The sequence below is a fragment of the Onychostoma macrolepis genome, chromosome 16 (genome assembly GCF_012432095.1).
Source record: "Onychostoma macrolepis isolate SWU-2019 chromosome 16, ASM1243209v1, whole genome shotgun sequence".
NCBI lineage: Eukaryota > Metazoa > Chordata > Actinopteri > Cypriniformes > Cyprinidae > Onychostoma > Onychostoma macrolepis.
Genome location: NC_081170.1, coordinates 18225427 through 18284502, shown reverse-complemented (window position 1 = coordinate 18284502; position 59076 = coordinate 18225427). Strand labels below are relative to the sequence as shown.

The following is a 59076-nucleotide window of genomic DNA, read 5'->3' as shown; positions in this document are numbered from 1 at the left end:
TCAGTTGGCCAAGATTTCTAAAAATCCTTTCTTTGTATTGGTCTTAAGTAATATTCTAATATTTTGAGATACTGAATTTTGACTTTCATGAGCTGTAAGCTCTAATCATCAAAATTAAAAGAAATAAACATTTGAAATATATCAGTCTGTGTGTAATGAATGAATATAATATATAAGTTTCACTTTTTGAATGGAATTAGTGAAATAAATCAACTTTTTGATGATATTCTAATTATATGACCAGCACCTGTATATGCTTAAAACTGGAATTCCTTTACCTGAATGATTAAGCTTATTATAACAACTGAAAAAGCAGACAACTTAGGAGAGTAAAAAAGCATCTACTGATTCTGGAAAGCACCAGGAACAAGATGCCCAGGGTTCCTGATCACCTGTGTGAACATCACATAGTCCTGCTGCAGGGAGATGTGAAAGTGTGGCCAAAGTAATAAACTGCAATGTTCATGATGTACGCATACGACAGAGCTACAGGGAGACAAGAAGGACAGCTGATCATCATTGCAGTGGCAAAACACGTGTAACCATGTGTCCCTTGCAAGAGCCTTGGTGGAAGAGTGAGGAAACCTCTCAAAGCAAGCAACTGGTGAATCTGGTGCTGTCCATGAGGATGAGATGCTCTGCAGTCTGCAGTACTTAAAGTAGCTGTTGGCCACACAACATACTCACTTCTGCAACTTTTTAGATCGACCCTGTCTTTGTTCATCAACCCATTAGTTCATTTCTGTTTGTCAAATGCCCGTGAAACTCGTTCAGTTTATGTCTTAGTTGTTGAATCCTTTTATGTTAATACAAATATTTACATGTTAAGAAATGTTCAGCAAGTAAAAGCAGTTGAATGTGAAAGGACAAGTTGAGCTCATTAGAGGAAATAAGCAACTCTGTAGATATCTATATAATTTTGTTACTATTATTTTTTCTGTTACTGTTTAATCTTATGTTGTGCTGTGTTGTCTTCACAAGTTATTTAGAGATAAGAGAATATCTCCATCAAATTCTGTAATGTTGTAAATAATTATGCATTGCATTATGCTTGTTGAAAATGTGCTGGTTCAATAAACTCATTTTAACCATCACATCCCCTCCTGTCACCTGCTCTTCCCCCGCCTCTGTTTGCTTCTTGGGCTGACAGAACAATATGTTAACTATTTTGAATATTGAAATAGTAGGGACAGAAGTTAAACCCAGCTGGATCTGAATGAGGCTGAGTCTGACACTTCAATCTATTTATTGATGGCCAACAGCATTGGTGAGAGAAGATACTGTCAATGGCTGATAATTAGTTTTCTTGGGATGTTTATTGGGATTTTTGTAGTTCTAAAAATATGTTATCATACCACAGATATGTCTCAATATAGGGTAGAGTGGAGCAAAACGCCCTCCTGTTTTTCCTCAAATAACCACTAGATAAAGTCAAAATACATTTTTGTTGTAACTATGGACTACGTTGACGAGAATGATGTAGAAGTTTTCACCATGAAGCTTACACTGGTGATGTACCGGAGAGAAAATTGAATTTACAGCAAATGATCTAATTTTCAGCAGTAAGAAAAAAAGTGTTTTAAAGCTTGTTGTTTTGTAAAACATCACAGTTATATGATATGAGAACATTGAGGCTTGTAGATAGGGAGTACATGCTATTTAAGAAAAATATAATTCTACTTTCAGAATGACAGAATTACCTGGGTGGGGTAAAACGCCCCCCTGTAGTACTGTAGTTTCTCTGTTCTGAACATCAAATCCTTTGTTTTTCCATCAAATGTATTCTAACTAGTTGATTGACTAAAAATACATGGGCTTTATATTAAAAAATGATCTCAAGTTAGCATCAGCTAACAATATTTTTCAAAAAGGCTATTATAATATTTTCTATCATTTTAAGGTAAAACTGTCTGTAGTCTGATTTTGCTGCAAATGTATAAAGCAAAATGCTTTGTAATTTACCTTTATTAAAAATGAAAACGCTGGACATTTGGTTTATAATTCTATCCATATCTCTATATTCAATCATTTGTAGAATAGGGGTATTATAGATATTACAAGGGCAGGAGCCAAAAGAGCCTGCAGGATGCTTCCTTTAGTGACTGAATATGACACTGGGGCAGTAATCTCTCAAAAGATGCTATTATGTCATTTTAAGGTGCCAATATGCACCCTTTAGGTGTAAATAAGTTACAAAGGTGTAGATATAGATCGCGATTCCGACAGGATGTATTGATTTCTATTGGTTCACCAAACTGGAACTTTGGAGCAAAATTAAATTCGCATGATCTTATCTGTCTCCTGAATTTGCATATACATATGAATGGAAGACAACGGAATGGAAAGTGTAGTGTGACACACCCATTAACTCCAAGTACAAAACAACTGAAATGGTATGGCTGGACCTTAAAAGTGCAGTCTATCAGTGCAGTCAGAGGAGTTTGACAAAATTGACACAGAAGTTACTGAAAAAAAGCATTTTGGTTGTGTTTGTTAACGGTTATTGGCTCCAAGGGGATTGATTTGATGACATTTAACACAAAAATATGCAAAAATACAGAAAATCATTTTCATAGCACTGTATTTAAAACTTTTTGAAAAGTACTTTCAGTACTTTTTACAACCAAGTAACCTATAGGGTCAGTATCAAAATTGTGTGAAGCTAAATTGAATATGAAAATTACATTTCTTAAATATTTAACCTTTGTCATTGACCAATTATCACACAACCAGTGCATAAATCAATGACTGTTATAAAGCGAATGAACAATACAGGTTAAAAGTATAAATAGTATGATATGTAAGTGCAGAAACAGTAAATCCTGTTCTATAATGATTACATGATTTATTTGATATAATATTTTTGTGTTCTTCCCTCAGCACAATAGCCATGTGCTGTACTTGTTATTGTTTACTTTCACATTACTTCAGAAAAAAAAAAAAAAAAAAAAAAGGTAAATCATAACAAATATCAGTTTAAGAAACACATAGGGCACACATGTGGGATACTGACATTCACCATCATTGCTAGAAAACTGTAACATCCAAATAAACAAATGTTATGTAGTTACAGATCTGTTTAATTACACACAGACTTTACGTAATATCTCAGTTCAGTTGGAAGTGTTTTTTGTTTCGGGGGGAATGATTCATGGTGACTCATAACACTGCACACCTTCTCCTTTGCCTGACTGTCCTCATGAAACCAGGGTTTCTTCAGCAGCGTTTCTGCAGCTCCGTGTGGAACAGCTGCCATCTAGAGGAGACAAACAGACCTCCTGATATGCACTTAAGGTCAAAACATTTTTGAAGACTGTGACTTGTAATATAATTACAAAAAACCATTACAGTAGAAATTAATCTGCTCTCCTATTAATTTGCTATTCACTTATTTAACAAATTATTCACGAGAATTTCAAATTACTGAAGATAAATTAGATCATCAGATAAATACAGCTTGGCCAAATGAATAAAAAAAAAAAAAAAAAAAAAAGGAAAACCCTAAAAATAAACAGGAGCTGACTTCGCTAAATTATTGTGATGACTGGCTCCAGATTCACTTTCAAATAACACGTGTATGAAACAGGAATTTTCACTATAAAACACGTGGAACACACACTGTTTGAAAAGCATTATTTTTTAACATTTTATTTTTGTAGCTCATTTTGCCGTAGAAAAATGGCTAAGACAAAAGTTCTTCACAGAAGATCGTGATCACTTCACAAAAATGTGAAACACTCAAATTACAAAGAAAATGACATTCCTAAACAAACAAAACTATAATTTAAAAAATAAAAATAAACAGATTGTTCGGTTTTGGCAGACATGATTTAAATCTGAAAATATGAAATTAACAGAAAACCATCAGAAACTAGAGAAACAAAAACAAAACATTTATCATTACCACAGAATGTGTATTGAAACTTTTAAAACTTAAAAAAAGGGGACAAAATGACTTTACTATTAGAACTGAATTGAAAAAAAATATTAATTTTAAACAATCATTAAAAAAAAAACAAAAACAAATACATCTGAAAAATACTTAAATTATTTAAATATAAATATTTCCAGCTTTTCGTATTTTAGGCTATTTTGATTCTCTTGCATACCAATAAGAGGATCAATAATTATGTGAGAAAACAAACAAATGATGCTTATATCTATATTAGATATAAGCATTAAAACAATATTGTTTTTTCTTTTCCTGATAATATGAATATTCCATGTTCAAATTTACAGTAAATAAAATATCTTAAGAAATCCTCTTTTAAAAATTAAACAAATGGTTAAAAAAGACATTAAACAACACTAAGGATATTGTTTTCTCTATAATCAATGCATTATTTCAGACTATCTGAAAAAACAAAACAAAAACAAAAAACAGATTGCTTAATTGCTATCTGAAAAAAAGAACAGATTGCTTATGGATATGGATCACGAAAAATATTTTGCATATTCCCTCATCAAGTTAAACAAAACGAACACTTTCGTTACATATAATTCACATACCCAAATAATAATGTGAAAAAACAAACAAATAATGATGTTGAATGAACCTGATTAAGTGCCTTATTAAACGCAAACACACAATGACTGGGAAATGACTGATCATGCCCCACAAGTGATGAACAGGAAGTAGTTCTTTCTCTTCCTGCGTGGTCCAGGCAGGCCGTCACTCAGTCACACAAATTCCAAATTTCAAATAAAGCTGAACAAAAATTCCAGGATATTCCAGAGTTCTGACAGGTTGCTTAAAGTCAATACAGCAAAATCATTTTTAAATGCTGTGGTCTGGCTTTGGTTTCAATGTATTCCTTTTTTCAAAGAGAGGAGAAAAAAAAAAATAAAAAAAAAATAAAAAAAGTTGTTGATCATTGGATATGTTAGTGATCACATGTATGAATGGTCACTCTGTCCCTGATCTTCCACTCAGTAGTACAAACCGCAGGAGCGGGAGCTTCATCCTCCTCGTCTTTGGCTCAGTTTGTTGTACAGTAGGACAGAGAGGGAGCAGGGGCTTGTAAAGGAATGTCTGACTCTTAAGGACAGATGGATTAAAAGAAAATGAACAGTAAGATAAGCTCTTTGAAGGTAGATTAGTGTCGCTCTGTTACAGAGTGAACTTTTATCAGAGCAGACAGGAGTAAGAAGCCACTGAGAGTGGACAGAGAGAGAGAGAGACTGCCAGAAAGGAAATGGAGGGATGGAGATTAATAGCGTGACAAAAATGACAGAGCAAAGGAGTACGAGAAAGAGAGAGAGTCTGTCGATCTGTGTGTGTGTAATCCACAGAAGTAGAACAAGCATTTACTGTAATGCAACTGGTTATGGAGGAATATCAGCCGCAACAGAGCACTTGTTTTTAGGTTTTACATTTTAAAAAGGGATATTAGAGAAAATAAGGCAATAAGAGGAAGATGAGGAGGAGAGAAAGTCGTCCGACTGTCATCAGATGGACAGCGCTGCTGTGTGACGGTCTCACTGTGGCTGTAACGATCATAAAAAGTAAAAAAAAAAAAAAAAAAGAAAAATAATTATAAATGTAAAAACACATATGCAAAGAAAAAAATATGTAATTGTTTTTGCCCATTTTAACATTCACAATCATCTTGTATCTTTTATGTCTCCTCAAAACTAAGAATGCAGTTTTATATTAATAAAAATGAGTGCTGTCAAAAGATTAAAATCGCATCAAAAATAAAAGTTTGTTTACATAATGTACAACATTTTTCTGAAATTTATACATGCATGTGTGTGTACTTATTTATACATAAATATACACAGTACACACACATTATGTAAAAATCTTTTATTTGGTCAGAATTAAAACCATGATAAAAATAATCAATCTTTTTTATAATTATTAATATAAAAATCACACACAAACACACACACACACACACACACACACACACACACACATATACATACATACACTTATTTATTTGTATTTAACTATTTATAATTAAATAATTTGCTTTAATGAATAAAAAAAATAATAGGAATTTTGTTATTCTGTGTCATATTATAAACCAAGGGAAAAAACTGTATGGCAATAAACACTAACCTTCTTGTCTTGATGATTCAGCTGTTGCTAGAGGATATAAAAAGAGGGAGAAAGAAAGACAGACATGTGAGGTCCAAGTACTTTGTACATTTTTATTTATTTATTATTTTTTTTTTGAAGAACTACAACCTTGTAACATCATTCTTGAGAACAAATGAGGAGAAAAACGCACAGAGAGACATTTACCATTACTCAGGCAGAAACATACTGAAAAATTACTAACGGCTGCTCAACCCCAAAATACATCCTCAATGCAAATTCTCTTAAAGGTCGCACACAGAAAGATAGCAGAAAAAAAAATGAAGGTGGAAGGAGATGAAAGATTCTGCAAGAAACAAAAAAGTGGACTGGGAGGATGAACAAGAGAAAGGAGCGTGGAAAAGGAAAGATTTAGAGAGGGAAAAGGAGCAAGAGATACAAGACTGAACAGAGAAGGGCCACAAAAGCAACAAAGATAGAGTGATGGAGCGAAACACTGGAGAAGACAGAGAAGAGAAAAGACGAGAGGAGGAAGTGTGAGAAAAGCAGAGGGAGAACGAACAGGGAAGCCGAGAACCTGAAAGAAGGTCAGACGCCAAAAGGAAAGAGACGAAAGTGGGAAGGAGGGAGGGAGTTTGTGTCTGAGTGTCACTCTCTCAACAGGGGGTCAGACTGAGAAACATAATGGAGAAAAGATGAATGGAGAGAGAGAGAGAGAGACATATCGCAGAAGTGGAGGAAAGTAGAGCGTAGTAGACTAACTATAGAGCGAGCTGAAATTAGAAGACAAGTGTACAAACAAATAGGTAGTTCACACTTAAGATAAACTTTGAAAAGAATCAACATGAAAAAAAAAAAATGTTTTAAATGAATTTGAGTGGTATTCTATGACTGTGCACTTTAAGATTTTCTTTTTAAATCAGCTTCTTGCCTTCATTAGGTATGTTTGTTTAAAATGGACAAATAACAATAATAAAAAAGGTTTTAAAGTTACAATTCATTTCATGTACTTTATCAATTAATCTGCTCATACAAACGGCATGTATAATAATTATAAAATATTTGGAAAAATGATTCGTTTTAGACTATAGCACGTCACACCGCAGGACATGTCAGTTTTCCAAAAGCATTTCACGTCAACTAATTGATTTTGCTTAACGAGCAGCCAAGTTAACACATATTAATTCAAGTTAGTTTAACCCATTATTAACACTTGACCAAACGGAGAGATAAAATCCTTCATTAAAGGTTTCATTCAGATATGCCTTCTTTTGATGAGGACAATGACTTTTGTCAATATTTACAGTCAAGAAATGAGAGAAAATGTGTGCTAAAATGAAACTGCCTCGACTGAAAAGAACTACAAATGAGCATTAAAACAATAGAAATGTATCAAATTAAATCATAGTAAATTAAAAGTGCTAAAACATAATTTATAAACGTAATGCATTTATAATGAACCACTATTCAAACATTGTTCAACTTCATCATATATAGATCATGTACATTTACATACTTTTATTCAAAGCGACTTACAAATGAGGACAATAGAATTAATCAAAATAAAAAAAAGAGCAATAATATGCAAGTGCTATGACAAGCCTCAGTTAGCCTAACTCAGTACATATAGCAAGGATTTTTAAAATAAATAAAAAGAAAACAAAGAAATAGAATAGAAAAAGAAGAGAAAGTTAGTTTTTTAAAAAAAAGGAAAACAAGCAGTTAGAAAACAAATAGCTTTTTTTAAATTCTATAATAAATAAAAAGAAAACAAAGATAAAGAATAGAGAAAGCTAGTGTTAGAGGCTTTTTAAATAAAAAAAGAAAACGAAACAAATTGATAAAATAGAATTAGAATAAAGAGTGCTAGAGTTAGAGGGTCAAATAAAGATGGAAGAGATATATGTTTGTACCATTTTTTTCCACATTTATCTTTCCACAAATCAAATCTTGGCAAACAGAAAAGTATGAAAAAGAATTTTCCAATTTTAAATTCATTTGAATACTAAACTAGTTTACACGACAAGGGCATGAAATGATTCATTGATAATTGTTATAGATTAAAGGATTAATCTATAATTGTTTTAAACAAAAATAAAATTAATAAATAAACAAATTATTAATATGATTAAAGTAATTGATATAAAAATACTTTTTACAATACACACAAAAAAATTAAAAAAAACAGCGTGCAATGTTTGATTTTGATATGCTGAGACGAGTCTCAATTAAACAGTTGTTTACATAACATACAAAAAAAGTTAAAAAACTTATTTTATATTTGTATATTTTTTTATTTTATTAAATATGTATTAATTTACAAAGAAATGGTAAATTTAGGCATGTAAACTAATGACAAAACCTTAATCAGGCATTAAATAAAATTATGATAAATAAAACTTGATATGATTATTATTGAAATGTTCTTATCTTCTATAATTACAATTAAAATATACCAAAGTACATTATATGCATAATTTTTTTTTTTTTTTTACATGTTGTTTTAAATAGAAAAGTCAGCACTTCACTGGAAAAAGGGAAAAAAGAGAGAAGATAATTACGGTCTTGAAGAAAAATGTATTATTTGGACAAAACTTTAAACCTATTTTTCTCTCTTACTGAAGTTAATGAAATGTTTGCTTCAACAAAATGGCAGTTTTTTTTGTTTTCAAGCACAAAATGGCTGCAGATGCACTTTCCTTGCATAAAACATGGCTGCCAAGGTATGATGCAGAGAACGACTGGGAAGAGGATGCGAGAGATGGAGAACAGACGAGAGGGAGAAAAGAAGAAAAGAGGGCTTCCCTGCTTCATTCATCCCTGCAATTTTACCCTTTACTTGTTATTGCAAAACGAAAACATTCGACTGACATGCCAAAAACGTAACCGTATTTTTCCTGTTTATATTTTCCGAAAAAAATCGCTCACTTCAAGAAAAAACTACACTTGTGTAAAGGCACTGAATTCGTTTTTTTTTCGCTTTGGAAAAATGCTCTGGCGAATGACAAAACTAACAAGGCGAGAGAGGTGAATAAAAGGGGGAGGACGAGGTATCCACTGAGGTGGGCAGCGCAAAACGGACAGAGTTTCGGGTTTTTAAAACAATTAAAAAGATTGAGAAACGGACAGAAACTGGAAAAGGAAATGGTGTGCTCACAGCAGGACCGAGCGAGTTAAAAAGAGTAGAAAAAGACAGGGATCAATTAGAGAGAAAGTAGAACTGACTGAAATGGTTTTTCACAGCGGGGGAGAGAAGGACCAAGTAAGACGCTGAATGAGGGAGAGGAGGGAAAAAAACAACAGCAGAATTAATGTTTTGACAAGTTGCCCCGAGTAAGTGCAGGGAGCGGAGCAAAGTGAATAGGATGAAAGACGAGGGCACCCGGGAGCTGTTTTCCATGAGACGCCGCTCAATCAAGACCGAATATTGGCGACTTTTTGTTTTTGTCGTGCTTTTATAGTTTGAGCGAGGTGTCTTGCTACCGAACTCCAGGTATAAACATCACAAAGCTTTCATTTTCTTTCTTCTCATTCTGCGATACATAAGATTGAGGGGATGGATTTAACTGCGACACATTGCCAGCTTTTGGGGATCCTTCAAGCGTGAGACTGTTGCTGTTCAGGGGGAACCATTTGACTGTTACACTCCATGAATCCGTCACGCTCTTTAATGAGCGCTACATTCAGTCATTTCCTATTTACCAGACTCCTAATAATTCGCATGCAGCTCAATACATTTCAAATGAATAGAAAAGCTTATTTCACAGCATTAACCAACCTTGCAACCAACTTGTGACTGGATTCCCTCTGGTATTACTGATCTATTTGCAGTCCTTAGCTTGTTCTGTTTCCCATGAGCCTGGTCATTAAGGCTCAAATGACCTAGCGAAATGAGCTCGACTTAATTAAACTTTAAATACAGCTTGCTGCTGGTGCCGCGTGACTGAGATTTAGCTCCGGCTGTAATGTTGTTTCCGCGGCTCTGGTTCTGAGGCGAACGTTGACAGGACCCTCAGTCCAACACGGACTGTCAGATAAAAGACCTGCCACAGGAAGGAACCGAAGTCGGTTTGTGGCACTACCAGGAGGGACAAACACCAGCTGTGCAAAACATGCCCTGGCGCAAAGTCCTGTCACACACCTCTCCTTTCGTTCGTCTTTACATACAAATGATCAGAGGAAAAGAGCACAGGAAAAATGCTGTCAAGGTGTGCAAGGTATGAGGAAAAGATGGAGGGTGGTGGAGAATGCGGAGATATGTGAAAGCAAATGAGGATAATAAGAGCAGGTATTCATTTTAAATGTGCTTGAATAAAATACATTTTAGTTGATGTCAGGAAGGGTTGAACCATGGTCAATGGCAATAAATATTACAATTTAATGCAAAATGTAATATACACACAAAATTGCTGAATTTAAATAAACATTTATTTTACACAACAGATACAATGGTATCTCTGATGTGTAAAATAATTAGCTTGTCATGGACGTTGAAATGTTAATTGGACTAATCAAAAATAAAAATATTGTGCATAAATAAAAAAGTAAATCAATTATTCTGCTAAAGAAAAAAATATATATATACTGTTCGAAAAAGAAATAATAAGAGATACAGAACCTCCAAAAGATTATGAATAAAATCTAAATAATAACAACAACATTTTTGTATGATATTATATAATATTACATTAAATTATATTATATTTTATTGTATTATATAACACATTCTTGAAAAAAAACTGTTAAAGTACTGCTAAAATTATATGATATTATATAATATTCGATTACATTATTATAATATAATAATACAATAATATATTATATAACACATTCTTCTTACTGCACAAAAATATGCTAAAATGTGCATTATACATTGAAAAAGAAAGAAAGAAAAAGATATACTGTTTGAAAAAGAAATAAGAGATACAAAACCTCTCCAAAATAAATATCAGTCATTTAAAAAAATAAATAGTATTTTGTATTATATGATATATAATATTAGATTAAATTATATTTAATTTTATTGTATTATATAACACATTCTTACTGCACACACACAAAAAATGCTAAAAATGTGCGTTATACCTTGACAAAGATGAAAGAATGAATGAATACTTATGTTAATTGGCCAACCAAGCACAGCTGTCAACTAAAATGCTTAAAAATGGTCAAATATATATGTATGAATATAAATAGACAGGTCTATAACTATTCAGGAACATGATGCAATGGACAGATGGAATGGAATATGAGGAGAAATCCAGAAATGGACAGAGTTTGAAGAGAGTGGAGACTCAGAGAAAGTGCAGTGGATAAGACTCTGATTAGTTTTGCTCTGGTAACGACAGATCATAAAAATGAGGGAGGGAAGGAAAAGACTAAAAGAAACAGAGTGGGGGAGATTAGTGCCACTCCAGGAACGACTAAACACTAGGAGGAGAAAGAAAAAAAAAAGGAGGGAGGGAGAAGCAGGGATGCTACAGTTTAGTCTGGATTAGTTTCGGTCAGAGAACAGAAAAAGAAGGAAAAAGATAGAGAGAAAGGGAAAGAGAGGATAAAAGAGATGGACCATCTGAAGCGAGAGCATGAGAAGAGGAAAATGCACAAAGACGAGGAAGAAAAGTTGTCATTCCACGCATTCATTAAAGCATCTAGCACGGATAAAGTAAATGTTAGTCCGATTGAATGAAGAACCTTTTCCTCCTCAAAACAACAAAAAACTCCATCTTCCCTTATCAAATTTTGCTCCTAAACTAAACAACATCCACCTCAGATCATGATGTCTCACATACAAACATTTCAAATCAATTGCACAAGCATTTTCTGCTCCAACCACAAACTAGAAACTAGAGATTTCTCCCTGAAGGTTGCACAACACATCTCCTTAAAAGGCTTTAAGAATTTGATTTCACAACAGAAAGTTTGTTTGATTTACTTTATGTGGAACAAACGCAATGATAACCCACTTTTCCAACTATGAAAGAGTAACTTAGATATTTAAATACAGTGCTACTGATCTCCAATCAAACTAGCCTGTAACAAACATAAAACATTTTCATAGCTCAAGTACAAATGGTGTCATGAAAAGTTAGAGAGAGTGCGAGAGGCCAGAAGGCAGGTTTGGGGCCGGGACAGGACTTGGATATTGGGTTCGACAGCTTCTGAGTTGGTGTGCGTGTCTGTGCATGTGTGTGAAGCAGGAGGTGGAATTGGGTCGGACGGCTTACGGACTGGACTGCCATTCCCACTCTTACTGGGCGGCATTCCCTGCTGATCCCGCATCAGCCAAGCCGAGCGGAAGGTCAACATAACTGCAGGGGTCTGAGAGCCAGCCTCGCTCCACGCACAGGACACGCACACGCACACATACACACACACACCATGTTATAGCAAAAGGAAAAAGAATGGCAAATACTTTAAAATGTAATAAAATATCAACTGACAACAGATTATAATAAATCTGATTTCGTTGCTACTTACAATCTACAAAAATATACATACAAATTCCTGTTTCAGAACAAATGTATTTGTCATCATTTAAATTTATTTTTGAATTTATAAATATAAAATGTAATTACATTTAAATTCACTTGACTATACATATTGTATTTTTTTCTACTAAAATATACATACAAATTCCAATTTCAAAACAAATATATTTTTCATTATATTTACTGTAAGTCATAATAATAATAAGTTTGTTTTTGTACATGCATTGTATAAACATGATTTTGTTTCTATATTATTTATCTACCAAAATACATACAATACAAATTAGAATTAAAAAAAAAATTATTGTGATTTAAATGAATAACAATAATAATGTATTTGTTTTATATATTATTATATTGTTGTATTATTGTTGTTTTGTATATACACATTGTATATACATACATTGTATATACATTTGATTTTGAAGCTATATTATTTATCTACACAAAATGCATAAAATGCAAATTCCAATTTCATAAAATGTATAATTTTTATTAATGTTTATTATTAATAATTAAATAAATATAAAAATATAAATGTGTTATCGCATATATTAATATTACATCATTATATAATATACATATATTCTGATATATAATTATATTAGTAGTCAACAGAAAGTTTGGATTTTGTCGCTATATATATATATATATATATATACATATATATATACTTACAAAATACAATAAAAATGCATTAGTTTTGTATTTGTTATTGTTGTTTATTTTGTGTGTGTGTATTGTATACCTATAAAACGGAAACATTCTCATTTGAAAATAAATGTGTAGTTTTCCATGTACAGCAACGTAAGGCGAATTTTTAGCCCAAAACAAGTATGCGACTTTCTTTACCATTTATTTTGCTATTTTTATCTGCATTTTAACCATTGCATCAGAAAAAAAACAAAAAACAAAAACAAACAAAAAAAAAAAACAAAAAAAAAAAAGAAGAAAAGAAGAAAAGGATGAAAAATCCAGAGAAAGGGTGAATGCATTAGCAGAAGAGGGGAAATGGGAAGATGAGGACAAATCTGCAGAAGGTAGGCAGAGAGGAGGGAAAGTGCGAACGAGCGAGCGGTTGCGTGCAGAGAGAGGGGCATGTCTGATTGCGTGAGAGGGTGTGTGTGGGGGGGTGACATGCTTTATTTCCCAAGGAAATAGTGTGGACAAAAAAAACCTAGAGGATGAAGAGAGGACTGTACTTACTCGGTGGACAACACACATTGACTCGTAGTTTCATACATGGGAGGGGGGGTCCGTCGTCTGTGGATAGTGCTGGAAGGAAAGACAGAGAAAGAGAGAGAGTAAAACATGAGACTGATGTCTTTGACACTGGGAAAGAGGAATCTAAATTTGTTGCCACCAAATCGATGCTTTAGACTGCTCACAGAAAACACAAATACACACATAACCCAGGGCCATAAAAAGACTGCTTGACTCCGATGGAATGGCTAATCCATTAGCGCTAGCAGCAGCTGTAACGGGCTCGTTAATGCTGAGCTCGGCACGACCGACTGTGAGCCGTTCCACAAATGATGGACACTCTGATGCAGTCAGATGGGCTCTGTGCAGACATTCACACTTCATAAACTTACATGATTACACCGTTACAACATTATTTACACACTTGGAGGTCATATTTGCTTTCAGCTCATCTCCAAGTGTGATCCAAGCATGACTGCATATATTCGTTCTGAACAAAATTCCACAACACAGTTGCATTAAAATGCTCAAAACAGAGTTTCCTCAGTGGGGAAATTTTTTTAATTAAACGTGCTCTGATTATGAGACATTCAGGACCCTGACGATAATGTGTATGTATTTTACATTACACTACACTTCTGCTTTGTTCTTTACAGCAAATTAAAGGTTGTGTGAACGTTTAAGCCCTTTAGGAAGCCAGTTGATAGCATATAATGATATTCATTTAAGGCTATACTGAAACTGCAGCTTGTTCAACTGCAGTCAAAAGAAGCTTTTTGAAAAAATGAAACACTGAAACTGAAAAAAAGGCCTCGAAGTTGTATGATTGAATTTTGAGTCATTTAATGTAAATTTTCACACTATGTTTTTATTGAAAGTTGAGTTCAATCTGTCTGACAGATTATAAGAGACCCAATTTCAAATTTTTTAAAACTATATTCATCAGGCACAAATATTCAGGAAAATATTCAAATATTAGGGTGAAAACATTACACTGCATTTTACACTAAATAGCATCAATAACTCTAAAACACAATAATGAACAGCTCTATTTAATTAAATACTACTGTATATTATTTTGTAAAATTCATAATAGAATAACATTGTGTTACACAATAAAAAAGAAAAAGAAAATAACTTCCCACTGGTAAAAAAATATAATAATAATAAAAAAATAATAATAATAATAGCAGAAAAGTCATATGGAAATGATTTGTAGATACATTTAATGCATGAAATATATAAAAGGCACAAACCAAAATGGTTGCATATCAGACCCCATGAGACGACCATCTCCATGTCAAATAAAACAGCTTTTAATAGGCTACTGATGAGTTTTTTTCTCATGAGTGCACACCATTTTAATGTATTTTGCAAAAAAAATGTCATTAATTTTTACATTAAGGAAGAAAAAAATCCTCAGTGCACCTTTAAATTGAGGTCTCGTTCTGCTAGAGCCTGCTGCTGGAGTTTTTAGCATGCTACGTTAACATCAAGGGTAAGTCTGACATTACAAATGTAGATACAGACAGAATTCATGTATATGAATACGTGTACACACACACACACACACACACACCCTGCAACATAGCACATGCTCTATAATGCTGTGTGTTTACACATATTCATACCTCATTAGCATCAGGCCATGTTATGAGCGTTGTAAAACTATAATGAATCTCTTCCCAGAATCTGAGCAGCAAGTCTGAGGTAGACATGCTTAAATTCAGGCTTGAGTGGGTCTGCTGTTTTAAAGAGCGTCTCTGGCTCCACGTTTAATCATAACCATAAATCTATAACAGCCATTTCAGTAACACACACCACAGCAGCGGCCATTTTCATCTAGTAGAGAAGCTTTTAACCGAACGTCTAACAACCGCAGATACATCCATTTAGTATGCGCAGTAATTTCACATTGACGATAATGAGAACGGCTGACTCCAGTGGGGCTCTCTCTCTCTCTGTGTGTGTGTGTGGGGTTATGTGTGGGTGGTGTGCGTTTTGGTTTTCTGAACCCCATAGGCATTCGGCCGTACCTTTTGGGTTTGTGTTCATTGCATTTGAGCAACTGGATTTTAAAGCAAAAGTCTGAGACCACTAGTAAAACTGCCTATTTTTTTTCTTATTGAATGCATTTTTTCTTTAAAAACTATATAGCCAGCATAGAAATTTAAGTGGGAAGTTTAATTGAAAAATGGACATAAATTTGTCTTGGTATTTGGTATGGAGGGTCAACTACATGATTTACATGATAAACACAAGAAAAAATAATTTTTAGAAATCTAGTTTAAAATGCGTTTCTAGAAAGTGTACTCTTTGTGTTCATGTTTGTTTCATGTGGTTTTGAAATTCTTTTAAATACCATTTCAGAAAACTTTAAAATTGAATTGCTTTCAAACATGTTGTGTGGTTTAACCATCAAGGAAAAAGTAAAAATATATTTTACTTGCACAATAATCTCTCTAAATATTTTTAAAAGTAGTATCATGCATTAATAATTCATAAATATCATAACATTTCTGGGGATGCGCCACATGACATTTCACAACTTGTACTAAACCAGCATGTCATAAAAAGTCATAAGCATTCCTGATTTCTTCTGCATGTTGGTTGCACCATGACTTTAATTTGGCAGGCAATGTTTTTTTAAATATTAACAAGCAGTTTTGCACTTTTTCACATTTAATATAAAAATATATTTATTATTTCTAAGAAATATTTTTATTAAAAAAAACATTAATTTTAATACAAACTAAAACACATAGAAGTGTATTCAGTCAATGTATAAACTGTATGTACATTTTTAGTGCATCTTTTAATATTGTGTCATTGACCCATGCCTCTCTGTTGAATTAATTACAGTTACACTGAAGCTGCATGAACTACACACGTTTGTGCAAAACTTGATCCATGTTGTTAATCTAAATTGAAACAAGCCAATGGTAGAAACACTTACAGGTACTTCCTGTATAAAAGTGCAGTTTGTCTTGAAAGCATAACTCTTTAGTAGTTATCTCTTCCATTTCATCCTTGCGTGCAAGAGCATTCGACTCTCGACACACAGACTTAAACTACAAGTTGAATTTAGATCGGACACACTGATCCCTTGTTTTCAGCTACAGGATTGAGCTTAAACAATTAAAAAGACAGACACATTGTTACGCTTTCTTTGAAGTGAACAATAGACAAACACACACACACACACACACACACAGAATATTAGGGCAGGGGTGGGATCGTGAAGTTTGACACAATGGCTCTGTGCTGTGTATACACTCATGCTTGAACAATGCTCTATTGTCCAGGTCAACACTGCTGTAATTTATGTAAAGATACTTTCCCCCCTTTCTGTCTCTTCCTCTTTTTCCCACCCTCTCTCTGGCCTTTGTTGTCCCACTCTTTCTTTCAAGGAGACTCTTTCCTTCTCTTCTACTCTCTCCCTTTCGACCATCATCCTTCACCCTCGAAGACCCTGCAGACCCTCTGTCCGCCACTCCACGCTTTCATTCGTTTTTCATTAGATAAACTATAATCTAACATAAAAATTAATTCAGCATCAAAATATTAAAAACACCTAGTTTTAAAAATAAAATATCTGTATCTCTACAGAGTGATTTTGGTCTACAGAGTGACCTTGTGAACTGTATACAAAAATTATAACCATAATTTTGACTTAATATTTAATTTATATTCAATTACCTATAAGAAAAACTATTTTTTATTACAATTTTTTTAATTAACTGCAAACTGTTTAAATAACTATTTTTAATGACCAAAACCCTAATATTTAGCCCTAATATTTCATATTTTGCGCACAACCATGTGCATTACAAAGGGCATAACACTGCTAACAATTGCAACAGTGTAGCAACACTTGCGATTCTCATCTCAACAGTCCATAAATTTAGTTTGACCTCCTGAGGTTAATGCCAACATTTTCTAAAGGTTAAGCACCTTCTTTCACTGACCACAGGTTAAAAAAAAACAAAAACAAAAAAAAAATTATTTTTATAATTTTTTCCCAAATAAATATTAATGAAAAATGCCTTGTGCGCTTTTCTAACCCAGAGAGAGATAGAAGAAATGAGAGGAGGGAATTGAAAAGCTTTGGCCTGAAACCAAAGCTGTAAAAACAGGAAAACTGTCATGTAATTTTATGGCCACAGACCATCTTTCCTTTCTGGAGCTGAGAGGGTGAGGGCGGAGCCAAAAGCAAGAAAAGGAGCATTTTCACTTATACTCATGAATATTCATATAAATTAAAAAGAAAAAAAAAAAATTAAAATAAGACAATAACACAAGCAGATAAACACAAAAGCACAGTCCAGCTCCTGCTCACCAGTGCAATAACTAAATCAAAGTTGCTGTACCTGAATATGTTTTCATAACATTACATACCATACTACATGACATAGGCTGTATCATAATTAGTACAAATGTATCTGTTTAAGGTTAAGCTGTCACCCTGATTGACGTTTTTGTGTATGTTCTCCAACACCGCAGCTCACTTACAGCTATAGTAGTAATGGCGTCCGGGCAGGAATTCAAAGCCCAGGGAGAAGGGTGTGAAGCGCTGGATCTTTTCAGAGAATCTGACAGGGCCATAGGGAGCGAACGGCTGGTTGCACTCCCATCTCTTAATGGCCTCTTTAGTCTCCACACAGCCCCTGAACTGGCCCTCAGCCACCAGGTAGAGAGCCAGAGTCTCCACAGGGCCGCTAGACGGGGGGTCGGCAGGATAGTGTGGACACAGTATATCCAGATAATCACTCAGATTGACCTGGACAGAGTAATCATCTCCTGTTAACCTGAGAGCAAGAGAGGAGAGAGAGAAAGAGTGGTATATTAGAGGGTGTATTTCTATCATCAGAGAAATTCATGGCCACAATCATTAAAATTGGCATTTTTCCAAGTCCACAGAACAGACTTCAGATGCGTCAGCAAGATCTGCACTGAATCACACTCGCGTCGGCACTCACTTGGCTGCTCTGTGGAATATTATTAGGAGTTAGCGATCAGTCACACAGTCACTGCTGGGAAACAAATGCTTCAACGCATCAGAAAATTAATTATACCTAATGATACGGACAGAAGGATGCAGCGACAATGTGTAACTGTAAAATAAAGATTAAAGTTAGGCAAGCTACGTAAATTAAGTAAGTTTTAGGTTAGGCTACTCAAGTGCACAGTAATGCTGAAAGGAAAGAGAAACCCATGAGGATTTCAGTAAGGTCAAAAGATTCACACAGCAGCAGATACGGACCATGGCTCTCAATAACAGCTTCATGCTAATTAGTGAGACTTTCATTCTTCACTTGCCGCACACACAAAGTCAAAAGTCAAGTTGCACTAATAGGGGAAGAATTAGCATAGAATGGCCCTTAGTGGCTTGGTAAATACATTCACGTTCCCATTTGTTTACACACAGTTGACTTTAAAAAGGAAGTGTGTACAAGACACCATCAATAAAAAGAAAGGGAGAAGAAAGAGACAGAAAGAACAACAAAGAGCAAAATAATACAAATTAATAAAAGAAAACATTAAAGGGTTAACAAAAAGGAAAGAAAGACAATGAAACAAAGAACGAATGAACAAAAGAAAATATGAAAGGATGAACAAATAATGAGAGAAAAATATGGAGAAAGATAGCAAGAAAGCAAGCAAGCGAGAAAGAAAGATGGACAGAAAGACAGAGGTAAAAGGAAGGAAGGAAGGGAAAGAACTAGACAAACACAGACAGAAAGAAAAAAAGAATGGAAAAAATAAAGTTTGCAGCTCAAGTTCATAGGTAGTTAAGAAGTACAGATCAACTGCAGACTGTGGAAAAACAGGTGAGAACCAGAGCAAAGGAGCAGCAGAGACGAAGCGAGACAGGAAGAGAGGTGAGGACTGAGAGAGAGAAGGGTTAGAGTGGAGAGACAGACACATGGAGGGAGGTAAAGAAAGGGTTCTATTTTAATTAGTGGCCCTAGAGAGAGTTTGGTGGGAGACAGCAAGAAGACAAGATGGATTTTAATTGGTCTTTCTTCACTGTGAACGTGCGTGTGTGCTAGAGAAGGAACGCGAGCGAGGGATGAGAGGAGGCCACGGAGGAGAAGAAAAGACAGGATGTGAGCGCGAGGCGGCCGGTCCAGGTCTGTCACCGGGAGTCTTTTGTGAAGAAGCGACAGAGCGAAGGAGGCAGAGGAAGTCTGAGAAGGAAAGAAGGGAGGAAGGGAGCACACACGGGCAGAAGAATGAGGAGGGGGTTATCCAGAGTTAAGTGGGTGGACAGAGAGACGACGGAAAAAGGCTAATGAAAGACTCCAGACCAGAGAGAGAAAGAGCATGGGAGCCAAACAGATGGAGTGCAAAGGGAGAAACAGACTAAGTTAGAGAGTAAACTAGGTATCTGACCCACCGTCTATGACCTAGTTAAGAAATTACCTCAATACCTGTGGTGTAAACTTGATACAGAAGCCAGAAAATACAAGATGTGGTCTGACTGAGGTCATCTTTCCATATTAAACAATCGACACTGTTTGGAGATGAAGATAAAGATCATCTCTTCATCAAACTATCATGTCATAGTCCATCCAAGATCTGACAGCAAATGTCATATTTACAAATATTGCAAGCTTGGCCAATGATGAGACATCCATAAGTTGCTAATTAGCTGTCAAGCAAATGTAATTTTCATCAATCAGGCCCATTTGAAGGGACAATCATCTCATGTCGTGAGCGTTTATGGTGTCACAGCTGAATGAACACCGACCAGAATAAATGGAGTTTGTTTGACCTTTTCTCTTGTTTTTCACAGGATAATGCATTTAGAAATTAATCCAAGGATCAGATTTCATGTTTAATTGCATTAGAGTTCAGTACTGGATATTATTTATTGGTTAAGGAATAAAGAGCCATTCATACAACGGATGGTAACTATAACCATGGAAGTTTTAATAATCATTCTAATTCTATTAGAATACTGAAATCCATACCACATCTATAATGATAATGATGTTTGGTTGGAATCACTTTCAGAATGTTTTCCAGCAGATGAACGATAAAGTGGAAGTCAATGGAGACCAGCAACATCATCTTTTGTGTTCGGCAGAAGAAAGAAATTCATACAGGTTTGGAACAACTTAAGGGTGAGTAAATGACAGATTTTTAATTTTTTGGTGAAATCTCTTTAAAGAGAATTTAAAGTGACAGGTGATTTAACTGTAGCATGCACTTTGAATAAATAAAGTGTTATTAACGCGGATGCCAATATAGTTTTTGTTATCTTTCCTGGTGTGAATAGGCCTATATTGTAGACTAACGCCTTACAGTATAAAATAAAATGGTAATTGTGAGATAAAGATTAAAATAAAGTCACAGTTGAAGTCACAACTGCAAGATATAAAGTTGCACCCACCCAACTCGGAGACTCAAAGTTTCCCAGATGTAAATACGAAATGACATGAACAGCCTCTTCAGTTTCCAACTAGGCAACTCATATTTATGATAATTCAGATAGCATGTGAAGGCAGTGGTTTATTTGTCAAGAAATGTTTCTTGCGCACCAAATCAGCATATTATAATGATTTCTGAAGGATCAATGATGCTGAAAATTCAACACTACATCACAGGAATAAATTACATTTTAAAATATATAAAGATAAAATACAGATATTTTCATTTTTAATATTATTTCACAATATTACTGTTTTTACTGTATATTTTATCAAATATTTTTGGCATTTTGACTTCAAAATTATTAATCTTAAATCAACCCTAAACATTTAAACAGTAGTGTAAAATAAGAAATTATAAAATTTGATTAAGAATGTAAAATGAACCACAAAGTGTAACCACACAAATGACAACAATTCAAACCAACTTCAAAACGTCTTGGTTACGTATGGTAACCCTCGTTCCCTGATGGAGGGAACGGAGACGTTGTGTCGAGTGTACGACACTAGGGGTCGCTCTTCTGGGTGTGCAGAATTTGCAGAGGGCACTGAACTCGACGGACTGAAGGGGCTCAACGGATCTCTCTGTAAGGCCTGTAAGACCACAGAAAGATCCCAAGAGGGAATGAGATGTGGCCTCGGAGGGTTCAACCTCTGGGCGCCTCTGAGGAACCTAATAACCAGATCGTGCTTCCTCACCGATCTGCCTCCCACAGTGTCATGGTTAGCTGCGGTCGCGGCCATGTACAAGTGTAGAAGCAGACAGGTGCCTGTCCAGGCCTCCTTGGAGGAAGGAGAGTAAAGATCCGATGACACATCTCCGAGGGTCCTTCCCCTGGGAAGAACACGAAATTCACAAAAACGTGCCACTTCAGGTCGTGCAGCCGCCTCGTCGAGTTGGTGAGAAGGTCTCCGAGTTCCCTCCTGGTCGCATCCAGGGACCAACTTGAAGGTTCCAGAGATTCGGGCGCGGATGCCAAATTGTGCCCTTCCCATGAGAAAGGAGGTCCTTCCTCAGGGGAATTCGCCAGGGAGGAACTGATGCCATTAGCAAGAGCTCCGAGAACCAGGTCTTGTTGGGCCAATAAGGCGCCACAAGCAGGAGCTGTTCTTCATGACGCTATATGTCCCAGGAGCCTCTAAAGTGTTTGAGAGGGACCGCTGTTCTCTGCTTGAGAGCCCTCAAGCATTTCAGCACCGACTAAGCACGATCCTGAGAGGCGTGCAGTCATCGTAACCGAGCCCACTCTGAGAAAAGAGATACTCTGCACAAGGGAGAGTTTTGCTCTTTTCCCAGTTGACCCGAAGTCCCAATCGGGCTAGGTGGTCGAGGACCATGTCCATGTGTGCGCAAACCAATTCTCATGAGTGAGCTAGGATCAGCCAGTTGTCGAGGTAATTGAGAATGCGAATACCCACTTCCCTGAGAGGGGCAAGGGCAGCCTCTGCGATCTTTGTAAAGACGCGAGGAGACAGGGACAGCCCGAAAGGGAGGAACCTCAAACTAATATGCCCGCCCTTCGAATGCAACCCGTAGAACGGCCTGAGCCTTGGAAGGATCGAGACATGACAGTACGCGTACTTCAGGTTTCTGACACGTTAGCATGTGTTTGAGGGTCAATATTTTGAATGGGAGCTTGTGAAGGTCCCAGTTCAACACCCTCAGACCCAGGATTGGACAAAGCCCCCCTACCCTTCTTGAGTACAATGAAGTAAGGGTTGTAACACCCCCACTTCACCTCGACCAGGGGGACAGGCTCTATCGCACCCGTTGCCAAAGTGTTGCAATTCTCCGCCTGAAGAACAGCAGCATTCCTGCCTCGTATTGAGGCAAAAGAATGTCACTGAACTTTGGGGGGCGCCTCGCGAACCAAATCGCATAGCCGAGCAGAATGGTTCTGAGAGCCAGCTGGAAGGAATGGAGAGGCTTAAATCAAGCATCCAATCACCTCACCAACGGTCCCAAGGGAACCCCATTCGAAGCACGAGGTGCTTTGGTAGGAGGTAAAAACGTCCTGTGATAGAGCACAGCACCTTGTCGTGTTGGCTGGTGACAAACCTGTTGCATCAGAACACGGAGACAGAAGGTTTGTGTCCGAGCAGGCTCTGATGTATGATTTTAGCATCTGACCATCACAAGCTTGGAGGGTCATAACTGCTGTATGTGACCCAGAGAAGAAGGAAATAGACCAGGTGATGGCTATCTGCCAAAGGCAAAATCAGTTTTGTCTTTTCTTTGGTCGTATGGTTTGGTCAAACATCTTTAAAAGCAAGATATTCTTTAAACCAGATAGTTAAATGGTCTAGTCGATTGGTGGGTGAGTCACAGTTGGATCCAACATCGTTGTATACCAGACAGTTGCAACGAATGGCTACCTCTATTTTAAATGACTCACCCCACCCTTTGCATAGTGAGCTTCAGCTTCTTCCCTCTGGACGGAGGTTTTTAATCCCAAAGTGTAAAACAAAGCGACATAAAAACAGCTTTGTTCCCGCTGTTTTAACTGTGTTAAATAAGCTGTAGGATGGGGAAGTCTTGGAGCATTTATATAATTTCTCATGTATCGTATTTTTGTTACTTCTTGTGTTATATTCTTAAATGTGTTTTGGATTTGTGTTATGGAAGGTTGTCATTGTCATTTTACTGCAAGACAAATTTACCTACGGGTCGGAATAAAGTAACCTAACCTAACTTATCCTGGGCTGCCCGTCTCAGGAGCGCCTTGTAGCCTTACAGGGTACTTTGTGTCCTGTTAACGAGCTGGTGGTGCCACCTTCCTGTGGAGAATTAGACCATTAATTGGTCTTGATGCAGTCTGCTTCTTAATCGTGGAGAACTGCTAAGCGAATTCTTCCATGATGTCGCCAAGAGACGAACCTGTGAAATGGGGGAATCAAGAAAGCGAACTTTCGCAGCAACCCGCATCCCAGCCAGGTTGAGCCACAGGTGGCACTCCTGGACCACAAGTATGGACATCGCCCTACCCAGAGCCTGCACTGTGACTTCGTAGCCCAGAGGGCACAGTCAGTCGCCGAGCACAGTTCCTGCAACACCTCTGGGTCAGGACTACCCTCGTGTAGACCTGCGGGATGGTCAGGGCGGACATAGCTTGTCCAGAAGCCATGTAAGTCTTCGCCACGAGTGCCGAAGAGAACTTACAGGCCCTGCAAGGGAGTCCTGGGTGGCCCCACCAAGTGGCGGCGTTATACCTCCATATACTCCCTTGCTGGACCCCCATCGAGGGTGGTGAGGATGGTGAGGAGTTGGTATATCGTTTCCTGGCTGAAAAAAAAAGAACCTTCCACGATTTCGTCAATTCCTCGTGCAATTCTGGGAAGAAAGGGGTTTCCATGCTCAGCACCCAAGCAACCAATCATCCAGCCGCAAGCTCCAGCTCTATGCTTTTGGCCTCCCAGGCAAGCACGGCCGCAATTTTAGCATCTGCCTCAAACTGAAAAAGCTTGCTCAGTTGAGACACCAGCTTCTGATGGCTCAAGCCCGCCCTCCGATGCTGTGAGAGACAGCTCATCCTCTTTGCGGGCGCCAAATGAGAGATTAAACTCACCCTGAGACAAGCTCTCAAAATCATTCGGCAGCTCAACTGGAAGACATGAAGCGTGCAAGAAACGAGAGGTCCACAGGGATCCCCTGATGGAACTACTCTCGCTTCCATCTGCTCTCCCCCGACACACATCGCTGTGGCCTCATACCTGGAAGTAGAAGGACCGGAGCGGGAAGCAGTCGGGGTGACTTACGTTCTTTTAAAAAAAAGAACACAAGCCACGAGCGTAACGCGCTTATGGTCATGTCATCGCAAGCGGGATATAAACCATCTACGAGCGCTGTTTCAGCATGAGCATGACCCAACACTGAACATAGCACTCACGCCGGTCGTTTAGGAGAGATGTGAACCCGCACCAGAAGAACACGGACGGAAAGGTATGTTTGTCGACACACACAGTTCCGCCTGTGAAGCTCTTTTAGAGAAATTGCTCTTTTAGAAGAAATTTGCTCTTGAAGATCACCGCTGAAGCATCCAGGGGTACTCTCAGGACACTTATCTGTGTATGAGAGGGAGAGGTGCCGTAGATCGTCGTTGGATCTACGGCACGTAGATCCAACGACGAGGAGATCAAGAAGTGAATGAGAGCTGCTTCTCACGAAGAGACGCTGCATCGGCTCCAAAAAACAGAACGAATGAGCAGATGCTACGCTAGCCTATTTATACCCGGATATCCGGGTGTGGCCAGCTATGCAAATTCTGCACACCCAATTTCATTGGCCTTTTCTCAAAAGATGTCAGAGGTGTTTGGGCTCCCAAGAGCGACCCCTAGTGTCGTAAACTCGACAACGTCGAAGTGAACGACAGAAGGGGAAAGACTGTTTTCAAATCGTGGGGTAATGCACTGCAATTACTAATATACATAAGTTATTATGATGAAGCTGCTGTAAAACCACAGCCTGCCTGCAGAATTGAATGCTTAGAAGGTTAAACCTTCCGGAAAAAAAGGTTAGCAAGACTAAATTGTGTAATTACAGAATTGTATAAATGTGAGTACTGGAGCTGAACTTTGACAGTGTCAGACAACATTATACTCTAGTTATAATATTCAAACTGCTATAATTCACAGACACCAGTAATTACATGTAGCTGAGCTTCCAATCTTAGCACACATCTCTTTTACAGTGCGGCAGAGATGAAAGCGCAATAAACAAGCGAAGGGAAATGTGTTTATGGCTCCCTCTCCTCCTCCACACAGTGACTCAAGCGATGACACAGCCGGCAAGCTGATCAATAGCTGTGACTGAGTATTGGTGATCAATCTCCATGACAGGCCAAATCGATCAGAAGTCAGTCAAACGTAACTCAGACAAGGCCTTATGATCAATTTTGTGCTATGTTCAACACCCTCGAGCTGCATAACACATCTCAATTAACACACCTACATACTCGCAAATACATGTACACAAGTAAATAAAAGCTTTAATGAACTGCCAACTAAATTTAAGCATGTAGAACGACTTCCCTACACACATTACTAAAAGCCGGCAAATGGACTCGTAGATTTACATATTTCTTTGCAGAAGGTTACTGAGAGTAAAAAGGTGAGGGAGCAAGAAGGAAAAAGGAGCTGTAAGGGACAGGAGACATAAAGCAATCAGAAGATAGAGGTTAAAGTGTCAGGCTCTGTCAGGTAGTCTGAAAAATGAAAATGCCCTGAGTAATAGAGAAAGAGTGGGGGGAGGATCTGTAAACTATGTGGTAATCACGGTCATATTCAGCACACTGATAATACGGCTGCTTCCCTCGAACTGAGATCTGCGTGGACTTGGGCTTGACACACTTCAATGGATGCATGAATAATAATGAAAAATAACACTCAGTTTACTGAAGAAGAATAATAGATATTTAACAGATTCATGCACTAGAGGCTGTCAATTTAGTGTAGTAATTTTGTATGATTAATTACAATTTAAAATAACCCAACAATCAAAAAAAAAAAAAAAAAAAAAAGATATGGGAAAGATGAAATATAGAAATGCATCCTGTGTAAACAGGCCCACGTCTACCTCAGACAGACTGATAAAGATAAGAAAATGGTTTGCTTGTGGACTGCAGACCACGTTGGGGTTATTTATGTATGTATGCATGCATGAATGCATGCATGAATGAATGCATGAATGAATGAATGAATGAATGAAATATTCAAATCTAAATAAAATACAAATAAAAGCATAAATAACCATTATAAAAATATACAGAAATAATAATTGAATTAATTTTAATAAATACATTAAAATGAATAAAATCTAATTTGTAATCCATTCCATGTTTTCATCTGCAACTATAATGTACCGATATAACCAAAATATTATATCATGAAATTTTATTTCACGGTAACGATATATATCATATATATATAAGGTCTTTATGCTATAAAAATTTTTGATACCATAGAAATTTCATAATTCACTATGTTCTTCACTTAGTCACTTTTCACACACACTGCTGTGTGTATACATATCCCACAAAAAGACTCAGTAATATACGTATGTTTACATGCTCATGCACTACAAATCATCCTGCACTGTTCCCCAGCCAGATGCTGACTCACAATGTTTCTCTTCGCACATGTACAGTATTTATCTGAAGCACTCGTATAGTTTGTATTGTTTGTTTTTTTAGTTATGTATAGGTAAAACATTTTTTTATATATAGTATATTTATAGTCAAATCTATCAGTAGGATAGATGTGTATAGGTTTATATTGTTTTACTTCATTGCTGTATGCCTGTATTTATGTAGCACCGTGGTCCTGTGAGGCACGACATTTCGTTCCACTGCATGTCCCCACATGTAGCGGAATGACAATAAAGCTCAACTTGTCTTGACTTGACTAACTTAAATATTTGTTCTTATGCAAGTTACAAAAGTGATTGGTCAAAAACAGTAAGAGATTTTCTCTTTTGCTGTTTGATTAACATGAATGACAGACAGCAGTCATATTAGACTGCTGTCACTTTAAGAGCTGCCCAGATCCAATATACTGTTGCATGCGTTTTCTTTCTCAGCTGTTTGCTTTCAGACCTAAATTACTGTGTTTATGAAGATACTTGCATTTTGACATATACAAGTGTGTGTATTTAACTATTCAAGGCCTAAAAGCGGCAAAAATAACTCCCTTAATACTCCCGCGCTCTATGAGCACCGCCTTGAAGTGTGCGCCCTGTCTCTCTGACGGTGCTCTGAAAAAGTCTCTCAGACAGCGCGCGTATATAGTGAAATGAGTTCTCTTTTGCTGCTGATTGCACTTCAATAGCCAAAAATCACTTTGTTTTTAAAATGCAATGCTTAAAAACACGTGCAAACTTCTCTCAGAAAATATTGATATTTGCAGTTACTATGCAGTTAATTGTGATTAATTCAATTAAAGATATCACTCAAAAATGAAAATTCTGTTATCATATTCACCCTCATTTCTATATCACTGTCTTTCTACATAAGATAATTTGAGATTTATTTTATCATTTTATTTTATTTGTTTTTTTTGGCCATACAATCGAATTCAATTGTAACCAAAAAGTGTTTGGCTATACCAATATTCTTCAAAACATCATCTTTTGTGTTCCACAAAGAAAGAAAGGCATACAGGTTTGGAATTACACGAGGGTAAGTAAATGATGACCGAATTGAAATTTTTTGGGTGAACTATCCCTTTAATTAATTAGCATATAATTTTTTACCCTTTTTTCCACGGACCCGCTATGCATGAACAAATACTAAAAAGGCATGAGATCTAAAATGATTAAATCATTAAGTGATTAAATACAGACACAGTAGATTATCCTACAAGATCCACATAATGTCTACAACATATATTGTGTCTGATTAAATCCTGCAGCGCTAGAGCCAAACTGGAGTCATTATACCATTACAACAGGCGCTTCACGATTTTAATAATAGAACATATTCATAGTAAAACTAAAAAAAAGCGCCTGTGTGGGAGTATACGCCTGAGCACGAACATGAATGAAAATAGGGGCCGACCCTGCCAGCAGCACCTTTGATCCCTTTATAAAAGAGAATAATTAAAACACGAACAATTTCACAACCACGGCGGAGGAATACAGAGCAGCTTCGACAAGGCGTGCATACCAAGTGAGCTACGCAATCCCGCTTCAGTCTTACTGTACGCCGCAACATAATTGCTAAATGGACCCAATAATTGATCAACAATGCCAGACTATCCACAGAAAAACACAAAAACATGCTGGGAAAGGAAAGGGGGGTGCGAGGGGTTGGGTCGGAGCAGGTGAGCCGATTGGCTCCTTGAGCTTCAGAACTGGTGAAGGTGAAAGACAGGGGTCCTGATGGACTCTGCAGCAAAGGAACCTTGTAAGAACTCTCAAGTCAACCATTGAGGAAAGGGCATATTTATGTGGAGCTGCCCTGAGGCGGCCAACAGTAGGGTCATCTGAGGAGCTTTGATAAGAGATTGGAAAAAATACATGAAGACAAGGACTTGGAAAGTTTTGAGAAGACAATATGTTGTGAAGACACAGGCACCGAGTGGAGAAGAAAAAGTTGTAGTGTTACTGCAAAAATTGAGGATTTGGTTCAGAGGTTAAGACTCAAGGTGGGCTGGTGTGCTCGGCCAAGCCGAACTCTTCCAAGGAGGACACCAGCATGGGAACAAGGGATGCGGAGCAAAGGATGAGAGGAGCAGAAAGGGTAAAATAAAAAAAAAAAAACGGTTAGAGACCTTGGCAACAGGCGAAGCATCTGAGGGGAGTCGAGGGGGCTAGAGGGGTGAGAAAGAGAGAACAAAAGAAAAAGAGAGCGTACTCATTGCCCAAAGGGGATCCAACGCTCCACTGCACTTTCAGTCAATGGTTCATCCCTCCATCACAGAGAGTAACAGGAAGATGAGCAAACGAGGTGATTTAAATCAAAAAGAGAAATATTTTATTTAGAAAAAGAGGCCATGGCGATACAAAATTAGCTAATTTGGTGTGTATCGTGTTTAAAACTTTAGCTTTAAAAACAGCAAGGCGATTTCACTCACATCTTATGATGATGTGTCTATTGAGTGCTGAACCCAATGCCCAATCAGAGGTGTTTAAGGTAGTCAGTGGCGCATCCACCATTTAAAATCTGGTTTATACTTGAATGAAAAGTATAAAAATGACGACGTCGCAAAGTTCGCCGAAGTGTGAGCTCAATAACTTATTATATTATGCAGAATCATGCTTTGCTTAAGACTCTGAAAGGAAAGTAAATGTTAAAATTAAATGCTATTTTGCACAAGATTAATATAAGGGAAATCTATTAGTGTTTATTGTTATGATGTTTATGTTATGTTTGAGTTTTGGGGGGTTACCTCATGATGAAAAGTAGAGTCGAGGATGGACGCAAGCATATTAAGACTATTTTTATACTGCTTTGTTTAAAAGTAGTATTGACATTTGTTGATGTAGTGATAGTGTCTCATTGTATTAGCACACGTTGTGCTTTGGCTTGCTAGATAGCAGGTAACCATAAGAGAGAAGTCAGAAGAGCGAGTCAATTTTATTAAAATAAATGGTTTTAAACAAAATGGTTATGTTTCAGAAATGTAAAATAATTGACTGGGGTTTAATTGTCTTTTAGGAAATGTTCTTTAATGAACAAATTAAATTTCACAGTACTAAAATTAATTGAGGTGATCACTTTCATCAATTGAATTGAGTCATTACAACTCATTGGGTTTTCTAACATTGTTCTTGTGAAATTACTTCTTTTTACACTATTTTCTGTTGGTTTAGGAGGGGTTTTTTCTCCAACCTAACACCCCGCCCCATCATTATCGAAAATAGCATGCGTCGAACATAAACGACTTTGAAGTGCATGCATTCAGCACAGCCAGATACTTTAAAACGCTGGAGTTTTCATTCAGCGCGCTTACTGTGTTCTACACACTTGTGAAGCCTTTCATTATAACTAATAATGTTTAAATAAATTATAAAACACATTATAAAGAATAGATTCATTGCACAGTCCAGACAACTCTATATTGTTTTTTCTTTTTAAGTAAACATGATTTTAAATATTCCTTTTGTGTTCACTTGAGATATAAATGTTTAGTTATATCACCCAGCCCTACGTTTTCCTGATCAATATCGACGGCACTCTTTTATCCAGTCACTCCATCTTCCTTTGGCTGCCACCCCCATTTTAACTCAGTAATATTTCATGTGACGTGCATACGACCTGTATCAAAGTCATCCTCATATTCACCATTAACCCTCAACCTTGCATGTTCTCTCTTTCGCCTTCTCTCCGCCAATCTCTCGCTCTCTTTCTCTCCCTCTCATCAGGTCACGTTAGTCTCTGGGGTTTGACAGCCACGCTGCAGATGCAGCCCTGTTAGAGCCTGTTTGAAAGAGGACTTCAAAACCAGTGAAACATTGAAGAACTCAAAAATCCTGAAATTGTGGAACGTTAAAGCACTGTAGGGTTAACACAGACACTGGGGGTTCTCACAGGTCTGTTCTGACGGTCACCAACACGAACAGGGGGAAAAAAAGGCGCTAAATACAAACTATATGCTTTTTGAAGGATGGGGAAATGCTTTTTGGATGATGTCAAAGGCTATGCATCCAATCAAACTCTAGTAAATATTCAAGTGTCACTTGTGGAAGCTACTCAAATTCTGACAAAAGCCAAAATGGACAGGCTGCATGACATGCCCTTATTCGCCAAAAGCATGAACACAACTGCACAATAAATAAAATATGACCCAGATTACATGAATACATGGTACATGGTTTGTGACAACCGCAATGAGTTTTGTGCAGTGAGTTATTGGCTGCCGAAAGCATGATACCATTGAAATTTAATTTCATATAATGAACAATTTTGGTGTTGTGGTGGGTTGCCAAATGATGTCCAATAAAAATTCTGGTCCTGAAGCAAAACCAGTTGAGCACCACTGCACCATAAGATTCAAGACCAGAAAAGTCACAGATGCTCTCGTGAATCCAGCAATTTAAATGTTATGATTAATCACTTCTTTTTCGTGATAAACAGAGTTATGGAGTCAGAAATGCACACACTCACACATATTATACACTACCATTCCAAAGTTTGGTGTTTGTGTTTAATGTTTCAATAATTTATTAGAATGTAATTTATTCCTGTAATGGCAAAGCTGAATTTTCAGCAGCCATTACTCCAGTCTTCAGTGTCACATGATCCTTCAGAAATCATTCTAATACACTGATTTGCTGCTCGAGAAACATTTCTTATTATCAGTGTTGAAAACAGTTGCTTAATATTTTGTGGAAGCTGACATTTTTCAGGATTATTTGGTGAATAAAGATCAAATGAACAGCATTTATCTGAAATAGTAAATACAGTGTTACAAAAAAAGATTTCTGTCACATTTGATCAATTTAATGCATCCTTGCTGAATAAAAGTATTAAAGGGATAGTTCACCCAAAAATGAAAATTCTGTCATTAATTACTCACCCTCGAACCTGTAAGACCTTCGTTCATCTTCAGATCACAAATTAAGATATTTTTGAATAAGTCCGAGAGCTCTCTGGCCCTCCATAGACAGCAAGGGTCCTACTACGGACAAGGTCCAGAAACGTAGCAAGGACATACGTTTATCATGACGCATGCACTTGCTTCCACCATGTAAACAACGCATGTGCATGGCGCTGCTGCTTACATTGAATACGTGCATACGTTGTTTACATGAAGCGGAAGCAAGCACATTCGTCGTGAAATTTTCTCCATAATGGCGGCGCGTTGCAGGAGACTGGATGAGGAGGAGAATTGTTGAATAAAGTTATTTATGTTTTCTTTGCGCACAAAAAGTGTTCTCGTAGCTTCATAAAATTACGGTTCAACCACTCATGTCACATGGACTATTTTGTCGATGTTCTTGGTACGTTTCTGGACCTTGAATGTGATAGGACCCTTGCTGTCTATGGATGAAAGCTCTCAGATTTCATCAAAAATATCTTATTTTGTGTTCCAAAGATGAACGAAGGTCTTACGGGTTTGGAACGACATGAGGGTGAGTAATTAATGACAGAATTTTCATTTTTGGGTGAACTATCCCTTTAAGTACTAAAAAATATATATATATATATCTCTAGCCTACCACATTGTTAAAACGAGAACAAATCTAAAAAGAACTGAATCTGACTGACAAGTTTTTGTGAGGCACAGTTACTTCTCCGTAGTGAATAAATCATTTAATATTTTCCGTAATGTGATTCAACAACGAAAATTGAGCACTGTAAATGATTTGTAACCAAATTTGTAAACAACATTTTTTCATAAACCAAATTATTCATGGTGCTTTTTGTCTTTTTGGATTAGTAAACACTAAATACAGAGTAGTTATGCAGAGAAAAGCGGGAAGACTTCAGGGACTGTGAGCCAGATGAAGGCAGCCGTGCACAGCCACTATAACAGTCACAAATCCAAAAACACATTCAGACCACCTCACGAAAAAACCAACCCTGCCACAAATATGTCCTTCCCCTCTGCCCCCTCCTGTGATAAACCCACCTAAGCTCCAGCATGTGGCACATCCCCAAACCCCATGTTAGCCCCAGCGCTAGCCCAACAGGCGCTAAGCTCTTCACGCGGCTCTGATGTGTTCAACCGTTTCAGACGGTGTGTGTTTGTTCATTCAGCCATGTTGTGTCTAACCTGACTATTAAGGCTGTTCAGACAAACACCTACTTGGGTTCCCACTTTGGCCATCTGCTACCCCCCTATTTGCCCCTTAACAATCTCATTCTTTCTGCGACCATTTCCTGTGCACTACTCTATATGACGTTCTTGGAGTGGTCGTCTCGGCCTCCTTCAGGTCTCATTCCCTCCCTCTCTTTCCTAAAAGCGTTGGGAAGCAGGATCCAAACCCTTTGTTAATGGATGTTATTCTACAGTGTAGAGGAGGAAACAAGGAAACACGCACACACAAAAAAACAAACAGGACTCCTGACCTTAAGCTTCCTTTATGGTGCCAGCATTTGCGTGGCTCTTTCTATCTCTCCAAAGGCGCCAGGTGTGGGGCCACATGTGGTTAGGGGCTTAGTTTGTTTCCTGTGAGGTTCTGGCTTTCCGCACATGCTAAACAATATTGCGGGTTCATGCGAGCAATGTATTATTCACTTGTAGTGCGTGAGAGTTTATGAGTGAGATAAGGCAGGTTCATTTGCTCGCGTTCCAGTTGAAAGAACAGCATCAACCCGTAGTTACCTTTGTGGGGACAGAACAAGGTTGTTCTGCAGGTGCAGCAATTCGCGATATTGATTTTAACATTTTTCAGGACAAGGCTTTTGTGGCATGGAAAGCTGTAACTACACCCCAGAAAATTAATTTCTATCGTTATGCTGAGAAGAACTTGACAAAGACAAACGCTACTGACTGAGCTAAGCTGTATTTGTTTGTCTGTGGCATTTTATTAAATCTAAAGCAAGGGAATTTCTTTTGGTCAGTGAAAAAGCGATGCGGGAAATGCCATATTTCTGGTTCCTAATGAATGTGTTTATAAATGTGGGTTTGTGTCTGTCAAAAGACCAGTGCTCATTCAGATTAAAAAGTTTAAATAAATTATGTATAAGAATTTAAAATAAAAACAAAATCAAAATAAAATAATGAAGATCTTTATCAAAAAAAAAAAAACATTTTTTTATTCATATTTGAATATTTGAAGTGCTGGGAGGCCCTGAGAATGGAACAGAAAAAAAAAAAAAAAAAGATTTTAGGAGGCATTTTTAGGCTGTCAAAATTACCGTATTAACCGGGCTGGGAATCAGTATCAGTTATTTTGAGATCAATAATTTTATTCTGTTGCATTCCAAGAAAGAACTAAAAACTAATCTGCATATAAATGTGTGAAAGCTAATTTTTTAAATATTGTCTAGATAATTTGCTGTAGCACAACGGCAGTATAAATGCCCATTCTTTTATTAATTTTGTACCACACAATATTTTTTCTTAGGATGTAGAAATTAGTCTTTTTGCATGAAATTATATTTTATATTTTAGGAAGAGTCCCTCACAAGAGAATCTTCATACATTCACATTTCTACCTTTTAGACCTTTAGGATTCGTTTGTGTGTTTCTCGTCTTGTTCTGAATTTATTTATTTATTTTTTCAGTTTCGAAATGTTTACAAGCTTGAATCGTGATTTCTGCGTGAAAACGTTCGCATACTGGCTTCACGCATAAATACACACATATGCGTGATTAGCAAACGAGACCCATTGTCTCTTAATTCAATTCATTAATTTGTTCATTGGGCTTGTTCATTCATCCATTCAAGCTAATACATTACACACAGACGCTAAAGAGTGACCTACATGCTCCTGAAATCACCATGCAGCGGTGTAACGTGTGTGAGAAGCTGTTTCTGTGCTCAAAGAAGCTCAGGCTTGCTCGGGGCACGGAGGTTGGCTGCTCCTCAGCAAAGCTGCAGGAGATAGGTTTGTAAAGTCGTCTAAAAAGGAATGCGCCATGTGTATGTGTATGAATGAGGGGGGTGTTTAGCATTTAGCCAGGCACCGGAAGACTTTGTGTGCCCCCTGTTTTCAAATGCGTTTATCACTGGGCAACGGTGCGGCCCCGGGCTCTTGAGGCCGGAGCTCAAACAGAGAGCCGGGTCTATTTTCTGCCTGTTAGCACAGCGCCCCTTTCACCAAGAGTCAGCAGGACCCACAGCACTACAAAGAACAGGAGGGGATGACTTTAGCATGGTATGTGTGTGTGTGTGCACGAGGGTATGTGTGTGCATAAGTCAGGATCTGAAAGAGGAAGATTAGCAAATGGCCTTCTCAGCCTCGATGCGAACCTCGGTGCTGATGCTCTACTATTGAAGTGGACACTGGCTGCTTTTCTTGCTGAATACAGATAAAGCTAATACCTACATAAAATAATAGCTTTTCAGTGAATAACCCCAAGCATTTTAAGGCTCTTTTATAGGCTTTTACGCCCATTTAATACCATGAAAGAAACTTAGTACCTACTTTAGGCTGTGAAAGAAACCCCAAGAGCAAAAAAAAAAAAAAGAGAAAAGGGATTCATTTTGTTCATTATAAACTAATAAAACACCAATGGAGCGCAAAAGAGCCACAATTAGAGAGTGTAATTTTGGAAAGTGTGCAAAGGGATCATTCACCTAAAAATGATAATCCACAATCTTGTCATCATTTACTGGCCTCTCATGTCACTTCAAACCTGTATAACCTTCTTACTTCTTTGGAACACACAGATGATATTTTGGAGAACTGTTTTTGTTCATACAACCAAAGTCAGTGGGGACCAAAACAAAATCACAGTGGATCACAGAACAAAACTATTGGATCCTAATATCTTTCATTGTATGGACCAGAAAAACAAAACAAAAAACAACAACACTAAACATAACATTCTAAACATGTTTGGAACAACATAAAGGTGAGTAAATGACAGATTTATATGTATTTAGTTAGTTAGTGAACAATTCCTTATTGACCAATGATACGTGTTTATGGCCTGTTTTTTTTTTTTTTCAATTTCCCTCCCAAATTGTAGTTCTTAAATTTCTATTTTAGTTATTCAATTTTAACCATAAAAAGATGTCTAATTAACTGAATTCATAATATTAACTAATTATTAAAATTTGAACAATATGAAATGTGTTTTAGTTTTTGTTTTACATTTTTCTGTTTTCTGTACAAATTTAATACAAATTTATCAAAAACGGTGGTAACCACATGCATGTCTAATACATTTTAAAAGATTAATAAAATTGTTTAATCAAATGCAATTTAAAAAAAAATTTGGCAACCAAAATTCTGCACAACAGACGTTTGTGTTCAAATTAAAACATGGGTGAAAAATTGTGATATTCAGTATTCCTCCTGTATAACTGTTATTATTACTTTGAGAAGTACATTGTACTGTACAATAGTAACGTTATAATTTCTTAAAGTTAAACTGAACTATTATTTTAACAGTTTGTGTGTATCTGATGTCAAAAGTCATTCCTATAAAAGACATGCAGACTTCATAAGACAGCATCCTTTTTGTACTTTAAAAGTCAAAGACATTAGTTCATGTCGCAATTTGATTAAGTGTACAGCCCTACTTTTGATTTATTCATTCAAAGTGCCAAATGCCATGATACAGTATGCGTAATACAGTAAATTCTATTTTTATGCCTTTATGATTCCGCGATTCCATCCCCATTGCCCAACATGTTGTATATTCATTATAATGGGCACATGAACATATGCGAATCTGTACATGTGGGTGTCCAGGGGGTATGTAAGGCCAGAGGTGCAGTGGTCTGGGAGTCGGCCAATCTGGAGCCGGGAGCTACGCCAGGCCCTCTCCGCCCCACCCTTTCCTCCATCGCCACTTCCAAACCTCAGACTAATGATGGTTCTGGCTGTTTTAAAAACCTTTTTGCCTTCGCTTTAAATACAACTTCCTCCTTTAGCTACTGTACAGCCGACTGAGCCTTTCCTCGGGGGGTCTTTAAAAGGCCTGGAAAGATGACGAAAGGAATGAAGAAAGGAAAGAACACACAATGGAAAGTGCGTTCGGAGACAGGTGTCTGCCTGTAGGATTGGTGTAGCGGCAGCTGTAGGGGTCTGCGGTGCACAAGCCCCTCTCTGGTCTGCAGGCCCAGCTGTCGCTGGTAAGTGGGTTAGGGCGAGCAGCCACCGTTACATGCTCCAGTGTTCAACCCCGCTCCGCACTGAAAAGGGCGCCTGCTAAGCAAATAAGCAATAACGATAAATCTGAGCTGGCTTTGGGCATCCATCATTGCGAAAGTGGGTCACAGTTTTGATAGGCTAGGAACTCTTGCCTCTTTCTGCCTCTCTTTCCCGCACACGTCCCTCCTCTATTGCTCTCTCCCTCCTTTTTTTTTTTTTTAATCACTGCATGTTCTGGCTCTTTTCCTGGTCCATTTCCTCACTAGCCGTCCACCTGTAAAGCAACGACTTTGTTTTTCCTGACTTTGATTTACATATAGTATATATTTACAGTATATATACAGTATATATACAGTAATGAATGCTATAAATTGATCAAATGTGACAAAAACATTTATAGTACCAAAGATTTCTATTCCAAATAAATGCATGTTTTTTAACTTTCCATTCATCTTCGAATCTTCATAAAAATGTATCATGGTTTACACAAAAATATTAAGCAGCACAATTGTTTTAAACACTGATAAAAAAAGTTTTACCATCTCTTGCTCTCTCTTCCTCGTTTTTAAATCGCAGAATGTTCTTTTTCTTTTCTTGTTTTTATAGCCCATTTTCTCATTTGTTGTCCAACTGTAAAGCAACAACTTGCTTGTTCCTTACTCTTCCAGCTCTATATTACTGCTTCATATCTGCTTTATGAAGTTTGGCAAGCATTAATTTGGTTTTGCTCATACTTAATTGCAAAATGTTAATTTTCACCATTAAAAAAAATAAAAATAAATCTCCTGCAGCGACATTGATGGAGGGTCCAGATTGATATCTAGGGACCAGAATATTAACAAACTTGAAATGGGCTCTTTTCACTTGCTAGTAATTAACCACTTAACAATAATCCAATCAATGCCCCAGCAACCTCTCATAACACCTTAAACACATGCAACACCCTGGCAAATATCTTAACATTGTGGCTGTGATACTTGCACAAGCAAGCAGCACTCAAATTTTCTTCAGAAACCGTTAAAAGAGTCCCACAATCTTTATTGGTGTGTGTGCATACATTAACATTAACATCTGTCTCTGGGTACTAAATGTCTTTTCTGTCTGAGATGAATGTTAGTGGGGGAATTAAAACACCTTGTCCTACTAAAATTACATTAAACATTCAACGCTCACTATTGAGGTGTAGTGTAAAGACTAAGTTTTGGCTACTTGTGGATCAGTTGAAATTATTAGACTTTGTGTTTTCTCTCTCTCCCTCAGTCTCTTTTTTTAAACAATTGTGACCCTGGACCACAAAACCAGTCGCTGGGGTATATTTGTAGCAATAGCCAAAAATACATTGTATGGGTCAAAATTATAAATTTTTATTTTATGCCAAAAATCATTAGGATATTAAGTGAAGATCATGTTCCATGAAGATATTTTGTAAACTTCTTACCTTAAATATATCAAAACTTCATTTTTGATTAGTAATATGCATTGCTAACTTCATTTGGACAACTTTAAAAGGCGATTTTCTCAATATTTTGAGATTTTTTTGCACCCTCGGATTCCAATATTCCAAATATTGTCTGATCCTAACAAACCATACATCAATGGAAAGCTTATTTATTCAGCTTTCATATGATGTATAAATCTCAATTTCGAAAAATTGACACTTAAGACCAGGGTCACAATTGATCTGTAACGCAGCTCATTAATTTTACTCTTCAGTTTAAATCAAGGTATTCCATGTTCCTACAAAGGGTTACCCTTTTCCCCAAATGATTAAGATCCAAAGTTAACATTTAATACCTAAAAGTTTAAACAGCAAAATTGTTTCAGAATTTGTTTTGAGCAACAACAATGCTACTTAATAAACAATAACAATGTGCAACATCAAATTATCTCTGCATGTTTCTAATGGAAAAAACTACAGAGAAACTGGTAGGTTTTTAACACACTAGGAGTTTCACATTGCTGGATGTTCAATGGACAATGTTTGGGAACGCTTGTTCACCTGATTTCACAGTGCAAACAAAACTAATGACAAAATGTCCTGTTGTTTGTTGCAGTCACAACTGGTTAGGACAAAAATCATGCAGGTCCAGATGGAAGCTTTTAAATTGCATTATAACATCACATCTCGTTAGGAAACAATGACAGAGGTAACAAGCCTCCTCTTTTCTTTTTTCCTCTCAGACACACACAGAGCCAGAAGACATGAGGCATTATCATCCTGAAGTGGAGGAGGGGGTCCATTGGTCCCTCGTCTCTTTCACTCATTGCCTTATTTGTGGAATTTGTAGCTTTTTAATAAAGTTCAGTCTTCCCTCCCCCACTCTCTGCACTCACTTCCTTTCCTTGTCAACAATTTTCTGTCTGTCTCTCTCTCCCTCTCTCTCCTTCCTTCCTTCCCTCCCTCCCTCTCTCTCTCTCTCTCTCTCTCTCTCTCATCTCCATTTCCCAGTGCCCGTCTCTCCTCCTCTGGCTCTTCCTCTCTCACACACTGTTTATTTAAGCACTTTCACGGTCACTGCATTGTAATCTCATGGGACAAAACTGCCCTTTCTTTTTACACTCCCTCTCTCTCTCTCTCTCTCTCTTTCTCCTTTGCTCCTTCTTCCCTCTCATCCCAGTCTCTCCTGGTAACCTTCTCTATCTCTCCCTCTGCCCCTCCTCTCCATCTTTCTCTGTCAAAACGTTTCAAATTCAAATTCAGATTGGTTTTTCCTGAGCTGAAAGGGCATGAAAGAGTGCTGGTGCTTGGCAGCCTTGAGCTTTGTGGCGCGGTGGCCAGGCGGAGAGCCGGAGGAGAGCCAAGCACCTCTGAACATGCTCAGGTCACAAAGGCCCCAGCCGCACAAAGAGAAGAACTCGCTCCATACAAAAAGCAGCACCCATGGCCTGCATTAGGCACACATAGTACAAAAGACTCAAAAACGCCCCACACAAAACCCAAGAACCCAAACCACACATTAGGCTTCTGTAACACAAAAGAGAAACTGAAAACAATTAACAAAAACGCAAAGTATGATTATGTATGATAAAAGAAGCAAAATAAGTCAAACAATAAATATAATTCAATTTGTTCAAATTACAATAATAAAATAATAATTTGATAAAAATAACTCAAAATAAATACAAAGAATAAATTCTAATAAAAATAAAAATAATAAATTAAACAAATATAGAAAGTATCAGAAAAACAATACTCCTATTTATGCTGGTATAATTATAATGCACAAAATAAAATAAAATAAAATTTAAATTAAAATAATTACATAAAATACTAAAAATAAAATTACACAAGATAAAAATTGAAATACAATAAAAATCTAATTAAATATAAATAAGTAAATTAAAGCAACAACAACAAAAATGAAACTAATGAAAATAAAGTATAAGATAAAAATACTAGTGCTGTCAAATGATTAATCACATCCAAAATAAACATTTTTGTTTACATAATGTGCGTGTTCTGTTTATTTATTTATATATATATAAATACACATACAGTAAATATTTTGAAAATATATATGTATACAATTTATATTTATAAATGTATCTAATATATAAACATAACATTTTTTTGATACGTGCATGTGTGCGTATTTATATATACACATAATAAATATACACAGTACACACACATATATTATGTACACAAAAATTATTTTGGATACGATTAATTGTTTGACAGCACTAAAAGAAACACATAATACTAATGTTGTAATTACAATAAAAATAAAATTATAAATGAAAATTAAACAAATTTCAATTGAATAAATAAAAACTAAAGTAAAAAATAAATTACACAAGATAAAAGAAAATAAAAACTAAAATTAAATACAATTAAAACAAAATGAACAAACAAAAATGTAAATAAGATAAATAAAATATAAATACATACATAACATACATGCTACTACTAATCTTGTAATTACAATAAAAATAAAATTCTAAATGAAGTTTACTAAAATAAGCTTCCATTTAAATATCAATTTAATAAATACATATTAAAATAATAAATTACTTAATGAAAATACAATTAAAAATAGATAGGGTAAACTACAAAGAAAAGAGTAAATATAAAACTAAAAATATAAATACTATACTATAAAATTAATTAAATGCACACTATAAATAAAATAAAGAAAATAAATATTTTATTTAAAAAATAAATTAAAACCAAAATAATAAACCAATGTAAAAAATCTATCAATGAAAAAAAAAAAAAAAAAAGAATAAATAAAATTATACATTTATAATAAATAATAATAATAAAAAAAATGTACACATAAATAAAATAATAAAACAGTCTCTAACTCAATATCAGTCAGAAGCAGCTGGCTGAAGTGAAACACCAGGGCCACCATTAGCTGTCTGTAAACAGGAGGACGCACTTCAAGTACAAAACTCTTTTAAACGGCCCACACAATACTGAACAACAGCCGAGCCGTGGGGGAGGCAGAGCCAGGGTGGGTTCAAGGAGGACACATGTTGTGTAGCCATGGCTTCTCCCATGCCCCATGCAGAGAGTGAATTATCCACTTAATTTAGGATTACAGACAAACAGCTACCGCTAGAACAATGAGACAGTCCGGTGCCGTCTTTTCAGATAACATTACAAAACCCATCAGGAGGGGCATCTTCAACACAAGTACAGCTGTCCCCTCATATACTCACAATTCAAAAAGTGGGAGACACATTGATGCATGAGTACTGATGATCCCCTCATAATAGTGTGGCCAGATGAATGTAGAAATTTGTAAATACAATGGTTGCTACGCCCCACAAAAATCAGCAGAATTATTCATCACTAGGTTTCTAACAATGATAAAGACGCAGCAGATGGTTACTTGAAGATTAGTAACTAAATGTATTAAAACAACAAGAGAAAGTAGAACTACAGTGTAATTTTTCTTCTTTTTTAAGTTGTAAATTAAATAAAGATTACTGAAGTAGATTTTATAATAAAATTTCAGTTTTTCCACTTTAAAATGTCATTTATTTGTTAAATTTGCTAGAAATTTCTGAGTGAAGTATTATAGCCATGGTGTAGTGCATGTGCACCTGACATGTTGGGCATTGATGCTCATGTGAGTGACACAGGTTTAAGTCCGTCCTGCAACACGTCCTGATCTGATTCCTCCTCTTTCCCAAAAAATTCTCTCTACTGCATTTCTCTAAAATAATAAAATAAAATAAAATGTATGTTTATTTCTTCAGGGGAAAAAAAATAAAAATAATAAACTGCAACCTTAGGAAGGCTAGCAGTATAAGATATTGTCCTGTATAGTCTAAGACAGATGTCTATAAAATTAATTTCAGGAAAAAAAAAAAAAATTGTGATCCCACAGTCTGCGCAATAATGATGGCAAAGCTGCCCACCATATGAGAAACGGTACAGGGAGCTCTGCAGGAAATCTGTTCAGTGTGTTCCAGACGCTAACCGCCAGACCTGCTTGATGAATAGGACCCAGTCATCATCAGCACTGCTTGTTTTGATTGCGTTCTGCTTCCACACAGAGAGGACAAATCTGTTTAATAACCGGAGAATTGTGCACTGCCGGTTTGAAGAACTGAAACGGTTATCAAAACACGTCTATCAGAAGCACACACCCAGACCTGCACGTGCACACGAGCTGTATCCCGTGAACACATGGCTTCGCCACAGCGAGCAAGAGAGCAGCACCATACCCAGCATTCCATGCATTCCGCACAAGACCCTCCTACAGGTATCTGCTCAACTCAAACAGCACATCACAAACAGAGAAAGAACAGATGCCCCACACACACACCCCATATACAATAATAAATTACAAGACACCCACCCACAAAATATGTACATTCAAACAATAACATACATTCCTATGCACAAATGTTCATGCCTATATGCATACAACCCTAAAAGAGCCACATATACAAGAATAAGATTTTTTTTTTTTAAATGATAGATTTAGTGTATCTATATTACACACACACACACACACATTATATACATACATATGACACACATACGACACCCACACGCACACACCATGTATAATGTGATTACATAATTACATTTAGTCACAAAATAAATTATGAATTTAATAAAATTCTATTCAAAATTAAATTTATTAAATACTAAATATTTATTAAATACTAAAATATTTACTCAAAATAAAATAAGTATATTTAATATAACATTTAAAAAAAATAACTAAAAAAATAAATAAAATTCAACTAAACTAAAAGGATGAAACAAATTAAATGCATACATTAACATTTAAAGATAAAATAGAGTACTTGAGTAGAGCTCCGTACGTTTGGCCCCTTTTTGCAGATATTTTTCGTTTTATTTTAAGTTTTATTCATTAATAATACTTATATACTTACTATTAATAAAACAGGAGCTGTCACCATCGGCTTCTCCGATTAAGAAGAAATCCAAGCTACCGACCGTGAGCGATATGGTAGACAAGATGGTGAACACTGTTACACACTTTGAGGACATTCTAAGAACCGAGTTGACGGCGATGTGGAACGAGTTCGCTTCTCACATGCCAGTTGTTCAGTCGCAATGCTCTAAATTAGATATTCTTACAGGGGAGATGAGAGAACAAAAGAAAGGTCTCACAGATCACGATAGGCAAGTAGCCGCGCTCGAGCAACAGGTTGTGGACTTGCCGGATTGCCTGAAGGTTCCGAGAAGGACGACCCTATGGGCTTTTTGAAAAGATCGCTACTGACGTGACTCCCATCGTGGCTCCCTTCTCTGGCAGGCAAAGAGATTGAAGAGAAGCGAGCGCATCACGTGTCCACAAGTCTCTCCTCAGATCGCGCTAAACCACAGGTTTTCATCTTTAAACCGTTACGGTACACGGACAGGGAGCTCATTTTGCAGGCCTCCAGACTTCACGCCCTGGTGAAAACATCCGGCGGAGCAACGCTGTCGTTCTTTCCAAATTTTTCTCCAGTCACCGCAAAAAGTAGTAGTGCATTTGCGCCAATTAGGAAGGAAATGAGAGAAGCTGGCATCCAGAATTTTCTTCTTTATCCTGCAACACTGAAGGTCATTCTCAATCAAGATGAACCTAAAATACTATACTCCCCAGAAGAAGCAAGAGTTTTTCTCAGATCCCATTCATCCACCAACTCTCAGTGAGCTTCAGCTCATTCAGGACATTTGCGGTCTAATCGGAGAAGAGATGCTGTAAATGGTTAGGTGATTGTGTCTTTCACTGTTCACTTCTTAATTCATAGTTACTAGAAGCTTTCATTGTGCATACAGTATCGCTTACTGATTATGATGTTATTTTATTTATGTTTCAGTTGTATTCCTTCTCTCTCTCTCTTTTTTTTTTTAATTTTTATATATAGTGATACTACTTAGTCAATATGCGACTATGGGGCCAATGTTGGTACTTCAGTAATGTGCAGGTTTTTGTTGACTTCACGGATCATATTAAGGGGTGCTGGCAGATCAAGGTTTGTTCTTGGTTTGATCTGCCATAGTTCATGGGAATGTATTTATGTTTTTTTATAGTGACAGGAAGGGTGGGGTGACTCAACTGGTTTTATTTTCTTATTATGCAGTAATTCTGTGTGATAACTATGACTGACCTTAATATTTTGAGTTGTAATATTAATGGCCCTAACAAACGTTCAGGTTTTCTGGATTTTTTGCGAAGAAGATTGATATAGTGTTAGTTCAAGAATCCCATTTGAAAGAGGAGGAAATACACAGGTGTAATAAGTTTTATGAAGCGGTATCTCGCTCATCTTTGGATACTAAACTAAGGGTGTCCTAATATTGGTGTGGAAGATGTTAAATATTACTATTTCAGATAGGTTGTGATACAGACGGTAGAATAACACATAAAAACAATAGTGGATAATAGGAATATTGTATTTCTTTCAGTTTATGCCCCTTGTACTCCTGACCCTACTTTTTCTCTTGTTTTGTCAACCTATCTCTAGAAATTTTCAGATTTTGAAATTGTATTGGGTGCAGATACGAATTCTGTAATGTCGCATATTCTAAAGAGATCTGGTCCAAAGGAATCACACTCTCAAGGGTTTTTTTTGTTTTTTGTGCTGAATATGTATCTAAGTCTTCTCTCTGTTCGCAAGGATCTTTAGGCATGTTTTTGCATTGTTTTTTTTTTTCTCTCACCCTTTTGGTCTCACAGGACCGGTTATATTTGTTGGGTACTGAGATATGTTTGACTCCGCGCCATTATTTCAAGAATGACTTTTGGGACTTCACAGCAGCAAAAAAAGAAATTGTTAGTCAACCTTTGGAATCCTTCTCACACAATGGACAGACGAACCTGGACTGTGTATTTGTTGGACATTATCTCGATTTAATAAAAAAAAAAAAAAAAAAAAGATAAAAAAAAAAAAGATAAAAATAGAGAAAATCTATACATTTGGTTAAAAATAATAATAAAATAATAAGCGAATGTAAACATTATATTCAATACCAAGTGTACACACACATGCGCGCGCACACACACACATCTGTATATGTAAACTACAGGCCAATTATTTTTAATAATATAAAATAAAATATTGATATCTAAAGTCATTACTTGTCTATTCAGCACTTTGGGTGCTTTTATCAGCAAATGATATAAGACATTTAAATTTCACCAAAAACTTTAAATATGTCATTCATATCAAAATTTTCATTGATTGATTTGATTGATTTCAATTAATATATACTCAATCTAACAATCACTACAATAATGAACCAACAACGAACCAAACCCACTCACATATATACTTACTGAAAAAAAAGAAAAAAAGAATATGGGGGAGGGAAAATTATTAGAAATGTACACACAAATCATACAAACAAATAGACAAAATTCACAATATGGAAATTTTATGATCCACACTATTCCCCAAATGTTCTCCCTTTAGGGTAAGTAAGCATGACGAGGGTGTTTCTCTCCACGACTGCACAGTGACAGTGATAGTAATACCTGCTGACATCTCTTCCTCTCTCCCTCTCCTCTTCTCACCTCACCCCTTCTTCCCCAGAGGGGCTCCCCTACAGATTCAGGCGCTGAAAACTGTTGATTCTCTTCCTGCCATCCCTACATAATGTGCTTGCCTTCTTTCTGCTCATTCAGAATGGGCATAATGTATTTTCCTTCTCAGCAGAGAGAGGGAAGGAAGACAGAAATGAGGCAAGGAAGGGTGGACTATCAGGATGTTCTGCTGTGCCAGTGTGTGCACTAGAAAAATGAGAAATGATGAATTGCAGAATAAAATAAGAGTCAACAGCGTATCCAGGAATGTTGAGGCGACTTGAAATGTTGTTCGCAACCCATTTTTCTTCTGTGATTTTTGACAGCATTAAAATTAGGGTGAGACTCTGGAGAAACTAACTAGCTAGTCACCGTTTCTAGAAACATAGGAACGTTGTTACACATCCGTCTTTCAAACCACATTAATTACAACTGTTGTTAATGACGTCAAACTGTGATAACATCTGCTATCAGATTGAGATTGGCTAACTATGTTTTTAGGAAACAGACACCTAAATGACAGGTTGCTAAAATAACACCCAAAACGCTATTTGGCTGTTTGCTAATATTATTTAATAACCCACAAGGCCTCATTGAAATCAGTTCGAAGGAAAGTAATTTCAGAAGAATGTGTTTTTAAGAGAAGAAATACTACTTTCTTTGGAAGAACATGCACTGATGAATCATTCACAAGGCCAAGGACATGCATTGATTAAGAAAATAGGGTCAATTTTGATTTCATGTTGACTTTAAAGGGGTGATGCAGGAATCAGATAAGCAAATGGCTACTTTTTCAAGTTGCAAAATAAAGCGTTGGAGAAAATCAACACTATTGATAATTAAGTGGTTTGACAGGAAGATAAGATTCTGAACCACAAATCAACACACACCCATTATACACACATTGCTACACTTCAGTCAACCACATAGATACACAACTGGCTCTTCATAAACTATATGAATGCAAAGCCAAAAAACACTTACATAAACATGACAGCTAGAGGTCCACTAGGTTTGTTCACAAACAAAACATTGAATCAATTACACTAGGACACTATTGTCCTATATCTGCATTTTACAGTCTACACTCTGCTTGCACACAGATATATTGTGGCAGTATAACAACAGCTAATGAAATAGTGATATGATTTGCTTTTTGGTAATGAATAACCAAGCAAAAAGATAACTAAATGCTGGACTATTGGTTAGTTTATGATTAACCTTTTCACTACTAATAGGCTACTTCACAGAAATTGGTGAATATGTAAACGGTTACTGACCAATTAGATTTCATAATAAAAATAACAAAAGCAATTCTTTGTTCAGACAATAAATCCTACTTTTTAAAAAAAAATGTATTATATAAATGGAAATTACTCCACAGTAGAAAATATGCAATAAATTCTTTCTTTGAAAGGTTTGTTAAATCCATTCACTCGTATTTGAGCATGACAAACCTAATATATAATGCACTTAATTTCACAAGAATGTAGAGTACGTATTTTAGGAAATACAACAACAACAAAACAAAAATTAAATAAATTAAAATAAAAAAGTAAAAAGTAACAACAAAAATGTTATGAAATATTATTAAACAGTAATTTATTCCTGTAATGGCAAAGCTTAATTTTCAGCAGACAATACCCCAATATTCAGTGTCTTCAGTTAAATAATTTTGATTTGTTGCTCAAGGAACATTAAAAAAACACTGATTCAGTGCTAAAAACATTGATCTTTTTTCAAGAACAGCATTTATTTGAAACAGAAATCACTGGTACAATATAAACTGTCACTTCATTTTAATGCATTCTTGCTGAAAGTATTACTGTCTTTAAAACAATATTACCGACCTCAAACTTTTGAATTGTAGTGTATAATTTAAATATGCTTGTGCAGACACAACTAGAACACCACATTAGAAAACTGGAATGAGTAGCCTAGTTGATGGTCCTGGAATGGTAGGAAAGAAATGTGTCGGAATTTCTCAGACAACACAAGCTGGCACAGACCTATGTAGGGTCTAGCTTAAACAGTTTATCAGGCCACTTCTCTCCCTGTCTCTCAGATAATACATGTCCATTCGCAGCAAAAGGAGGACACCACATAAGATCAAAGTCTCAAAGAAACAGAACATCTTATACATCCCACACAGGAACGAGAGCTATGCGTGTGTGCATGTGTGTGTTTCCCTAGAGAAAGTAGCTTTTCCATTAAACAATTCTGCATGTGTAATATTGAAAGCCAAAACAATAAGATTTCCGGTCCACATTTGATGCCTCACAACAGGCGATGCTAGAAACGCAATATCTCCCAGCCAGGCTAATACAATTGTACAAACACAGTAAAACCCCCATATCCCGCAGTAATTCGGTTTGCCCGTTGAAGTGTCGGTGCAGGTACTGAGTTGGAGGTATTTTGAAGAGGGCACCCTGAGGTTAAGTCCAGTGAAAAAGAACAAAACACGGTTTCAGTTATGAATCCTCAACCACAGCTATATCCACCCCTGCATTCCTCATCGAACACAAACCGGTGTGAACAACTCCCTGACAATATGAGTAAAAAAACAGTCCTAGTGAAAATATGCATGCAGTCCAATTACCACATTCTGTGTCTTTATGCTTCAGTAGCATTAGTGAGGTGAATCAGCTGCTTACTGTACATAATAAAAATATTTTATATTCAGGCCTATAAAAGCATGGAGATTGCTTGTTTTTCAGGGCTCCAGATGGCAAATAGACACAAATGCAACAAAAAATAAACATGTGACAATTCAGGAACTTTATGACTCGCATCATCTTGCGAGCTCCATTGATTTGTGAAATGACTCTTATGAACCAGTTGATGAATTAGTCAATAATATTTACAAACACTAAGCAATCAGGCTCACACAGTACCATCAGTTTACAACTGAACTGCAAAAACTTATATATGGCAATTACAATAAGGATCACAGTCACTTAACAGTGACTAGAAGCTAAAGCAAGCAGCACTCAATAAGCTTAAGAGTTTCTGAACAACCATATCAAGCAGTTCTCTAATTTGGCAACTAGAAAGTACATTAGCTCCTTAATGTTTCATTTTTTGAAAGACAATGGCTGTTTTGTCTTGGCACTGGTTCCCCATTTTTCTTGCAAGTTGGCAAAAGACACTGTGTGGCTCCAAAACTTCTTTAATAAATAACAACCTATTTCTTCCGACTCCAAGAAAATGAATTTACACATAGCACTTAAAAACTTCATTTTATCTTCCAAAAGACACATTCAGGCCACTGGCTGGCATACAGACTGGCAACATACTCGGCCTCTAATAACGCAACGGCGCATGCATGCACATGTGCACAAAACCAGGCATGCAAAGGATAGCGAACTGGAGAGTGATATTGATGTGGTCACGCTGAGAGAAGCGCTATTGGCCAATGTGGAGGTGTGAGATAATGGAGTGTACTTGCTGATAACATCTGTATGGTGGGTATTAGCCAAATATCCAGGCAAGGGAGAAAATATGGAAACTCTCTCTTCGCCGTGTGCAGCGGGACGGCTGGGAAGCCGGCCCTGCGCAATCACACAGAGAAATCTGAAACTCATAATATCGCTAAATTATAATATTAAACAGGCAACAAAATATGACTTTCTCCAAGGTAGATTGAAAGGTTATCCCATACCAGGTCTGGCCAAATTCCACCGCTCAAGACCCATTTTATAAGATTATATCCGTTTCATGCTTAGTCCATAAACTTATATCAGTTGGGACTTCTTCAAAGAAGCCGATTGGACCTCAGCGAATCGGGAACAAGCCATAGGACAGAGTCTGTCTGTAAAGTCCCTCTATGAACCTCCAAAATCTCTTCATGCCCACTGGGCCAGGTGGCCTTTACAGTACAGACTGATAGGAAACCACTGAGGAAAGAGGAACATCTCCTGAAAGATGCACAGTTACAAACTGAGCAATTTCAAAAGTAAGTTTTCAGTCACATATGTAAGCCAAGGAAAATATTGCAATACAAAGGAAGGAAAATGTGCCATCAAAAAAAAAAAATGTTACTTGGGAATTAAAAGCAGAGACTATATCTAGCTCTGCGAGGGTATGTTTCTCGGAACATATTTCAGTTACACAGCAGGAAAAAATGTGATAAGGACATGGTTGAGGTTGTCGAGTACAAAGTTGAGGAATATTTCCTGTTTTCGCAATACTTTCTTTTGATTTATGCAGCCTAACCATTTCTTAGGTCATCTACATTATCGGGAAATGCCCGTTTACGACAACATGCTGCAGATTCCTGAAGGTTACGGGCAGACGCTGGGCAGCACAGACGAAAACAAACCTGAAGTAAATATAGTTCCATTCATATGGATAATTACACAATCCGCTATGATGCATTAAACTATACAGTCAACCACATAATAACCAGCGAGCGAGCGAAAGCAGCAGGGAGTTCACTTTCTTACTTCCCTTTGAATGCGAGCCTGAGTGTGATTATTTCTGAGTAGGTTTGTTGATTACAGTTCACAGGTTCTCGTAGCTAATGATTTATAGAAGTAGTAGGGAGATTATCCGAAAATTGTGGAAGTCCTCGCCAAGCACGAGACGTGCTTAGGGGTCCAATCACGGCAGCCCTGATTGAGCAAAATTACAGTTGATCTTCAAGCCTTAATTTACATTTGCATGCGCATGGGTGCGTCCGCCCCCGTGCTGCCTGAGAGGTCCAAACCCACCTCTCGCTGTTGAAATGATGAGAAAACATACTACGTTGTATTTGGGGTGTGTGTGTATGGGGGGTTGATGCGTTCGTATGCATGAATTAACACTCATGCAATCACACAATCCACCATTGCGCACAAACGCAAATTATTCAAAGTTCCTCGGGTATTAATTGATTTATTTCAAAATGAGCAATTAAAATAAATACCATTTTTTGCATTCTGTTCGGAAACATGTAGCCGTGAGAGGTAAAAGGGAGGTGTTGAGAAAGAGGCACTTGGAATTTCAAGAGTATTAGAAATGTGTTCAAACTTGTTGAGTAAGTGACTCACACACGAGAGATGAACACACAGATATAAAAAGCTGAATTTGGAAAATGTAGAGGTTTTATATCACTGACGTACTTAAAACCTTTGCCTTTCGAGCTTGTGCCTATAAGGACCAGAAGCTTTTGTCACCACCCTCATGTCGTTCCAAACCTGTACAACTTTCTGTCCTGGAGAATCCACTGTTCACACTTTTCCATGCAGTTAGAATGGGTGTAAAATGAAGGTTTCAAGCTTCAAAAAGGCAGCAAAAGCATTATAAAAGTGGTCCAGACTCTATATGTTAAATCTTCTGAAGCAATACGATAGATCTGTATGGCAAACATTCATTGAAAATTATTTATTTTGTGAAAATCTCATCAGCCTTGGTTCTTCTTGGCACAATAGTGTCCAATTCATGAATAAATAATTATTTTAAAGCAGGATCTTTTCAATGAATTATCTGATCCAGTTAACAAACCCAGTCTAAATGATCTGTTTATGGTCCTTGAGCTCAACTCAATGATTCGGTCACAACAATTAGGGTAAAAATCAATGAATCAGTGCTGTTTTAGTATCATGTATCATATATTATCATACTATTATAATTGGAATTAGCTTTTTCATATTTTTCATTCATTTAATTTAAGTTTTAGTAATTATATGTTATGTGCTGTTATTTTTATTGGTTCTTTTTTATATTTCTATTCAATTTTTTAGCACTGACTTCAGAATATCTCTTTTTGTGTTCCACAGAAGGAAAGTCATACAGGTTTGGAATGACATAAGTGTGTGAAGTTTCATTTTAAGTTAAGTCAGAAATCTCCACTGTATGTTCACACTCAGCCGTCGCATCAGGTTTCAAACTTTCAGGTTAAGATCGTAAGAAAACATGAGGAAATAAAGGGGTGAGCTGAAAGAGCGTGACAGATAAGAGCAAAGCACGCGTTATAAGCTTTATCCACCTGGCAGGCCATCTAAAACGCCAGCTGATAAAGGAAAAGCAACAAGTTTCTCACAGCAGTTCACAGCTCAGTTACAACTGAAAGGCAGGAGTGGAGATTAAAGAGGAGGGGGAAAAAAAAAAAATATATAAATATATATATATAAAAATATCACACATACACACCAAACACAGACAGAAACCTAAAAGTCTTTCTCCCACTCTTTCCAAAGTATTGATGTGATGAAATACTGCAAGCTAAACATGACTACCTTGCAGCACTCATGTCTCCAAAAACCGAGGCTCATTAATCTGGTTATATTACAATATTTGGTGTAAACAGCAAATCAATGTCTGTGCAACGTGTTCATTGTTTGCAGCACTGGAGAACTGTGAAGCAAAGGAGTTGACGTTTAATCTGCAGATGCCTTTGTCTAAATCTGTTAATAAGCCACATCACTGCATAACAAGACTAAACACGACTACACTGAATGCAAGTGGAGACTAAACACGACTACACCGAATGCAAGTGGAGATTTGTACGTGTTAGCATGCAAAAAAAAAAAATCAGTGAGCCCACAAGCTAAGAGCAAATTAATCTCTCATCTCTATCATATAAATAATAAACTGAAAGCCAAACAACAAATTTGTAAAATCTTAAAAAGCCATCTTTCTCTGATGAGAAATTAATGATCTATGACAAAACAACTAGTTTCAAGCATTTTAACGATTTGCGTGTCACTACATGAGGCCTGTTGCTGAAACACAAGTCCATATGGATGGATTCCCGTGTCCGAGGCGTTCCGAGAGGGGCGGAGCACAGCTGGCCCTCCAGGCTGTCCTAAACCAAACAGCCAATCCAGACCGAGATAACACCTGGAGTGGCAGGTGAGCGTGCCATCAGTCTGACAAAAGACACCAATTAAACCATCATAGAGTAAGACAGAGGACAGATCTGTGGCACTACAGGAAGAGAGCTGATATGCACACACATCATTAACATTGATTTATTTAATTAGTGCTACGTTCAGCACTAATTGATCAAACCTAGAGAAATTGTTCAGCAGACTGTAAGGAGCGGAAGGGCATTGGATTTTACAGCATATAGTTGATTCGCCCATTCAACAGATACAAAAGCTCTGACCCCTGATCCCAATTAATGAAATTGGAACACAGATACACAAGATAATTACTAACTGCTGCCGCTTCACACCGAAGCTGTTTGTTTATCTTTTGTTTTGATCCTTTTTGTTTGTTTTCCTCAGTCTCATCCTGCAAGCATCCATATAATGGACATTCTTAGATTCTGGATCTATTTTGTTAACTATTATTTATATACTGTTATTACTTATATACTATTGTAGTATTTATTAATATTTTGAATTAGCTTATATTTTTATATTTTAAATTTTCTTTTTAGGTTCAGTCATTTTATGTGGTTGTGTCATTTTTATTAGGTTTTTTTCTATTTTTATTTTGCTTTTATATTAATTTTTGTTTTAATAATTTCAAATAAACTTATTTTCCAACTTATTTTCCAATGCAGTTGCAACATTTCAATGTTTTTCATTTTAATTCTGTATTAGATTTATTCCAATTAATGAAAACTATTTTTATTAGTTTTAGTTAACAATAGCAACACTGGAAATCACACACTGCATGTTTTCATCCATATTAAAACTAAATATGTTAAAGTATGCATAAAGTATGAATACAATCTGGAATTACTACGTCTGACCTACAACATCAGCTGCATGACTGTTTCCTGTCATTAACAAATATGACATTCCACCCCAATGGCCTCATGGGATAAAAAAAGCATCCATTTATTTATGCGTAATGATTTCTAAATGCTGTGTAATCAAAACTACTAATTATTTGACATACTGCTTCCCACATAACATATAGTAGGGAAGTAGCCATATATGCTTTATGCTGCAGCCTTTATCTTCTGTGACTTTGTAAAATACCTTCAGCACAGACTGAACATCTATATAAATTAAACATGTTGTTATTATTGGTTGCATGATCATGTGATTTCAAAATGGCAGCGCCCATAAGGTGACCACAGGCCCCATGTAGAATAAAACAGCTGTTTTTCTTAACCTTCTTCTAATGTGAGTGCACTTCCCCCCTCCCATGCATAAAACTTTAATTATCAGAAATGACTGAATGTACCTTTAAGGATAAATAGATCAAAGTTTGACTAGAGGAAACAGTGAGGCATGGGAGGACACGTTACCACACTTAAACCCTTTAAAATAGGTGCAGGTGTGTTTTAGGCTGCAGACATGAAGCAACACAAATCTGGGAGCGTTTTTGGGCTTAGTCACTTCACATTCACTGGGCTGAGATCCTGAAGAGCGCCGCGCGCTGAATTACGCACAGGGAACACAACCGCAATCCTGCGTAATAAGCTTAATTGGAAACAGTCAACACGATGAGTATGAATTAAAAGTAATTGTGATCTTACCGTGTATTTGTGGAGTTCCAGTATACAACGTGTCTCTTTGCTGTCGTTGACATAACGTGAATAAACAGAGCCAGAACTCTCATCATAGCGCAAACTCCAGAGCACCTTGGCACATTCATGACTGAAGTCGACCAGCTCTTGTGGGCGGCTGATATAAGTTTAAACTGAGGTGAGACTCAGTTTTGAATCAAAACCAGTTGCAGAACTTTACTGGACTAGAGGAGAAACGCAAATTCCGAGTCTTTAGGAAATCTGAACGCATTTACTAAGGAACAGAGGCATGTTATGCTTACTAAATGCAACAAGAGGTTACATGCTTAAGTTTATGAAGATGCGAAACATATGCTGACGTGTGAGACAAGTTCATAAAGAAACATTATTGCGATTCCTTACGATGTTTAGTATTTCCTTGTGAAGATTTGATAAGTATTCCACTTTACTCTGACATGAAGCTAACTTGTTTTTCTTCAAATGTAAATCCAGTGTTGGTTCATAAGGTCCAAGTTTGACAACAACTCCAAAGTTCTCATGAAAGGAAAAGGAGACAATTGTTTGTAGTCGCAGGACGCTCTCAATCACGGCCGTTGATAGTTGACAGTGATTAGGAGTGACCGGAGTGCGTTTCTGGGTAGGGCGGAGGACACGGGGGCGTGTCTTTAAAACTTTGAACCAATCAAAGATATAATGGGTGGGGCCAACATTCCATAGTTTTTGAAGGTGTGCTGCACAGTGCCCTGACAGCTCCACTTTCACTGAATGTAGGATAAAAGTCTTTCAAGTAAGTTTTTTCCTCGTGAACTTTTGCCTCGTGCAGTCATTTTTGTTCAGATTTAACATATGTTGCACTGTTGATGATACAGTAAAAAGTTGTAAAACTTGTGGTGACCACAATTTATAAAATGAGAGTGAATGGTGACTGAGACCTCATTCTGCCTAATATTTCCTATTGTATTCTATTTTGTATTCTTTTGCATTCGTATTTTGTATTTAATAGAGTGAATACTGCAGTAACCACTGTGGATTTATGGATTATAAAAATTTATATTGTATATAAAGAAATTATATTTATATTAAAGAAATTAAGTTTTATAATGTCCATAAAGACATTCAGAATGTGATAAATGTTATATATATATATATATACATATATTAAGCAACATCGCTGTTTTCAACAGGAATAATAATATGCAATTTATGTTATGACACCAAATCAGCATATTACAATGATTTTTGAAGGACCGTGTGACACTGAAGACTGGAGTAATGACTGCCTGAAAATTCAGCTTTGCCATCACAGGAATAAACTGCATTTTAAAATATATTATATAAATAGATTAAAAAACAACAACAAAAAAGTTATATTAAATTGAAGTTATTTTAGTTAAAAGCTTAATGTAATTTAGCTAAAAAGTTATATAGTTAAATTATAACAATATTTCACAATATTAATGCTTTTACTTTATTCGACAAAATAAATGCAGCATTTTTATTTTTTTTTTTACTTTTAAAACCCCTTTAATTTACACCAATCCTCAACACATTACAGTGCTAATACACACACAAAAAAAACACTAACAAATATTAAATAACAATTTTACCGGTCCCACTTTATATTAGGTGGCCTTAACTACTGTGTACTTAAATTTAAATTAATCATTTGATACAATGCACATATTGTGTAAATACATGTTTTTACATTGTACTTATATATTTAAAAATAACTACATGTAAATACATCTGTAATTAATTTCTGTAATTACATTTATAATTACACTGTTGACCCATCCCTTATACCTTAACCCACCCTTAAACCTACCCATAACACCAAACTTGTCCCTAACCTTACCCATATCCCACCTCAATATAGCAGCAAACGTGTTTTGAAATACAATATGACCACAATAAGTACATTGTACTTATTTTTTGATGTATGTACATAGTAGTTAAGGCCACCTAATATAAAGTGTGATCATTTTACCAATTAAAAACCATGTTTCCAAACTCATTCAGTGTCACTAAAGCATTGCAGCTTTGGAGAGCATGAGACACTTTTTAAAAACATTACTGACTTTTTAATGGTGTTTTGTGTGTGTGTGTGTGTGTGTGTGACAGATGAGGACATAAATTTGTATAATGATATGGGTATGACATAGGTATTACAAGGAGAAGGTGACTTATGAGAACATTGCCCCATGTCCCCATTTTTCAAAACACTCATACAGAGTGAGTTTGTTTGTTTGTTTGTTTGTTTGTTTTTTTGAGAAAGTAAAAATGCACGAAGTTTCCTGTAAGGGGTAGGTTTAGGTGTAGGATAATAGCACATACAGTTTGTACAGTATAAAAACCATTACACCTATGGGATGTCCCCACTTTTCACAAAAACAAACGTGCGTGTGTGTGTGTGTATGTAATAATGTATGTGTGTTTATGTATATTATATTATTTTTAATAATATATGAAGTTTATTTGCAAAAACTTTTTTCTTTTAATTTTCAAAAATCATGTTTTTTTTTATGCTTAGTTAGCTGTATTTTTTGTTATTTTTAACCTAATCAAAATAACCCAACTGCAGTTTAACTGAGATTAATTGGAAAGCACAATAAAAAAAAACCATGATTTTTGAAAATTGTTAAAAACGGAGTTATCTGTTATATAATAGATCTATTATATAGGCCTAATTATATCATGTTTCAATTATGATCATGTTTTTGTTTAGCTGTTGTCACCAAATTATAGATTAACCAGAATAACTAGCTCCATAACAACATTTAAACAGATCCATTTTAAAACCACTGAACGTAAAGGACATTTGTTTGGCAGCAAAATCTCCACAGTTAATACACACCCTAATTCTCCTCCTCAGAAACTGGTTATTCATGAAAAGAGCTGTTTTCCTTCACCATTGGGAATGTATTAAGCGCATTTAGCGTGTATCAGCATTAGCCCTATTCAGTTACTTTTGTCCTTCTCAATGTGTTGTTTCCGCATACTTTGTATGTCTTTATTCTTTTTATTGTTCCCTTTTGCACTTTCTTTCAGAATCCCAAGGATGAAGTGACATTATTCCATACTTCTGTAGTGCACGAGGACGTATCCTTGATCTTGTTTGAACTGCGTTATTAGCTTCTGAAGACTTTGGCTGAGGTCCTGCTCGTCTCTGTGGGAGTCTACATGTTTAGTGTTTGTATGTGTACGTGTGAATGTGTTGATAGGTAAGGGAGAGGCAGAATTAATTCACCTTGCTGACGACAGATATCCCGGGAGAGTGCGTGTTCAGGCAGTAATCACCGTGGCCACCGTGTGCGGCAGCAGTCGGTGGTCCCTTGTTATTATCTGCACGTGTTAAATTACCAGCCCAAGATGTGAGTAATGCGAGGCAGGTAAGACCAGCAGTGCGGCAGGCCCATCACTCTTAGCGGCAGGTGGAGAGTGTTCGCCAGTGACGCTGGGAAGCACGGCGGTGGGTATATTCGGTTGCTAATTCTTCCAAGTCTTTCCCCCGCTATGGCACAGCCTATTAATTCCCCTGTCCTCTTCTCATTAATATCACATGATCGTGCGGCGGAGTCTTCCCCTGTGTGATTTGTCCCTCTGGAGCATTTGCAGTCCCCCGACAATGAAGCAGAATTCCTTGTTCCCTCACTCTCACGAACGTGGGATAATTACACAAAAGGTCTCACCCGCCGAGGCCTGAATTGGCCTCTTTGGTTATTATCTAATTAATAAAGCAGCATGATAATAGCGGCCCATACACCGGAGAGAGGTATTCACGCCTGGGCCTTCGTATCTGAGTCTGTGTCATTTCCTGACCGCAGTTTTGTCCTGTCTCGGAATTAACAGGAAATATCCAGGTTTTTGTGGCGGTGGAGCGCAGCTGAGAGCCCTTGTGGAGGTCATATCTGCAGCGCAGCAGAGCTCTGATTTATATAAATGAATATCTGGGTGCCAGTGGTCCATGTGGGCCGGGTCTGGGCTATTGTGTGGGAGTCTCAGCAGTGCTGCGGTAATTAAGAATCGGGGCTAAACGGGGAACAGTCACCTTGTGCTCCTCCAGGAGCTGCACTGAAGTGCGTTTCCTGCTCCTGCAATCAGGTGTTGTTCCAAAACTTGCGTCCCCACCTCACCCTGCTCCTGTTTTATGTCGTTTTAGTAAGCTGAACAAGAGCGCAGGTTGACAGACTGCCAACATGCACTGTAAAATGATTCCTGGTGAAAAATAAAACATCAAAGAATTGCTTGATTATTGCAGTTATTTATGTTTGCCT

General features: G+C 36.7%; 1 protein-coding gene across 3 annotated transcripts; it reads right to left on the bottom strand.

Moving 5' to 3' along the window:
* Window positions 1-2594: 2594 nt before the first annotated feature.
* si:dkey-246i14.3 (ephrin A4) lies at window positions 2595-55422 on the bottom strand. Of its 3 annotated transcripts, XM_058748061.1 has the most exons (6): window positions 55205-55422; window positions 54812-55026; window positions 18253-18548; window positions 13744-13812; window positions 6068-6094; window positions 3522-5487 (listed from the first exon to the last, which is right to left on the bottom strand). In XM_058748061.1, the coding sequence occupies exons 2-6, from the start codon at window positions 54928-54930 to the stop codon at window positions 5390-5392; spliced, it is 609 nt and encodes a 202-aa protein (XP_058604044.1). In that variant the 5' UTR covers window positions 54931-55026; window positions 55205-55422; the 3' UTR covers window positions 3522-5389. The 3 variants fall into 3 exon arrangements, with proteins under 3 accessions (XP_058604045.1, XP_058604044.1, XP_058604043.1); XM_058748062.1 differs by lacking the exon at window positions 3522-5487 and adding an exon at window positions 2595-3256 and having other exon boundaries at window positions 54812-55422; XM_058748060.1 differs by having other exon boundaries at window positions 54812-55422.
* Window positions 55423-59076: the final 3654 nt, after the last annotated feature.

Coding starts and splice junctions, on each gene's coding strand:
- si:dkey-246i14.3 (XM_058748060.1), bottom strand. CDS start 54,930: ATGAATGTGCCAAGGTGCTCTGGAGTTTGCGCTATGATGAGAGTTCTG. Junction 13,813..18,252: donor ACGCCATTACTACTATAGCT/GTAAGTGAGCTG, acceptor CTTTCCTTCCAG/CACTATCCACAGACGACGGA. Junction 5,488..6,067: donor TGAATCATCAAGACAAGAAG/GTTAGTGTTTAT, acceptor TGATCGTTACAG/CCACAGTGAGACCGTCACAC.